General features: G+C 39.2%; 2 protein-coding genes across 2 annotated transcripts; both read right to left on the minus strand.

Annotated features, from left to right (window-relative positions):
• Positions 1-12,432: 12,432 nt before the first annotated feature.
• fmn2b (formin 2b) lies at positions 12,433-43,945 on the minus strand. The gene is made up of 21 exons (XM_053341518.1): positions 42,300-43,945; positions 40,165-40,403; positions 32,128-32,306; positions 31,035-31,185; positions 29,328-29,339; positions 27,352-27,410; positions 25,467-26,103; positions 25,127-25,337; positions 23,380-23,524; positions 21,665-21,752; positions 20,825-20,886; positions 19,999-20,090; positions 18,966-19,095; positions 18,593-18,739; positions 17,355-17,414; positions 16,473-16,593; positions 15,680-15,772; positions 14,705-14,756; positions 14,302-14,451; positions 13,991-14,072; positions 12,433-12,459 (listed from the first exon to the last, which is right to left on the minus strand). Exons 1-21 carry the CDS (start codon positions 43,943-43,945, stop codon positions 12,433-12,435), a joined length of 4,383 nt encoding a protein of 1,460 aa, XP_053197493.1.
• Positions 43,946-50,878: 6,933 nt separating this feature from the next.
• On the minus strand, positions 50,879-56,088 carry chrm3b (cholinergic receptor, muscarinic 3b). Its single transcript, XM_053341137.1, is given in 6 exon segments — positions 50,879-51,349; positions 51,462-52,215; positions 52,677-52,972; positions 54,842-55,014; positions 55,663-55,733; positions 56,084-56,088. Coding segments are annotated over 6 exon segments (1,770 nt in total).
• Between the last annotated feature and the right edge of the window lie 16,001 nt (positions 56,089-72,089).

Below are 72,089 nucleotides of genomic sequence, written 5' to 3' on the forward strand. Positions count from 1 at the left end.
TGTAGCTCAACCAATGGAGTTGCATTTCCTACTCATTAAATTCCTTATGTTTTATTGAGTTGAGATAATAATGCTGCCCACTTACTTGAACTCACCAGCCAATGCTCTTTTCTCTCTCTTTGCATACAAGGTCAACAGTTTGACACTGCATGTGCTCTTCTCATCCTACGTCTTTGATGACATCCACAGAATGGACTTCTTGTATACAGAAACACAGCTCATATTCATAAAACAAAAGAGCAGCTCCACCTTATTGTCGTTGCTTCCTGACAGGAGAATATTGTTGCCAGCATGATATTTTCCTGCCAGCAGTCTCCACTGAGCGAGTGTGCCTCAGTTCCTGGTTATAGGCCACCTCGTGCTGGGTCTGAGAGTTGGTAAGAGAAGCCATGGTGGTAGCAGACACCCTGATCAGCTAAAATTAAAGATGGATTTATGTTGCATGGTACTAATGCAGACTTATGGCAGTTTTATCGTACTGTAACACTTACCAATATTCAGCAGCACCTTGATCCAAACGCATACCCACTGAACTGTTGTCCAGCACACCATGTTCAAAATGTTATTCTGTCATCACATATTATTTGGACATTGATTAAATGGAATTGTTTTCTATTGAGGACGGGAAAAAGATTTGGAGATTGTACTTTGATACACATGATTACAGTCAAGTCCACCAATGGCATACACATCCCTTTTGGGTTAGCGCTGTGTATCAGTTAAAACATTATGATCAGTAACCAGTACCAATACAAGTACCCTTAAAGTGACACTGATACCAGCTGAGTCCTTCATTAGAGTCTCATTCTACATGTAGTTCTCTGTGTAGTGTAGACTCACTGTAGAGTGTTTCGGTGACATCTTGGCTGCTGAACTGCTAATCACACTAACTCAAATTCACCATGACTTCACCACCACAGACAGGTTGTAGCTGCTGTCGCATTAAATTGAAGAACACTTGCAGTGGCTGTTAGGAAGTCCATACAAATAGTCATATTTTCTAGCTCTGGGTACAAAATGGATGGATTGCAGGTATCGTTTGATGGGAGATGTTTCAGTACTACTTGGTATCAATTTATTTCAGTTGATACCTTAAAAGTATCGAGTACTGATACCCAGGCCTAGTCTGCATATATGGAAACTAGATGTACTCTGGGGTTAACTGGATGATTCCCTGGAGAACTTTGGGGGAGTGCATGACTAACAGTGGTATGGGATGTGCTAGACCTGTCACCGATACTCTTTTAGAAGGTCGCAGTGTCCAGGAAACCGATAGCGGTTTTGAAGAATTTGCCTTGGTAATTAAAATGGCTTTTGACTCTTCACTTTCAGTAAATAAATCTTTCAGTCGCAAATAAGGCATTACAGAGTTGGTTGGGCAGCGTTTCATACTAATTTATATATCTAAATTAATGATGCCTGCTGTCATAATTAATGATGGGATAGGTGTGTGTATGTGTATGTGTGCATGCATAGCAGTCTATTTTTTGCTGTCATAATCATCCTTAATAAGTTCAAACATTTAATTAAAGGAATAAATAACTGTAGAACATTTTTCTCCTGTGTTTTCATGATGTAAATGTATTTTTCATTTTCTTTATTAATATTTCATGAAACAAAAACAAGCTGGCTTTTTTGTGTATTGCCTTACAGGTGGCTCAGGGCTCTCTTATTTTTGATCATACGTAAGAGCAAGCAGGAAAGTACACCCCAGTATTGATAAATGCCACAAAAGTTCTTAAGTTGTTCGCACACACTATTTGAGATCAAATCTGTGCATGCACATGATTTATGTATGAGGTCAATGCTTTGAGCACAATAAACTGAATGCCATGCAGCTGTATTATTAAAAGTCAACTCAAAACCTAACTTTACCTTGAAGAGGATGAGGATGAACCAGCAGGTTTAGGGTGATGATTATAGTTTAGCTGCTGCAGAAAACATTGCTCTTACCCATATATGAACGCCTCCACTGTGAGTGAACTTAAGTGGCGAGACACTGAAGAAACTGTTTGATGGAGGCTTTCCTCTCCATGCTCTTTCTAATAACTGTGGACTGAAGGTAATGTGAAGTCCTGTTCATTGTTATTAGATGGTGAACTGTCCATTTCCTCACTCTCTTTGTTCATTACATCTGCACGGATGGATATCCCATCGGTGCGCCAACTGCTGTGACTGACAGATTATCAATAATAGAGCATCCAGGTGTGCACACAGTGTTGTTATTAATCTAATGTCCATGTAATCCTATTGAAGACAAAGGTTTATCATCAATGTGAATGAGATTACTTCATACAGTACTGTATACAAGTATTATAATTGTAAACTGATGCACTTAATACTGCACACATTATTGAACAATCAATTTACTTCTGTTTTAAAGAATGGTAAATGGACTGTACTGAGCTCTTTTTATCACTCAAAGTACTTTTACACTAAAAGTCACATTCACACACGCACGCATGCACGCACGCGCGCACACACACACACACACACACATTCATACACTGATGATAGGGGCTACCACACAGGATGACAACCTGCTTATCAGATGGAGACTAAGATTCGCAATTGGCACTTCTTGTTCTATGCATTCAGCAACTGAGGTAACAGCACCTTAAAAGAATACTCCTGCAATGTTGGACAGGACCAGAGGTTTTATGTTTTTAATTTCTTCTTACTTGTCATAGACGGTTAAGTGGGTGATTTGGGTGTGTTCTGCTAGAAGAGGTTAATGTAGCCTGGAGTTGCAGATCCAGCATAGATAAGGAGTGGGCTACAGAGGTATAGTAACATCACTTCTTTCTAACTTCACACCCCCACATTTGCTTCATTTTCAAACTTGTGGTCTTCAACCCTAACCATCTCTGATTCAAGTGACATCCGTGTGAACACACTTTGATGTGTTCACATTAAAATGAATTGAGATGAGAAATCTAAAAAAGACAGAATTTGGACATAGAAGAGCTTAATAAGGGTAATATACTATGATATGTGCAACCCAGACCCAAGCTACTTCACATATAAATGTATATGTCTTTAAAGTCAGAAAGAGACATATATTATACATATATAGACAGAAACTGTAGACTGTGAAAACTAAATGATGTTATCACCCTTCAAAAAAAAGAGAACAGTGATAAATGTTTTTCCCCTTGGCCAACAATGTTCAGTTACCTGGATGGTTGCCAGCCCCTTTACCATTTGTGTGGAAGCATCTTATAACACTGTTTTAACAATGACTTGCTATACATATACTTATATGTATAGCAAAGAAAACACATGTAAAAGTGAGAAAAGCTCAGGTATATGGTGCTTTTTGAGAATGTACTAGTTGAGGTGGACTGTTTCATGGTAAAAAAAAGGTAGAATAGGTGGTAAAAATAGCTGTGTGTTGTATAATTAATATAGTTATGTAACCGTGTACAGCAATGTCTATTTCAAGCACCATTCTACAAATTACACTAGCAGTTTATTGTAAAAAAATAAAAAAATAAAATAAAATAAAATCTCTGTTTACTGCTTTATTCTTGTAAAGTGTGGCATGGTCTGTATGGGTTCTGGTCCTGGGTTGATTTTTATGTCCACCCCTGCCTGTAGCTATTGATGATGAATTCTGTGTGCAAATGCATGTTCATCAAGATTCAAACATCGTTCACACTTCTCAATCGACCATCAAGAATACAGCATCATCAGAGACACCTTGAAATAAAAGGGCACAAATGAGAAAGCTCTGCTTAGAGTCACATCCCACTCCCTGGAAACTGATCACTCTCATTTTTAAAGTGATGTTTGGCTCTATTGTGTGACTGCGGTACAACCATAGCAACACTCTCCCTAATTACAGTGATGGCAACAAACATGGTTGAGTCTGATTCACTGTTGTGTGTACTTTCATTGTGTAGCTAGACTCTCTGTGAACTCACTGTGATATTAATTAACACCACACTCCAGCAAATGAATCAAACCTTTTGTGAATCACTTTCACAATGCAAAAACAATATTACTCAATTGCTTGCACCTATAAAATCAGATATTAATAACTTGTCATGGTAAGAAGTACATTTTGAGGTTCTAACCCTATTTTCTATACAAGGTTAGCAGACACTTTTATCCAAAGCAATAAAACACATTAAAGTTAATACAACATGAGCAAAGATCTAGTCAGGAAAGGACATAAAGCTAAGTTCAGTAGGTGGCAACAAGCAGTGTACAGAGGCAATACATAGAGTAGATGCATAGAGTTTGGTAACTTGTTCCACCAGCGGTTAAACTACAGAAGACAAGGGTCTGGCTGGTGAGTTAAGGCCCATTTATGCTCAACGTTAAATACGGATCCGGATATGGACGGAGCCTTTTATCCGTGCGCCGCGTTCATTTCGTTTGTATTTCTGCACATTTCCATAAAGCTTACGGATACAGAGCAGTACCCGTGGAAACCGTGGGGGGGCAGTGTCACTACTCGATACGTAGTTCTAGTGAGACACGAAGAAGAAATAACAATAACGGGACTTTTATGAGGAAAGGTTGTGTGAGTTGGTTAGAAACTTTAAACATATTGTTTTTGTCTTTTATACAAGAGGAACATTATCAATATCTAATACACAGTCGCCATGTTTGTTTTTGAGTTTGTTGTTGTCATAACGTTTGACTCTGGGCTGCCCCCTGGTGGATGTATTGGTTAACATCCATGCCAACGTAAAGGACGCATTGGAAGTATGTGAGCAGTGACGATAACATCGTTTGAAAAGGACGTATACGTTGTTGTACGTACGTTGAGCATAAATGAGCCTTTAGGGCGCTGTTGTGGTGGTTGTACCAGGCGCCTTTAATTGGCAGAGCGTAGTGAGCAGGAGGGAGCATAAACCTGAATCAGGGAGTTCAGGTAGGCTGAAGCTGCTGTTTTCAGTTGCTGTTTTATAGGCAAGTGTCAAGGTTTTGAATTTGATGCAGGCAGCAACTGGGAGTCAGCAGAGCGATATGAACAGCAGGGTTACATGTACTAGTTCGGGCTGGTTGAAAACCAGATTTGCTGCCATGTTCTGGATCATCTGCAGAGGTTTGAACGTGTATGTGGGGAGGGCTGCCAGTAAACTGTTACAGTAGTCAAAGCGTGATATTACGACAGCCTGTACCAGGAGTTGTGCTGCATGCTCTGGCAGGAACGGTCTGATCTTCCTGATGTTGCACAGGGCAAATCCACGTGACCAATCAATCGAGGCCACGTGAACTTCAAAAGTTAGTTGGTCATCAATCATGGCACCAAAGTTTCAGGCAGATTTGGTGTGCATGAGTTGGGCTGATTGGAGCTGGATATTGATTTGTTGTTGTATAGAGAGACTGGCTGGGTTGACAAAGAGCTCAGTTTTTCCCTACAGCCTCAATGCTGCTTGAGGCTGTAGGGATTGTGCAATGGTCTCATGGTGTTTAATTATAGTTGAAGTATATAGTTATATACAGTTAAGTGCAATTTATTGTGGTGATTGAAACAGCTGTTGCAGTTTTGTCATTTGTTTTACGTAACTGTGGAGGCATTTATGTGCACAGCCAGTCCAAGACAAATTTCCCTACAGGGACATCGTATTCTATCGTATCGTTTCGTAACGTTTCGTAACATATCATATTGTATCGTATCGTATCGTATCATGCCATATCCTATCCTATCCTATTGTATCGTATCATATCGTGTCATATTGTATTGTATTGTATCGTATTGTATCCTATATTGTATTGTATCCTATCCTATCGTAACGTATAGTATCGTATCATGTCATATCCTATCCTATCCTATTGTATCATATCGTATGGTATGGTATGGTATGGTATCATATTGTATTGTTTTGTGTCGTATTATCGATGCAGTGCATGCAATAATCCAGCATTAGCGTTTCCTTACGTTTGCTTTCTCTTACAATTACAATTGTGCAAACATAGTGTGCAGACTGCCCCACCGTCAGCCCTCATGATCAATCTATACAGATACAGTATGCATATAAAACATAAAACATAAAGTGTATGCTGCAGAGTTCTTACTTGTTAATCTATAACAGCCGCTTAATTTTGTAGCAGCTGTAGTTGACCGATATTCATATGATAGATTAGGTCACAGCTACATAGTGCAGAATGAAAACTACAAGCTATTTATTATTTAGGAATTTGCTGTCAGTGTGTGTGTGTTTCTGAACCATACAGATGAATCATCTCAGTGTCTCCTGCTTGAATTTTTTAGAGGGTGGGGTGGTGGAATGCATTGTAGTCTGTCATCTCTAACTGAATACTGGTTAACAAAGGCTCATCCAATGAGATTGAGAACACAACTTAGGCATGTCTGTAAATGAGAGGCTTCCTGTCACTGTAAATACAACACTATAAATAAAACAAATACAAAAAAACAAACAAAACATAAACAACAGATGACTAATTTTGAAAACATGTTCAGACAGGACTCTAAGGACAGTAATACTAACAGTACATGTATAGCCAGTCAGTCCAGTATTATAACAGAATCAGCATGTTAATAGTAAAATAAACATGGTTAACTCATGTTCAATGTCACTGACAAAAGGCTGACAAATTCATCAGTTGTTGGCAACACCCACATACATTCCTCAGCTACTCAGCATGAAGGCTGATTTAGAGAACAAGAAAGCCCAAAATGCACCAGAGGAACTAGCAGGTACCAGAGGAACTAGCAGGTAGAGAGTTAAATTAATGAAACACATAGAAATAGTAGGGAATATTATATTTATCATGTCAGGTACCATTCACATTTCTATAGTCTGGAAATCTGAGTGAAATATAGACTTTTTTTTAACCCTTACCCATTTTAACATTTGAAAGCTGTAAAAACACCTTTTAGTCATTTTTTCCGGTTCCTAAAGTGACCCACAGTATACAAAAGTGGAAATGAAATGCTTTTTTTGTATGCAGCTGGTACAGATTTTATATATGTAAATGTATACGTTTGTAGAAGATGTAGAAGTTGAATATCAGTATAAAACATGTTGTTGTATTCATCATATTCTATAACATGTTCTCCTGGACCATGAAATAGTGATTGTGAATGTCTTTTTATCATAAGATGAATCAAACATGTATGAATGACTGATGGGGAGTTTATGAATGTGAATTGGTGTAGAGCCTAATTATTAGTCAGAATATGAACAGTATGTGAGGGTTATGTAAGGGCTTTTAGCTCATAGATGGTTTTACAGCACTTTTACTGTTTTGGTTTAATCTCACTACACTGTGAGCAACAGCAGGTAGCTATTAACTAAAAAGCTTTGATAAACCCACTTTCTCAGGAGTTGGTGCATGCCACAGCAGGAGAACATGTTAATTAGATGAATTAGACAGATGGTGACAAACTCTGCTTTGTAGGATACATATTAATTGTTGAAGTGTTAGCCAGTGAGTTTCTGCCCCTGAGTTGCCCAAAAAAACAGTATGACCATAGGAAACACAGATTTTATCCCCATGTAAAGATGTCATGTCAGGCTTGATTTAATTATGGAGAGCTAAACAAAACCGGAAACATCTGGGTTCTTTAGGAAAACTATTATAACGCAAAGACTGAATATCCAGTCTTGGTATATGTGTATTATTATTGCATTTGATTTTCAATGGAGTTTTCCCACAAAACCAGAAATAACTTGGTATTACCTTGTTGTTGCTGGCTAACACTTAAGCCTAGTTGCTTTTTTTTTACACAGCCCACAAAGCGGAATTGTGTTTCTTGCACTGGTCCAATAATAAGTGCAGTTATCATATTCTTTTGCTTTGGCGTACACCAACCACTAAGAAAAATATGCCATTACAGCTGCTGCAATTATTTGTAATAATGCAAATGACAGAAAATCCAGTTTAGTTGTCAAGCCCTCCACTTCTGCCTCCTCCTTCACCTAGCCTGCAGCCACTCTCTCTCGCTGTCCCTCCCCCTCATTGATTGTGTGTGTGTGTATGTGTGTAACCCAGGAGTGGAGACTGGTGTGTGCAGCTGCCAATCATGTGATTCCCCCCAAGCCATAAATATACAGTTTAGACAGATTGTATAAACTGTGTTCATGAAGTCACACTTCCAGCCTTTTGGACTCTTATTAATGTTCCACCAGTAATTTGCCTTATACCTGTTTCCCTGTGCCTGCAGTTTACCTCTGTCTGACTCTGTCTGTATCATCATATCTCCCTTATTGGCTCAGTACAACTCCCTACTCTCTGGTAGAGACTTTGCCTGGCTCCTCTCAGCATCCCCACCCTGCTTGACCCAGCTTTATGCCTAAGCCTCAGTCCCAGGTTTTCAGCTACCTGACCAAACCCTCGCCCCAGTTTCCCAGCTACCACCCCAGCAACAAACTATCTTTCAATTTTGCTCACTGCCTCAGTGGCAGTTTATTCTAACTATTACAATGTATAAAAAAAGTAAATTGCACAAGTTCTATATCACACAAATAATTGAAACAAACAGCTTAGTAATAAATCACTATTATCTATCTGCCAGCAGTGTCAACCAAGAGTCATGTCTAAACCAGTTCACCTTGGTGGTGAGCAGACTGATTTTATATGATTCTTAATGATTTCACATAAAACCCAGATATAATGTAATAATATGTCTGTGATTATTACATTGCATTATTGTGGTTTATTTGGTAGTGAGACTGATTTATTTTATTTTTTTTTAGATTTATTTTTGGGCTTTTTGGCTTTAGCAATAGTAACTGTCAGATAGGCTGACAGGAAACAGGAGGAGAGAGAGGGGAATAGCCTGCAGGATAGTTCCCTGTCTGGATTCCAACCAGGGACGCTGCAATTATAGTATGTGGCATGTGCTCTTACCACTCGACCACCAGGGTGCTCCCTGATTTTACTTTTTGGATCAGTAGGTTACCATACAAATTAGGTGCACTGGCTTCCCCCACCTGTCCTACCTCAGGCTTTCAGTATAGAGACCTGACGTCAACCTTCCTCTGCTCCTCTCCTCATCTCCTACTGCTGACTGTGAGATCTTCTCAGCAGGTAGAAGCTGTTAGTTCACCAACTAGAATGAGAGCACCCACTGTAGCAAAGTTCATTGACCCACACAGCCACATTATATCATTGACAATGCAAATGTTCCCATTTTGCCCCTATCTAAATCCATCACTGCACTGCTGCTGTCTCTGTGTTCTGCACTTATGTAAGAGACTTATGGATTATAAAGGACAGGAAGAGAACGATGTTCAGTAAGAAACACTCAGTGAGAGATTGTATCATTGTATTGATTAACAGAAGCTATAGGACAGTGGATACCCTGGAGTTCGGCTCTTCGAACCACAGCACAGTCTTCTAATGTTGGGCTATAGGAGGGTAAACTGGTGTTCACTTTTTAGCAGTTGTTCCAGTGAGCTTTCAATCACGCCCCTTGCACTATTAGAATGAAATATTGCATGAAACCAGAATAATGCAGAAGTCATTCTCTTTATTTTACATAAATTACACTGTCCCCAGACCCCATGCACCCTGCTCATATACACGTAGAAACATTTATTGAACATGAAATGGTTCCTGTTGTAAGTGCTGACCAAGAGAAGAGGACATTAATGAAAGAAACACAGGACTTGTCTCACGATATAGTTCTCTTTTTTGTTTTTTTGTTTTTTTTACAGTTTATTACTTTACATTGATAAAGTCATTAACTCTGAAACAAAGGTCAATGGCTGTATTTCATTTCACTGTACATATCCTGCATCACACAGCTTTTAACCACAGAGATGTGATCAACCAGAAATGTCATTAAAGTGATACACACACACACCTGCACACACACACACACACACACACACACACACACAGAACTCTTATGGTATATCTGTTATGATATGGCATATCATTGAACATACATTAAAATTACACATGTAAGTTTACAATGACATTCTTTTCCTGCCAATCAACATTGCTGTACAGATGCATACTTGAGTTAAATTGTCTATTTTTAGTGAGAGGCTACGTCTGATATGACAGTCAGGATGTAGATTCAAAAACAGTATTGTGGTAGTGTGTGATAGTCTATGTAGAGAATGCTGATATCGAAGTGAGACGACTTACTGCGGCATCTATAAGGTTGTTTCCATGACTGTTATCTGGTATAACCCACATTTCTGTTATATTTCAACATAGCATGTTTGAGTCATAGTCAGTAATATTTGCACAAAATGACCACAATATACAGTATGTAACTGGGCGTCTGCAAAGTCTGCTGATCTGTATCTGTTACTCTGGCAGCTGCTGAGATTTCAAGATTTGTATGCAGGCGAGCAAAATCACCTATATTTAATGAAATGTTTGTTATTGTTTTAAAATGTTTCAGTCAAAAAATATACCGTAATGGACAATCATACTGATATCTAATGGGGATGAACTTAACATGAGTCACACTAGTGACCCACTGATTCAGGTCGATGCTATTGTAGTGCTAATCTCTTTTGGTCGCATGTGTTGAAAAAGCTACGCCTACAAATTTTGGCAGCCTGTTTGAGGCGAATAGTATGGGATAAACAACCAAAGACTTAAGATTGGTTGGAAATAGTATGTTTTCCAAAACAATATCTTATTATTGGAAATATTTGGGCACCAACATCCATACATTGGAGCTGCTTTGAAGCTATCTTTTCCATTTGGAGCCAGGACCTTCCAAATAAGGAGTGCTGGGTGTTGCCTTCATGTTCTGCAAACACACCCTGCTACCTTGGACCCAAACTAACGTTAGCTTACTGGGAACACCAAATTCAAATGTTAGCTACTTTGGAAAAAGTTGTCCTAACAGTGTGCGTAACATTAAACTTGAAATATTGCAACAATAGTCAGAGTCGAGGAGAGCAGCAGGTTAGCCAACTGTCAATCACAGCTGTCAATGAACGCCTACACGGCAGACATCACAACTACTACAAATCTTCAAATTGTCTAAGTGGTAACCTCCAGGACTTAAAAATGAAGCCAAAGTGGAGGTGCCAAAAACTCTTGGAGAAGATAATAAAAATAGGTGATTTCAGATGTTTGCTGCAGATGCTGTATCTCCTACAGCACCTTTGAGAACAAATAATCAATTATTATTGATGAATTTGAACAAAGATGCTGACTGTATGTATGTGTGGAAAGGTAAGACCACTGTGTTGTGTTTCAGATAACAGAAAAGTGCTGAAATGACACATCCCATGAGTGCATATTTGTGCTTTTCCAGATCCATCAATGTTACTGCAGATGAACACTGATCATGTTTCAGTTTATGTCTGTCTTACAGCTGCTTGAGATGTGCATCATAATATACAGTAAAGCATTGTTTCCATGTTTCCCGAGCTATGTTTACAAGAACCTTAAAATAACCATCCCAGTTATAATCCTTAAGATTTTCAATTTATCAACCAACATTGTTTATAGTATTTATGGCATGGCTTGCGCTGAACTCCACAATTGATTTGTGTTTTGCCTTACAGTAACTTGAACCCAGATTTAATCCTATCCCCGACCACATAGGGGAATGTTGCAGGAAGCAGCACTCAACAAGAAAGCAGGCATTACTTTAAAGAGTAGCCATTCAGTGTATTGCAGTCTATAATTGCCTTTCTGTACTGTATAGTAATTTAAATGCTACTACCAGAGTCTGGGATTCAAACCAACACACAAGGGACACAAGAGAAATAATGCATTCACATATTCACCGATGCATTTCTTTTCTGACAAAGTTGCTGTTCAATCAATCAGGGCTGAAATCTCCTTGATTATAACTTAAGTATATTATACTTTTGTTTTCTTTCTGCCGAGCAATATTGAAGGGGGATGGTTTATTCTAACAGCTGTGGCTTTAATCTCACTTTAAATAACACTATGTGGCCACGCAGACAGTTACAGTCAGTATTAGTAATGTAATACTGAGTCATCTCACTCCTGCTTGTTGCCAGCCATCATCACCATCACATCTCACTAAGCGTATGGTGTGTTGATGGGGAGATAACAGTTCAGGGGGAATAAGTGCTTAACATGTTTTATTGCTCCTTTAACACAGTAGGTTTACTGTTAGGCTTCATCATTCTGCTGTACAGACTGGATTTCGTTTTTTCCAGTTGATGTTTGTGTCTGTAATGATTTGAGTTGTAGTGATTCCCAGCATCACGGGTTTGATTCCTGCAGTGGTGCATCTGATTGACAGTAATACTAGAAATCTAGCAGACGGCCCTGCAGCAGCATACTTCCATGATTGTTGGATTCAGTTGTGAGACAGCAACATAAGGCAGCAGGTTGATGGGAAAAAAAAGAACCAAATATATGAGTTCTGATGTCCAGAGTAGGCTCAGCTCCACATACATGTGCTGTCCCTTCTTTTTCTCTCCCAGTTGCTTCACACTGTTTAGTCTTTGACTCAATGCTGGTGCCCAAAGTCGAAAAAATAGAAGCATGCCAGGGTCAGATCTTCATGCCAAGCTTGGCTTTCTGTTGAAAGAATACATGATAGATGTTAACTGCATTACATCCTCCATCATCTTAATTACTACCTTCTCTTTCATGTAGAAATCCAGCATCTATGATTATGCAAATACTGCTTATTTCAAAAGTTTAACTGCTGGACATAAGATGTTTTGTACTTCACTGTAAAGCACTGAAGGCTTCAGGATTCTATATCATACGTGTGGAAGTTGCATACTGGTCCACGATTGGCTCCAAACTAAGTGTCATGTCATCAATCATGCTTGTAGGTACACGTGTTAAACTGAGATTTAATGTGTTCCTCCTTCAGCAGATGGATGTAAAAACAAACTCTGCACATAAATCATTCTGTACAGAGAAGAGAACAACATCCAAGTGAAAGAACAAGAAGAAAAACGTATTGTTTGACGGAGGGAAATTTTAAGCAATGCAACGTTTGCATAAATAAGAGTAGGAAGCTAAAAATGAAAATCCATCATCGATTCAAAGTGAGAGTGTATAAATATGAAGGCTAAGCACTGACAGGTAGACAGAGAGATAATAACACTCACTGCTCAATTTCATTTTCAGACAGATTCATAATGGAAGTAAATGTTGCTTTCAGTGCAGTAACAGTTTCACATCATGTTGACAGCACTGATATGATCATAGTAATCAAGTACTATTCATTTCCTACACTGCAGACTGGCAGTAGAAGTCATAATACCACAATGTAAAAATACACCATTATATGTATTTAAAATGTTAATCAAAGTATGGACATAGAATCAGCTAAATGTACCTAAGTATAAAAGGTAAGAGGAATCATTATGCATACAAAGTTGTTTCAATGTCATCAACCTGAGTAGGTGCTGAAAACATTTTTAAAAGGAGCTGTAGGAGCTATAATTACTGTTATTATGTATTATCATGTTGCATCATTATTACTGATGCATTTCCATGCAAGCAGAATTGTAATGTAGATGATTGAGTAACTGTTGAATTGATCATCTATTAACCATGAAACATAAAATATCTCTAGTAACTATAGTTGTAACTATACCTGTCAGAGAAATATAATACAGTAAAACATATAATATTTATAGTATGAAGTGAAAAATGCTAATCAAGTAAAATACCTTAAATACCCTAAAGTTATACTTTAATATTAGTAGTTGTGTAAATGTACTTGAAGGAATATCCAACTGTAAAATGTTCACAGTGAAGGTTTTCACATATGTTGAGTATAAAATTAGTTGACACTGTATATTAAATACATTTTATTTAATCTCACAGAAGTTAGCAGATAAAATTAATCAGGTTAGATAATACTGCAAAAATACAAGCTGATAAGTTCCTATTTCCACAAATATTTCTCAAAGCAGCTTTTTACATTTAGCAACTAACATTTATAAATTGTTACTAAGGATCCAATATAACAACTCTTATTAATGATTTCCAACTGACCTACATACATACATATATATATATATACTGTATGTGTATATATATATATATATAGTTGAAATGAAACAATGTGGGTGAAAGCAGGACTTACGATGCCAGTAGCGTGTTTGGGTTTGACGCTGTAGGAAGCTTTCTCCTTGGCCTGTCGGAAACACTCCTCTGCTGCTTTTAATCTGCACCAGACACAATGTTCATGCTTTTAATGTCAATACAGCAGCCAAGATTAATGTCATAGTTGTCATCCATTTAGCTGTTCTTCATTTTGCAATCAAGTAACTTTGATTTGAGCTGATACTGTAGTAGACACTTTAATATGTCATGTAGAATATTTTCAGTGTTTGGTTTTAAGAAAGAAATAAGCACTGGATTCTAGAGCTGTTACACTGAAAGCTGTTCATTTACCTCTCCTTGAGAATGACTTTGTTCTCTTTCTTCCATTGGTCCTTGAAGTCAGAGGAAAACTCGTGCCAGGTGGAGAAAAGTGTGTTTGGAGAAGCCTCCTTCTCTCCTGCTTTGGCCTTCACTGCAAAGAACGCTATGATCTCCAGGAACCTGACAGGAACAAACCAATACTTTACTCTTTACTTATTTTTAACAATATAATAATACAATCATCCTCTTGGCTGGATCAGTAAACCCAGAACAAACTCATTTGAAACTCTTTCTTTTTAGTGTTCACATACAGAGATTATGTTCTCAGTTCTCAGTGGGGTTTTGACAGTTTAAATAAAATAACATATATACAATAAATATAGGAAACAAACTGTAATATAGAATGTGAGGAAGAAAAGGAGCTTGTTCTTACAGTTTGTGAGTGCTGCTGAGCTGAGCTTCCAGCGACTCCAGTTCACCTTTAGCTAAGAAATGAATAATTATACAAAAGGTCAAAAGAAATATTAAACATATACATAGAACACACACACACACACACACACACACACACACACACACACACACAATATATATCATAGTTTACATACAATATATTGTAAACAGTAACTTATCCATTTTAAGCTTGAATGTACATTAAGTGGTAAGTTCAGGTTTGTGTGAATCTAGCCTTTATGTATGTATGTATGGAGGCAGTGAAGCAGAAGAAACCAGAGAAAAACTACTAAAAACAAAAAGCTTGTAGTTATACTGGGGCACAGAAACACTGCTTGGCTCTGAGGCAGACCACAACTACTTCTATACACACATTAGATCTCTGCAGCTCTTTCTTTGTAAATCACTGTTTGCAATGCAGATTAATATGGAGATAACCCTAACACAGTCAGAGCAGTGAGATGAAGCAACAGACTGAAGAAACTGTCTCAAAGAGCCAGTAACCCTAACCCTTTGGATCTTTAAGTTAAGTGTCAGTGTAAGTATGTATTTATACATATGGTCAGCTCATGTTTTGCTGGCTAGCAGACAGGCAGTCTTGTGTTTCAGCAGTATTGCATATTTTAGGAAAAGGATCTGGCTGGGTCCCAGAAACAGGTATAGCATTCTGAAAATACCCCTTGTAAAATACTTGACATGCCACATTACTATATAGGCCACTGTGTATCATCATCATACCCTGTAGTCACTGTGTTTACTGCTTATGATGATCCAAGCTGGTATTAAACCATGCATTAAGACAGAATTCCTGATTTGATTCAACTTTGCCGAATCGAGCTCATCACAGAAACACATATCATCAGTCAGTAAGAGTCCAGACCTGAGGGAAGAGTGTGGCAGTGTTTCCTCTTTCTGACTATAGAAACCTAACACTAATTGTATGTTTTTTTGTTACCTTCTGAGAGAAACTCCTCCATCTTGTCTTTGAAAGGCTGCAGGTTATCTTCATCTGAAACCTTGCACACCTTCTCCACCTCTGACGTACACGCTGACAAAATATTGGAGAAAAAAAATGTAAGAAGCGTATTTCATGATAAATGGATTGTACTTATAAAGCATTTTCATAGTCTTTTTGACCACACAAAGCACTTTTACACTACATATCACATTCATCCATTCACACACTGAAAACTATTCTAATATAGTAAAACAATATCAGCATATGTTTTATTAAGTGACTTATAGTACTTACTATATCATGTTTTATAAAACTGGGTGAAATGTCAATAGGGTTAGGAATTAGGGTTAGGATTAGTGACCTAAGTCTAAGGCAAATGTGTTTAATTGTATCATTGCTAAGTATGGTTAGACACCCTCATGTTGTGTGAGTGGAAACAAATAAATGCTTTTTGGAGAGAAAAAGTGTTTCTTTTAACAATATCCATGATACAAGTAGACTTAGTTGACCTCCCTCACATTTTGAGATTTGACTGAATGGTCAACCAGGTCTGGATTCATTCACTTACAAAGTGTGAGATGCAACTTTAAGAATAGTTTGAAATGTTACCAGAGCTTCACACTAAAATATTAATGTTAGTTGTTGCAACATGATGTCTGGTATGCAGCAATAAGGCATTAAGACTGAGGTTAATTATGAGCTGAAGTGTATTTTTGACAATGGGTGTGTCTATGTGTGTGTGTGTGTGTGTGTGTGTGTGTGTGTGTGTGTGTGTGTGTGTGTGTGTTACCTCTCAGGTCCTTCCTGAGTCGATTCAGGTCTTTTTGGAAGTCTTCAAACTTCATCTGTGAAGCCTGGAACAAGTCGTGAGGCTCAGGGAGAGGATACACACACGTCTCCCTGCCAGCATCCTGCAGATGGAGAGAGACCAATATTACATGATATACATATAAAAAATATCATATGTCATACAATCTTTTCAGTCCTGAATGTTCTAATTTTACACTACTGAACTTCACCTGTAACACTGATTTCCATCATATACACACACTAAATACATTCCTTAAAGACCGTGTAAAGTGAATTCAAACATTTTCTTCTAAACACATTAAATAGGTCATAGATGTATTAATAAATCATTGAAATTTGGCAGGGTGGTTAACAACACACTTTTCTGTGGTATGTCAAACTCAGAACACATATTTATTCTTACTTTACACTGACTTTAACAATTAAATCCCAACAGTGATTTTTTTTAACATTTCCTTTTAAAGACTGAACAAGCCCATTTCAGACTTTATTAAGAACACCAAACACATCATTTCTCACTTCACTGGTCTCCAACCTTATAAATATGAAGCCTACATGCATTACAGCAGTGTGATGTGGAAATGAAGTGCAAATATAAACATTTTGCACACAGACAGACATCTGGTTCATGTGTACATTACACAGAGAGAAGAGATGCATTATGATACATTGGTAGCTTGTGTTTGTAGGTGGGATGTAGGAAGATATACACTTTGAATATGAGTTATAGTACATACAGTATGTAAGGAACACTGATATGAGAGTATACAATGAGGAACACAGATAACAAAGTAAAGGAAAAAGGAAGTAGATAGAAAAAAAGAGAAAGGAGGAAGGAGGAAGTAGAATAACAACAGCTGACCTCATCGAAGTGTCTGAGGTAGTATGCAACAATGTACGACAGGAGACTTCTACCACTGTCCTGCATGTGGAGGGAAAAAAAGATGGTAAGTTTGGTAGGAGAGGAGAACATGATGTTTAGACTTCCTGCAGGTGTTTCTGGTGTTTCAGCTGCTGTAAAAACTGCATGATCAATATATTAAAAATATGTTTATAGAGAATATTGCTGAAGCTGCAGTTACTGTAGAACCCTGCAGAAACATATAATTATTTATATAAATATAACGACAAAGGCTGCAAGTGTGTATTATAATAAAGAAATTGGCTGCTTATGCCTCTGTACGTTTTATTGACATGAAAGACATAAATATGATATACACATTTTAAATATAATAATCAGTTCTAAAACTAATATGAAGCTGGCCACTTTGATTCACCGGTCATGTGTAATTCCTGGGTAAATATTATGTTGTCATTTATCACTTAAGCACTGACTCTGCTTCTGATGGAGCTGCTGGGCTAAAAGTAATAATAATCTCATTTTATTTACACCTTTAAGCTACTGACAACACACTGTGTTATATATAGAATGTATGTTCGAGTAAGATTAGTTCATAACTCCCACTCTTTGCATAGAAATAGCATACACTGGCCATACAGACTTGGACACATTTGTTGGTATCCTTACAGTTCATTAAAACAAAGCTTCATTGCTCCTGAAAACTGATCAAGTTAAAAGCAATTGTCTCATGTATACCTGTAACCCTAACCCTAACCCAGCTGGAGCAGTTTGTTCAGGGGGGCAAACTACCTGCAAACAGTAACAACAGGTACAGAAGTCTCATTGAGGGCTACAGAAATCACTTGTTTGCAGTGATTGTCTCTAAAGGTTGTGCAACAAAATATGTAAGGTCCATGTCATTTCCATTTGCTTTATTATTTTGAATATTCTGTTGAATCAAACATCAAAAGCAATGTTTCATTTGTATTAAATATGGAATAAACAATGATGGATACTTCTGACAGTGTCAAGTTTGAGTTTGATTGTGGGTTCTTCTATTTTCGTGGAAGGGTACCAACAAATGTACATAAGGGAATGCAACATTCTAAGAAGCTCCCAATAAGTTACAAGCATCTCATATTTAGTGAACAAATACATTAAGGTCAGAAAACCAGACCAGTCAGTGATCACCCTGATGTTCACCATGGAAGAACAAAAATTCAGTTTATTTTACAATTTCTCTCCCTCTCTTTACTCACACTGCTCTTGACATCTTTGAGTTTGGGCAGGATGTCGAGGGTGAAGCCGTCAGCTTGACCTCTGGTTCGATTGCCGCCATTCATGAAATTACCGAAAGCCAGGACCAGACCCAGAACCCGCTTCACTGTCTCACCCTCCTGCAGAGCCTGCACAAGACAACAAAGGTACACATATAGGGACAGGTGGTATGTTGTAAGCCTTGTCTGAGGCACATTTGTGATTTTGGATGAGAGTAAAGGGAACATGCAATAGAAGAAAAGATAAATACAACCACATAAGTTTGTTCCATCCTCCAATACTAAGTCTTTCATAGGATGCAGATATGAAATACACTTATGAGTCTTCCAAAAGGAGGCAGAGAGTTTGACTCACCTTGCATACCCTCTGCAGAATGTCCAGCTTCCTAACTATGGATGACATGCACTCAGTAAAGCTGGACTGGAAGAGGATGCAGAAGACTCTGCCAGAGAAGTTGGGGATGAGGGAGAGCTGGTGGAGGAACCTGCAACACAAGAAAAAAACACTGACTGCACTCCATCTCTCAACCGACTCTTATTCTCTCCTGCGTACGCTCTTTATAGAATGACTCACTGCCCTTAGTAAAAAGTAGTTTATTCAAGTGTACTATGAGTATACTTATTTTATACTAAAACTGAGGCAGTATACTTGAAGTTTACTTTTTACATACTATATTTTATATACTTCAGGATAGTATAGTGAAGTATACTTGGCTTATACTGAAAAGTATAAAGAAAAGTCTAAGACTAAGTACATTAATACTAAGACTTACACTTATACTTTAATACTAAAGCTTATACTTGTACTTTAGTATACTTTTTACTTCTTTCTGCCACAAAGTACTAATACTTAGTATATCTTGATCCAAGTACAGACTAAGGTCAAGTCATTGACTCGTGCTTACATTTAATTTAGCAGAATAAAAATGTTTTTCACTCCACACATTAGCTTTGAGGTATTACCCCTGTTATAAACTTATATGTTCAACATCATATAGTATAGAACTAGCACAATGGCTCTATATAGAAGAGTGTACTTGTACTATACTTTAAGTATACTTCAATAAACTAAAATGTGGACTAGAAGTACAGTATATACCTAGTACACTAGTAGTGTATAGATGAGTGTACTTGTTGTATACTTGAAAGTGTACTTTTGTAAACTTAAAATGACCTTATAAAGTATACTTAAAGTATACTTTTATAAACTTAAAAATGTTCCAATTTAGTCCGAAGCCGTATTAAATTAATATACTTTCTAGTACACTGGTCCATAGTATACTTGCTATACTTATACTTACACTCAAGCATACTTAATAAAATGAACTTCAAGTATACTACTTTTTGCTAAGGGTGGTGTTGAAGTGTGAGTAAAAAAAGCCACTCACTGCTCAGGTTTGTCCAGAGGTTTAGCGTTCTCTTTATCTTTAGACACCTTGATGTGCTTTTCAATCTTGTCCAGCTCCTCCTGCTGCGCCCTCTGTAGGAGAGACACAAGAGACATACAACTCACACACAGTCTACAGAGTATATACTACACATACTCATGCACTGTACTGATGTATAACTAAGTGACTCCACTAGCCAGCATGGATAATAGAAACTAGCTGGCACCATCCAAAAGAAACCACAAGTCACAGCTGTAACACATGAACTCAAATACCCAGAATTCTTTTATGATAAAGTGCACACCACCACAGACACACACTTCAAAACAAAAGGGCTTTGAACTGGCAATTCTTGACATCAACAGAGCAAATATGTGACTTGATGACACACAGTATGCACTGAAGATGAACAACTGCTGAACATAAGTGGTGTGTTGAATACTGAAGGTAACTTTAAGAGATAAATGCTTGGTGGTAGAGTCATGTCAACATCTGTTAGAATAACAATAATTAGTATTCTTACCATATGAACTTCAACATGTTTTTTTTTGCCTGGCTGGGTTTTTTTGCCTGTTTTTTCCCCTTGTGCCAGACTTTTTTTCTTTTTTTTTTTTGCCTGGCCCTAACACTCCGTCGTATATCACTGTCTATTTTCTATTTTTTTATATTCAGGCACGGCACAGCAAATTTCATTGTACTTGTTGTGCAATGACAATAAAGTCTATTCTCTTCTACTGGCAGAGGTCATGAATCCTCTGACACAACACAGTTTCCATCATGTAATCAGACAGGCACTACAAACTGATTCAAAGTGTGTGTTGCTCACATTTTCATACAGAGCCTGCAGGGTCTCCAGGTCCACTACTGTGTTGTCCAAGTTGAGAACGGCTAAGAAAGAAAGAGAGAGAAAAAGAGAGTGAGGGGTCACTGGCAGCAACTTGATGGCACTGTTCACACTATTGAGTAATAATGTTGCTAGATATGATCAAAGACATTGTGAAGGAGTTATGAAAGCTGAAGTGACAGACCAAAAGGAAGAAATCAGGAAAACATGAAATAGTAAAGAAACAAAAGAACAGAGAAAAAGTGGAAAAAAGAACAATACTCTTGAAGTCTGGGCCTGTACCTCAAGCTTTGGGTCATGGATCGGTTTCATTCTTACTTCCAAAAACCAAAAAGAAAACAAAAACATATTTAACCTTCTTCTCTGAACTGTGGTGAAAATGATCGGATTACATGCAAAACAAAGCAAAATTACAAAATAAAGTGTATCCAAGCACCAAGTACCAGTCCTGTCAGCTCTAGTTTGGAGTTTGTGCAAAGATGAATCTGTAATGTGTGCATGCATTAGGTTTATCACTATTTGTGTTTGTGCTGTAGTAATGATATATTATCTTAAAACAACATCAAATAACCACATAGCCAATATAAGCCCCGTCTGATTGTAGTTTTACAGTGTCATGCATAGAATAATTACCTACAATGCATTGCAAAAGTGTGATTATAGTAGTTTATTGTGAGAATTTACTATTAAAATCTACTGATTGTTAACAGTGTGCATATTTGGTGAGGTTTTCTTATCTTTGCAGAATCGGTTTCCTCTTTGACAGAAATAATGTCTGTATCTTGTGCAGCATGCAGCTGAGTAATAAAGTGATGAACTCACCATGATGGATATCTTTCATGTCGAGGTGCAGCGAGGACATGAGGATTCCTACTGCCTGAGAGCGTTTGTTGTTGAGGAGCTTTACAACCTAAAAAACAAACAAACCAACAAAAGAAGCACATATGAGATTCAGATTGAAAAGCACATGTGTGTATCTGCCACTGGAGCACAGAAGTTCTTCATTCATATCTGTGTGTCACATGCTGTACTGCTGATTATTTCTAGTTGCATGGGGCTGATGTTGATGCTGCATCTGTGAAAAATCGAACTAGATTGTAGCTGACAGTAAAGGATGAATAATATACACAATGAATGTCAACACCGTAAGAAAACTGAAAGCCTCAATGCAACACTCATTACACCAAATATGTAAGATGGGACAAACATGATGAAAGGTCATCATACTGCTTATCATATTTTTAATATAAATGATTATATACTTTACTGGACAGTACATAGTATAGTATCATACTATAATTTTACTTCTCTACTAGGTTTGTGACATATACCATGTGTAAAAGACAACACTACATATTTACAAATTCCAAAGTACCTAACCTCATACTGAAGATTGACTGTCATGTTGTCATGTTGTGCAGGATGAACACATTTAAATTCAGATGATCCAACTTTTTATTTACAAGAAGACAATTTACTGATTAACCCTTACATATTGTTCATATTCTACACCCTCACAGTATGTTCTGGGTCAGTTTTGGCCTGGTCAAATAATCCTCTTATAAAAAGTGTCTATACCAAATGTTGAACCACAGAGATAGTGTATTTTTTTAGCTTTTACATCACTCATTTTTGGAGAAAAAACAGCTCCTATCACACAATGGCATGTCCTATTTTACCTAAGACATGAAAATATAACCTAGCAATAATGATGGAAATGTATTTTAGAACTTGTGTGGAGTTTATTGTATAACCATCAGAGCCATCAGTCTTCACTGCTACATCATAAAAAGAAATCTTATTAAAACTATTAACTATTCATTTCACTAAAACACATGGCAATAGATACAGAGATCATTTGACCCAGAACAGCCTCAATGGACAAACATTTGTAGCATCTATACAAAAGTATCACATTTTAAAATATTTTTATTTTTGTGCATTTTGGGCCACTTTAAAGTGATCAAATTTCAGAGTAAAAGACATTTGATGTGTTTTTACAGCTGTTAAATGTCAAATTTGAGCATATTTATCCTTTTAATAAAGCTAGTAGAGAGGTGACAGGAAATAGGAAATGAAGGACTGGAGATGAAAGAAAGGTCATCCAAGCCACATGACCAAATGCTAACATTAACATGCTAACATGCTCACAGTGACAATGCTACTGTTGATGTTAAGCTGGTATAATGCTAATCATGTTAATCATCTTAATTCAGCATGTCAGCATGCTAACATTTGCTTATCAACATTAAACATAAAAGTAGAGCAGAGGCTAATGGAAATGTCATGAGCTTGCAGGTATTTTACTGTTGGACACATAGATTTTTTTGACCTGATGATGGCGCTAGATGAGAAGTTAAGATGTCAATCAAGTTATGACAATTCATCCTTGGGGAGAAACATGGAGAGACCTCCTATATCTGATCCACATTTCATGGCAATCCATTTAAGTTTGGTGGGAATTGGTGGATTTTGCCTTTATAATTGTGACGGTACATTTTTTACATTGCTATAAAACACACTTTAAACACACAGACCTGTTTGGCCTTGGACTTGGTGATGGTGTCAGAGAGCGGCTGCTTCTTCTCCTTTACAGCTGTTTTAGAGAACAACTCCACAAATTCTTCAAAGTCCACATCGGGCTCCTCTATTGCCTCCCACACCAACGAAGAAGAAACCTCCCTGAGAACACAGAACAATAATTACATAATGTGGTTTCTCAGCAGTGAAGCATAATCATTTCCATCAGTTTTAATACAATACAGCTTTTTAAATATAATCCATTTGATACTGTGCAGGAAGGCTGATGACAAACCTCACAGCAGATATAATGACTTCTGACATGTGACACACATCCAACTTTATGAATTGTTAAAATCCATTATGAGTGAGTACCACATACTTAAACAAACCCAACAAACAGAATTAGCTTTGTAGGATGTAACACAAACCAGAGCTTGTATTTTGTTGTATAATATTCAAGTTAGATTATTGTTAAGTCCTGACAGTAACAGTGAGTTACTCTGACAACAGTGACATTGGTGGCTTGGACTCCGTCTGATTCTTTTTAATCATGAGAAGCATGAAGAACTGTACACTGGCCACTGCTGTATCCTAAAGGCTGAGCTGCTCTTACACACTGAGTCGTGCTGAATCGCAGCCAGTCATGCTCTACATCTACTGCTCTGAAGAAGTCTAAAGAAGGGCATTGAGTTCGAAATGTCACTGGTGGTACTATTAAACCTACCTGCATGGGAGCTGAAGTGTGCAGACTTTTTTCTTGCTTTTACATCTACTGTGCAGCAGAGAAGTTTCCAAATCGGAATCCAGTTTTTTATATAAACATTTGCACTTTCTGAAGTTATTCTGTATTCTTGGTATTACTAGTCAATGAAGAAAGCCTACACACCCTATAGAGTTCATTGGTTGCTCCGCCTTTAAGATCAACACTGTACATGCCTGCCTGACATTTTACAAAGCATCGTTATGTAGTTGGAATGCAGATGAACATGCAGACTCATTTTAAAAGTCTACAGCAGACCTACACTCATATAAAGTTCAGAGACTCTGAAATAAGAACATTACATCAAGCCTATTTTACATTGACTGTGGTCAAAAGAGAGAATGTAAATGTAACAGCCTCTTGCATTAAAAAATACATGTGGTTTGCCTTCACGTTTTATCCGAATGCAGATAAAACACTTTTTTCTGTCACAGCAACAAATACAAATAGTGACATGTAGGGCTGGGTAACAGTACTTGATACCTTTAAGGTATTGACCAAAATAAATCGATACCCAGTAGTATGAATGCCACCAAAACACAATGCAAGCGTTTTTGGATTTAATGCAACATGTGATTGGTCCACTGCCACAGCACTTACAACCTGTAACTACAACCTGTCTGTGGTGGTGAAGTCATGGTGAATTTGAGTTAGTGTGATTAGCAGTTCAGCAGCCAAGATGTCACCTAAACACTCTACAGTGAGTCTACACTACACAGAGAACTACATGTAGAATGAGACTCTAATGAAGGACTCAGCTGCTATCAGTGTCACTTTAAGGCTACTTGGATTGGTATTCGTATCCCAGCTCTAGTGACATGTGCCAATGTTATAATTTACAGCTGTTTTTCCCAGAACAGGAAGTCAGATCACTGCTGCATGACATATGCATATGATCACTGTACAGAATGGTTTCTATTTGGATTCAAGATGCAACTAAATTTGACTAATCTGCAGCATCATCTTGAAGTGATCATTGCTACACGGGATATCATCTTTACTTTTTAGCGTGCAGCTGGATCCTGGTCCAGTAGAGAGGTTTCATGGGTCTGGGTGGCTCCACCACGGCCTTTCTAGGCGGCTTCTCCTGGGTCAAACCCAGAGCGTACAACCCAAACGGCAGAGGAGGAGGCAATGAGCCCAGAGCTCCTGGAAGAGCTGGAGGAATGCAGAACGCCCCTGGTGGAGGAGGAGGAGGTGGAGGCCCACAGCCTGGAGGTGGTGGAGGTGGCGGTGGGCCTCCCATTCCTGGTACTGGAGGAGGAGGGGGAGGAGGAGGAGGAGCAAGGCCACCAGGGAGAGGAGGAGGAGGAGGTGGAGGAGGGGGTGGAGCGAGGCCACCTGGGAGAGGAGGAGGAGGCGGTGGTGGTGGAGCGAGGCCACCGGGGAGGGGAGGAGGAGGAGGTGGTGGGGGTGGAGCGAGGCCACCAGGAAGAGGAGGAGGTGGTGGAGGAGGTGGCATTGACCCTCCTGGTAAGGGTGGAGGAGGAGGTGGCGGAGGAGGTGTTGCCATTGTCTGTCCCGATAAAGCATGAGGAGGTGCTGCTCCTCCTGGAAGCGGAGGTGGTGGTGGTGGTGGTGGTGGAGGTGGAGGTGGAGGCTGTTGCTGACATGAACACTGGAAGCCGTCCTGGACGGGTGGAGGCTGCAGGAAGCCGTTGACTCCACCCGGCTCAGTACAAGGCACTTTGAACTTAAAGCTGTCGTCCATGGGCGAAGTCTGCACTGACTTGGCCTCCAGGCAACCGGGCAGACCTGCTTCAGTCTGCAGGTGAGCATCACACACAATCAGCAGCCCCTCTTCTCCTCCACACTCCCTGTCTGTGGTGGTGGTGGTCATACTGTCCCTGTCCAGCAGAGGGGGCTGTCGCTCCAGCTCAGCAATCTTAGTCCTGAGGTCTTCAATGGTTTGCTCCAGTTGTTGGATGACATTGACGTGTTTTTCCTTCAGTTTTGTTGTTTTCAGGACACATTCATCCTAAAAATAAGGGAAGAGAAAAATCAGAGAGGCTTTCTTTGTCTTGTAATAAATGACAAATCTGCTGAAATTACACAGCCTATAGAGACATGGAGGATAAATGTTTAACTGACTCAATAACTGAGATTTTGTGAATTTTAAGGGGAAAGAATAAAAAACAGTAACAGAAAAACACAGAAAATAGAATTAAGTTGTAATTTCTTCTGACAAAATGTTTTGCTGTTTGCACAGCTATAAACCAGGGAAACCCCCCCCCCACAAAAACAAACAAATGAAAAAACAAAGAAAAGGGGAAAACATAGAAATAGAAAATAGTAAATAATTAAGTTGTAATTTCTCAGGACAAAATGTAACCATTTATCTTTTTACAAGAAAAAGTTATTTTATTTTGAAATATATTTTTCAGATTGTTGTTGGCACAGCCAACAGGAAACCAGGAGACAATAAGGAAACAACTAAGAAAAGGGGGAAAAACAACAAAACAGTAATAGAGAATAGAAAGAATTAAGTTGTAATTTCTCAGAACGAAATGTTATAATATTATAAAATAAATATTTATTCAGGGAAACTTCACTGAGAACAATGATCTCTTTTCCAGGAACACCTTGATCACATTCACACCTGGAAGCTGCCCAGTTCAACCACAGTCTGATCTGTCAGCCACTGAGCAGCTGGGGTTAACGGTCTTGCTAAAGGGCATCTCAGTGATGGTAATGAGGGAGGGATAAGTGCTGTTTCATCACTTTTCCTCACCCAGATTCATTCTGCCGGTCCAGGGGATTGAACCAGCAACCCTCCGGTCACAAGATCACTTCTCAACTTGTAATGTTACAAGAAAAAGCCATTTTATTTTGAAAATATATTTTTCAGGTTGTTGCTTGTACAGCTTTAAACCATTTAATTGAATATAACATCAGTAGAGTTTATTGTCTCAGATAATGGAGCAACCAGACACCAGTGAAAGCATTCATGTCTATTTCTAAATAAAGTAGAGGAAGCACAATTGCTGAATTGAAAGCTGTGGGCTCTCAAGCCATTCATAACTGATGGGATATATAGTGTGTTCATATTTTTTTTCCTACTCTCTGGAGTCCACTGGAACATATACATTGTCTTACACTGTACTGTATAGGATTATGAGCTGTCATGTCTGCTGTATATGACTCTGTGTTTTACAGACAGTGTGCTCTAAATCATTTGCAGTCTCAGGCTCTTTGAGTGAAGTAGAATAACATCAAAGTGACTGACCTGACAATCTTGGCTGTCCTTCTGTTGTTGCTTCATATCTGTGATGGCTTCATGTAGTTCTGGACAGACAGAGATATTGTCAGGTTAGGTTAGCAGTTAGCACAAACAGTACAACACAAACACATCTCAGAGGACTCATACGTCACATTACATAGTTTCATCAAACTGAGATTAAAACACAGCTGGTGCTACAATCACACTGTGTATAACTGACAGGCACTGACCAAAATCCCCCAACTTAACACCCCCAGCACATCCCTTGTATCTTTATACCTGTAACCTAGCAACCTTATTGCATGTTGTAATGACTGAGTCACAGGTTTTGGAATATATCATAACAATGTGACATTAAGTTTGTGCTATATATTGTAGAATAGAGGAACTGGTGTGTTGATCTCAGGCACTCAGTTTGTACCAATCACAGCACTGTCACACCATAATAAAATATCATAGACGTCCACATATTAATTCTTGTAGAAAACATGTGATTGGCAGTTAAATGGAATACACTGGTTAAAAATATATACTATTACTAAACAATACTATTCAATATCTGGAAATCCAATCACTTAGTATTTAGTTTTAATGCACACTTTATACTTTCAGAACACAATGAAATGTTTCACCTGCAATTTAATTTTTGCTTCAAAGTAAAAGAAGAAGAAGAACTCAACATGTATAAATAAGGTTTTATAGTTTATATGTTTTGACAGATCTTCACCAGTGACAGGCCAAGTAGAAGCTGCACAAGCCATTCATCCTTATGTTGTATGCTAGCATTAACCATCGACAGGCACAGCCATACTCTGCCTTTGCATGTCACATTATTGTAAGACCGTGTATTAGTCCGTTCCTATATAGTGTAATATTTACGACTTGTTACTCTATGTAGTTATTTTTACTGTATGTACCACTGGAGACACTTCATTTCATTGTACATTGTGCAATGACAATAAAGACATTGAATGTGAAGTCAGATCACTTCACTACCATTAAACTTTACTGTATTGTGCCAGTGTTGCATTTCTACATCCGGAGTCCAAGTTCAAGCCGGCTAACTGACATGATGACACCACTATCACAGTTAAAACAATGAAAAGTGTTCATTTTTAGGTGACAGGAGACCAACACCTGATTTATGGGATCTTCAACAAAGAAAGGGACAGAAAAATGTTTGTACTTTTCAGACTGAATGATACAAAAGGAAGGATTGTCTTTGTGGATGTAATACATTGAATGGGTTGTTCTGTTTCTTAAGTTTGCTGTTTCCCAGCACACCACCATAAGATCTGGACTAATGCAGGATATTGCAACTTGAACAACATGTCTTGTGCAATAGCCGAGCACAAAAAGTCAATAGGTCACATTCAGAGTCCTCCAAATTGCTCTGAAAACATTTGGACACAACAGAATGATTTGAACAGAGTGTTTGAATTCATAATCAGAAGGTACAAAAAAGTCTCACAGATGCTGTATTCTTTCTTAGTAAACAGCAACCGGAGACATTTCACTGAACTGTTGTCCTGATAACCAACAAGGATGCTAATTTTACATCCCACTTGGCATCATCTGCAGTGTTTTCCCACCACATCAAACAGAATCCAGAATGACTTAATTTAAGTGATTGCAGATGTTCTGAAGGAACACATGAAAGAGTGTGGTACAGTTTTCCTGCAGTGGAGGTAGATGAAACTACAGACATCACAAACAAGGTTCAACTCTTTTGGGAGAATGTGGTGATGGGGACTGTTATGAAGTTTGTGTGATGATGTGTATTTTATGGTCTTGATTTTGAAGGATTCTTTTGACCACACATATAAAATACTCAGTGGTGTGTGCGTTACAAGTCTGCCATTGCCTACCTGACCCTCACAGCATAACACTGTGCCTAACATCACCCTGCTTGTGTTTGCATATTTGGCAGCTTTGAGTCAGCACAAAACATGAGCCCACAATGTACAGAAATGATTACTCACCTTGATTATCCTCTAAAACTGCCAAAGTGTGAAGATGGAGATACCACATGCAGAAGAGAAGACAGGAGAAAGAAAGACAAATAAATGCTTTCATAAAACTGAATGGAGACAACACTGAATTTGACATTAAAAGCTATCGTCAGTGTAGCTGTTCTTGGATGATAGAATGGTTTATGCCTCATCAAGCATGTCAAGATATCTTTTGAAGATAAAAGTGACACCATATGTCGTGATAAGATCATCTGAAGATGTCAGTCTGTTTCAAAGACTGTATCAAACAAGATTAATATCAATCTCATGCCTTGGTGTTGAAAGAGTACTGTACTGATTTAGCATTGCGTAACTATAACATCGTCTGACTCATGAAAGGATCAAAATCAATGCAGCAGAACCAAATATAAAGGTAGAGGTGCTTTATATGTCATACATACAGTAGTAAAGTGAGGTTACATTAAGCAATTTCACACAGTTCCCGCCGATGACACAAAAGGCTTTGTATATAAATCAATACCAAGTAGTATCGAAACGTCTCCCGTCAAACGATACCTGTAATCCATCCTTTTCCCACTTGAAGTACAGGGCTGGAATCATGATGTGACACCTATCAACATCTCTCTCACTAACTAAAACAACTTGTATTTGTGGTTTTCAGGAGAGTTAGATGATGGAACTACATTCTACTACTTTCTTTCAACTTGTAAGGAAGGACATTTTAACAGCTGTGTACTGATTGAATCCCTCACTGAATCTGTACTCCCTTTCAATATCACATTCTGGTTCAACTTCATCACTGTCAAGAATAAATTAACCAAGCAAGTAAAATAACAATCCATACTCAATAATCAGTACTCTATACTCAAGTCCTTCCAGTTCCTACCATCAGGCAGCTGCTATAAAATCCCCTTGGCCAATGAAAACACACATCGGAACTCCTTCATTGCCACTGCCATAAGCATTTTAAACAAACAGAAACAACAGTGTACTTTTACATCACCTATAGCATGTATTATACTCTGCCTAAGTTGTTTATGCTCTATATTCTTATTCTGTTTTTTGAGGATGTGTTGTATGTGTTTGAAGGTCTAAGACAATTTTGTGTCACGACAGACAATGAGGTTTCTGAATCTGGATCTGAAACAACAGCTGGATGTAATTTACTTCCTGGAGTTATCACATTGAAGTAGCCATGTACTATATTATAGACATATACAGTAAGTCTGTTATAGTAAATGTTACAGTAAACTATTATCTACACTTCAATTTGAATTATTAGAGGCAAGTCGCATTGTGACAACACCCATCCACCACTGTCACACAGTACAGTACAGTCTGAATACTGAATACTATGAGACAGAAAAACTGCATACAGGCTAATGCTATCTGTAGAAACAGTTTTTATTTTAATTTTAAAGAAGGGTTGAGAAAAAGGAGAAGTAATATAAGAACTAACTATAAGCCTTTTTCGCAGAAGCCATTCTGACATGTTGCAGTAGTAAAAGCACAGGTCAAATGAGTGATGGCCGAATTAGATTTAGCTGCTTCAGTATCGAGCATGCTGACTCACTGTCATACCGCCATGGCTTATTGGGACACTTGTATATTGTTAATGCTGAATCATCAGGTTAAGCATATGAGTTCAGGCTCTGTCAGCTAACCTGCATGCCATACACAATATGTACAGGGTGTGTGTGTAAGTGCTGTTCTTACCAGCCTCTGTGGATCTGAGTCCAGTCTTGTTGTCTCCGCCTGGCTTGGCTGGAGGCCAGGACTCCTTGAGCTGCCCCGGTAGTTTCCCTTCTAGAGGATCCAGGGAGTGGGGCGGTTGGTTAACAGCAGCCCAAGTATACAGCTGGTCATGCTGGGGAAACAAAACTCTGTTAAAAAAAGGTTTGTTTCTTCACACTGGTTGTACTGCTACTTCATTGAGATACAGTATGTTCATCTTCAGACCAAGAGTGTACTTCTAATCATATTTTTGGACTTCTCTGTTATACAGCCACAACTTTCCAGATCAGAGAGGATGTGAGTTAATGGAAATGTTGTTACACTCATCTGAGTTGCTTTCAGTCATTACAGTTGACTCACAGCAATAAGCTTAACAATCAGCAGCAAGGTTTTTGTGCTTGTTCTGGGTTTCATCTCTCAGACTGCCTCACTGTCTTACTGGTGAAGGTTGTTGGGCCTTTATGCTTTATACCTGTAGACACTACTGAGGACTGAAAGGATTGTGCCAGCTATGTTTTTCAGGTTTCAATTCATTATTAAATTCATTTAGTTTATTTCCAGTGAATTATTGTCTTAAAAAAATCCTAAAATTTAACATCTGTCAAAAGTAAGATAGTAAAGCTCTGTGTTCTTTGTTGTTTATAGTAAACATTATTTTCCAAACATTAGCACATATCCATAAAGGAAACTAAAACTAACTGTAAGCAGGGTTATAGTCAAAGGTATACATAGCATTTTTATTTTGTTATATTACCATTAATATGGAAAATACAATTTTATCCTAGTTTCTGATTTTGCATCCAGTTTTTAAGAATGTGCTAGAAAGTAGCTCATGTTGTGCCCACACCTAGTTGCTTTTGTGCGGCCACGATGGCTTACTAATGCATGGATGTGGGAGGGAATCCATATACTTTATGTGCTTGTGGTCGCAGCAAAAAGCCGAAGAAAAGATGGAAACTGATTGATGATCCTGTGATAAGAAGGCTCTGCAAATAGATTTTTGTTCAACGCATATTCTCAATAACTGTATGCTGCTTGTGTGTGAGTGTACACAGAGATACACAGAGATACATACTTCAAACTTGGCTGATGGGGTTGGGGTGATGTGGGCAGTGCTGCCTCCAAGCTGCTCTCTGAAGCAGTCGGTGAAAGGCAGCAGGAGACCCATGGCTAAGATCCTGGAGCAGAGCCTCTCAGCTTCCTCCGGCTCTTCCTGCTGCTGCTGCAGGAACAACTTCTCCAGGAGGGTTCGGCCTAGCGGCGAAGAGACCAGACTAATTAGCTACTACTGACAGCTGAGATAACTGTCTTTAGTAGAGATGGAAGAATGAGAATGAGAAATAATTCCATATGCTTTAAAAACAGTTTTGTTTAAACAGCAGAAGTCAATTTAATTTTAAGGTCACAGTTTGTGGTTTACAGTTTGTTTCGTTTCACAAAACCTGAAATTTTTTATCAAATGAATAAGAAACCTTCTATTTTCCATTAATACTTAGATTTATTTCAACGGGACACGTAGTTTTTTATTTAACAAAGGTATGTGAAATTTGTTTCAAATAGAAATGGAGCAGCATTTAGTTAGGTGTACTGTCTACTGTATCAAAAGCTGGAGAACAAAGTTGTATTGTTAACTTCTGTTGTTTCTGACATGTTAAAGACTTTGTGTCACGTGTGAGAAACCATAGCAAGCATGAGTTGTACAAACAAAGGCTTACAGTGACCTGCTGTTGTCTCTAATACTTTGGCAACATTACAGAGGCTGAGGGCATTTAGAATGGCTCACAGTGATGGATAGTTTGAAGTAACTTAAGAACCCGCAAGTTTTCTCAGTGATGTGTTGGAATCACATTGACCATCTGTGACACCGACCGAGACGGCAGCTTTATGTGTCTACGCTCTGCAACCACTGCAGCTCAAACCTCGTCCACCACAACATCAGCATCAGCATCAGCATCAGCATCAGCATCAGCATCAGCATCAGCATCAGCATCAGCATCAGCATCAGCATCAACATCAACATCAACATCAGTATCAACATCAGCATCAACATCAGTATCAGCATCAACATCAACATCAGCATCAGCATCAGCTTGAGCCACTGCAACTGAACTTCCTATTGTTGTCATCTTGCTGACTCTGTTCCTGCAGCACCTTTTAGGTGTACAAGTTTCACTATTAACATGGGTCACATTGTGAATGTGGTGAAGCACAAGTATTAAATAGCACAAAAGTACCTTAAAATTGCACTTGCTAAAAAAACATTATGCTGCCACCTACTGGACAACATGCAGACACCTAGCTGGTCATGGTTATGAGTATAGTGTGGTACCTGAGAGAAAGAGTTGTACAGACCAGCATATCTTCTAATAAATACCTTACAAGTCCACCCTTTCCTGCAAACACTGTTACTGTCCTGATATCAGACTTCCTCACAAACAGACTCCAGACAGTTTGGTTTGATGGTCACACCTCCTCCACACTAGTTTTCAACACCTGAGCCTCAGGGTAGTGTGCACAGCCCCCTCCTGTTCACACTGTACACCTGTGACTGCATCCACCGATATGGGTGAATCTCCTTTGTAAAGTTTGCAGATGATCAGACAGTTCAATCAGGAGGAAATCAACGATCTTGTAGAATGGTACACAGAGGACAACTTACTGCTCAATGTCAACAAAACAACTGATAGTTTTTTTACATTATTTTTGGGCATTATTTCCCTTTACTATTAGACTGTCAGTGGCATAGAGGCCAACAGGAAACAAGGGGAGAGAGAAAGAGGGAGAGCTAAGTATGACATGTAACAAAGGTCCTTTGCCAGACTCTAACCAGGAACATTGCGAGTATGTGGGATGTGCTGTAACTACAGTACTTGGCTACAGGGTGCTAGTTGTTGATTTTAGATTAAAAGGAGGCAACAATACACACCCCTTTTTACATCAGGGAGCTGAAGAGCAAGGGAACAGTTCATGGTTCCTGGAAATCAGCATTACTTTCATAGACATCACATATCTCCACCCTACTAAAGAAAGCTCACAAATAACTTAAGAAGGTAAAATTCCCATCTGAAGTTCTTGTTAACTTTTACAGAGGAGCAATGCAAAGCATCCTGACTGGAAACATCACAAATTGGCATGATGAGTATGTACACAGCCCAAGTCAAGGAGACCATCCAGAACCTCATGAGTCTGTCTACTGAGCATCAGTGATATTGGTGAGGTGGCAGCACAGAGCCTAAAGGATAGTCTACTAAAAGACAATGCTCATCCGCCCCTCACCCCCCTAGCCACAGCCTGTTCACCCTGCTGCTATCTGGCATGAGATACAGAAGTGTCTGCTGTCATACCACCAGACTACTGATAAGCCTCTTTCCTCAGGCTGTGAGTCCTCAGTTCATCCTCTGTACTCCAATATAAAAACACTTTTATTTTTAATAGGAATGATTACTTATTAATCAATTTATATAATTTCTTTTTTTGTGAGTAGCATAACAGGACTGCATAATACATTTTTTATACAACCTTGTGTTGTAAAATGATGATAAATTAATCTTGACTCTTGAATGTTGTTGTTTGAACACTCACAATTCAACACTTCAAATCTTAAAAACATATGACTTAAACATATGAAATGGTTGATTTGAAACAAGTAATTTTGCAGAAGAAACTTTTTTCCAAAAATGAGAACATATGCTATATGATGTGCAGGGGCAGATCAAGAACATTTTTGATGGGGGTAGGGTCAGACTGGGGCGCAGCCTCAGGAAGGGTGGTACATATAAAGAACATGTAAAAAAGTTAAAAAAGGTGTAAAAAAAGAAAGACTCTAAATAGTAATTCATTAGTATTGATACCTTCCTAGTTTCGATGAGCTCGTTCACTCTGACATGGTGCTTGAATGAACCCCAGTGTGGAGCACATGCTGCTCTGAAATCACAACAGAGGGACAGGGGCGGGTCTAGAAATGTTTTGATGGGAGGCCAGACTGGATGAAGTGGAGATAATGCCTCATGCCTCAGTTAAGTAATCTGGCAAATATCAAATCACCATAAAATGTTCATTTTTGATAAGAAAACTCTACTTGTAGAAAATGAATATCAACCAAGTACATTCCAACAGTGGTGTGGGGGGCAGCTGGGGTGGCCAATCAGATTCCCGGGGCATCACGTCTCTCATGCTGTGATGTATGAATTAACATCTGGTAGTATGTGTTTTGTTGCTAATGCAGTAAAACATGCACCAGTCATCAACAGTCAGATGCTATGACATGTGGCTCCATGTTGGAGGGATAAGCTCAGCTCAGCTGTGGATCTAAACAGCTCTCACCATATCCTCCATCAACTTCAGCCTACACATGCACGCTTTAGCACAATCAGTCTGAATCCTGAAGCAACAGACCATAAAGTATTGTTAAGTAGGACAAAGTAGATAATGAAAGAGCAGATTAAAAAAACTATTGTTGCATATTTCAGTAATAACTGCAGTGCCCCATAACTGTCTATCTAATGTAGCTTGTTAATGGTAGACTGGCCTGCCTATGTTACAAAATTTAAAGTGACTTCATATTGTGTGTAAATCTTAGAGAAATACACTTTTTATCAGCACAGATGCAGTTTGTAATAAGATCAATGATGAGATGACATTTCACACAAATTTACATGAGCTCATCTCTCACAGTCAGTCAGATGTAATCATGGATACCTGTGAATGTCTGACTGGATAAATACCTCAGATGAACAATAATAATAACAATAAAGCTTTATTAAAGGGTTCCAGTATAAAAATATACTGGAATAGTGATATATATTTCCTCTTTGTATTAACAGATGAAAATTAAGCTATCAGTGAAAATGTCTTAATGTATTTTTGTTTTTACCAGCTGCACCAAGAAGAACCAGAGGGCTCTGCAAAAACATCAATATGACACAATACATCACTGAGACCCAGCTTCCTGTAATCAGGAACATTTACCAAGCTCAATGTCAGAGCAGGACCTTAAACATCATCAGTGACCCAACACATCCTGACTACCACCACTTCCAACTCCTTCCCTCTGGCTGATGATACAGGACAATTCAGTCACACACTACAAGACTGAAAAACAGCTTCTTCCCCCAAGCTGTTAAACTAATGAACATGACCTGATCCTCTCATCCCACTCACCCCCCCCCCCCCCACACACACACACTGGAGGATTACAAATTAAAACTCTTTTTGTGTAATAATATGAAAGTGTGCCTTAAACAGTTCCAGTTGTTTACATATGGCCTACTGTTACAAGCATTGCTGCTGTTTGCATATTGCACTTCATTGCCCTTATAGATAATCAATGTTTTATTTATGTCTTTAATAGTTTTTAATTGTCTTAAATGTGTTTCTGCCTCAGGAAGTGCTATCTAAATTTCCTTATATTGTTGTCTGACCCTCAATATAATGACAATAAAACTACTACTTTACTTTTCTTTTCTTTACTTTACTTAATAACAGAGTGATGGAGGATATGAGGAAACGGCTGGAGGCTGAGAGCACCTGCAGAGGAAGTTCTCTATCACTGAAGAAGAAAACAGGAAGTTAAAGAGCGACCTCCAGAAGGACAAAGAAGAAGATTAGACACAGAGAGGAAGAGAGCCTCTGCTGATGAATGCAAAGAGTCCAGCTGGTTGTAGAGTGTGGAAGAGAGCTGGCAGGAAAAAAAGGCCATTAGCTTGAAGTGCTCCTTAGTGACAAAGACTAAGAGGGGAAAAAAAGAAGAGGTCACACTACTGCTCACATTAACGCCTTAGCTCTGCTGAGTGAGACACAATCATCAACTGAACTGTAATACTCTAGAGGAAAAACTTCACTGGCTGGCTCAAAGAGAGGAGAGATACTAGAAAGAGCTCTCACAGAGAGTAGAGAGCTTTCAGAAAGTGCAGTAAGGATCTCTCTACACTGTGTGACAGTTGGGAGAGGAGAAAGAGCTGGAGGAGACGCTGCAGGCTAAAGACAAGATTTGGATCAGCTCATCTTTTTCATTCTAACAGCTGATCTCAGAAGACTTCAGAGCTTTGGAAGTGAATTCAAGACATGCTGTTTCTCTGCAGGAGCTCAAAATGAAGAAGAAGAAGAACTTTTGCAAAAATAACAACAATAGCGACAGCTCCCTCTTTTCCCAAACCCCTCCCCCACCTCACCTGTCCCTGTACCCTTCTTGCCCTACCATGAACCTCATCCACACCTTCACCTTCACCTTCACCCTTCCACTAACCCTCACCCCTTTCCTCCCTTTATCTTCTTCACTCCATGTATTTGTTGTAAACAGGTCAATCATATTCAGTAACTGTGACAGTCATTGTCTGTTTATTTAACAGATCCCATCATACAAGATCCAATGACTGGCTTAAACTCAGAGTGCAGAGAGTTCAGACTGAACTTGGCAGATCTGGCTTTGGCTGAAACTAGATACTCTACTGTCCATGAGTCTGTTTAGGACACTGTTTGTGTTTTGTTTTTTACAATGATGTAATTGTTTTTAAATTATTATTATGTTATTATATTGTAATTATTGTTATTACTATTCTATTTAATTTTTTTCTAAATTGTTGTTAAATTGATTTATTAATATTATAATTATTATTATAAGTCATTATAATATTGAGTCATTATTGTAATTACTCAACAACACTGTAAATGAGTTTTAACATTATTCTCGAGTTTAAATAAAGCTTGAATGAATGAAAAATGTTAAAATTATGACTTTTCTCTTTCACACACTGTCATACATCAATAAAACTAAACACCTGTTTAAGCCCTCCAAATGATGTAGGGCCTCTAAAGTCCCCTGTAACTGATACATGATGATATGTGACTGATGCATCCATGTGTAAGCATGTTTTACTATTGAAACAGATCTGAACTACTTTAAACTAGTTTAGTTGTGGTTCTGAGGCTGGAGGCCCCCTGCAAAGGGCCACAAGATAAATCATCAGAGTAAAGAAGACTAACGAGACACATTACTGATTATATACTAGAAGTCACACACCCGAAAGGTTGAGAACCAGTGATTATATCAGGATGAGAAATGAGTTACAATCTTTAAAAAAAAAATCAATCTATAAATAAATAAATATAGGAAATAAAGGAATAATGAATCAATCTCAATCAATCAATCTTTATTTATATAGCACCAAATCACAACAAAAGTCATCTCAACGTGCTTTTCACATGGAGCAGGTCTAGACATACTCTTTAATATTAATGACATTACTGAAAACACAGAGAATCTGTTTTAAGATGAGCAATATTTTGAAATATCAAAATGAGTGCATTAGAAATATACATTGTATTATTATTGTAATTCTATTTGTTTATCTTTCATCTTTAACCACTCATTATTTTATAACGTTTTCTGATTAAATATGTTAAATCTTAACATAAAAAGTAATAAATGATAGCTGCTGTTGTATGTAATGTTCAAAAGTACAATATAATTCTTTAAAATGTAGTGGAGATTCAACTTCATTTGGTAATTGTGTGTAATTCTCATCATGTTTCAGTTTGTACTCTAGAACTGGAGTTACATCCAGGTAACCATGGGAGACCATCACTGTGCTCTTTCATTTACTGGTTTACAGAGGAGATGTAACATTTCAGCTACACAACAACACAACTCTTTACATGTACAAATGCCTGCACTGTTTACCAGAATACACAGATACTATGGAGTAAAATGGTCAAACGTTCAAGCTTGTCTGCAGCTATAAATACCTTGAAGCATGTATTGATGGCAAACTGCTAATATGCTCACAGTGTGCCAAAGCTTGATAAATATTTCATAGCATCAGCAGAATGCTTTTAATGTGAGTAGAAAGGTTGAACTCTATTTTATTGACAGTTTTGATTGTTTTCACTGACCTGTTAGTGACCTAACTGTGATCTAAAACTACTAGGGTGAAAACTTTCCTGCATTTCATGATAAATTCATCTGCAAAAGACTACTAGTACTTTGGATAACCAGTGTTATCCTCTATAGGCTGATCTTTAGCTGATCTCCGTGCAGGTGCAGAAATCAGACCTATGTTGTAATGTGTAAATGGACTGTACTTATGGGGCTCTTTTCTATTCTTTTTGACCACTCAAAGAGCTTTTACACTACATGTCTCATTCATCCATTCACACACATTCATACACTGATGACAGGAGCTACCATACAGTGTAACCCTAACCCAGCGGTGTCAAACAAATTTTCATTCAAGGGCCACATACAGCCCCATTTGATCTCATGTAGGCTCGACCATTAAAAAGATGGAAGAAAGAAAGGGAGGAAGGACAGAAGGAAGGGAGGAAGGACCGTAGACTTTATATAAGAAAGGAAGAAGACAGGAAGGAAAGATGGAAAGAACGAAGGAAGGAAATAAGGAAAAAAGAAAGAAAGGAAGGAAGGACAGAAGGAAGGAAAGAAGGAAGGAAGGAAGGACACATGGAAGGAAGGAAGGAAGGAAGAGAAGACAGGAAGGAAGGAAGGGAGGGAGGGAGGAAGGAAGGAAAAGAAGACAGGAAGGAAAGATGGAAGGAACGAAGAAAGGGAGGGAGGAAGGAAGAAAGAAAGAAAGAAAGAAAGAAAGAAAGAAAGAAAGAAAGAAAGAAAGAAAGGGAGGAAAGACAGAAGGAAGGAAGGAAGAAAGGGAAGGAGGAAGGAAGGCCGGCAAGAAGGAAGGATGGAAAAGAAGACAGGAAGGAAAGATGACAGGAACGAAGGAAGGAAATAAGGAAAAAAGAAATAAAGGGAGGAAGGACAGATGGAAGGAAGGAAGAAAGGGAAGAAGGAAGGAAGAAAGGAAGGAAGACAGGAAGGAAAGTGGGCTGACTGGATCCCTCGGCGGGCCGGTTCTGGCCCACGCGCCGCATGTTTGACACCCCTACCCTAACCCATACAGTGTAACCCCTACCCTAACCCATACAGTGTAACCCTAACCCTAACCCTAACCCAGTATGTTGCCCAAATTCAAGACTAGAGGAGCCACCAATGTTGCGATTACTGGACGACCTGCTCCACCTCCTGAGCTGCAGGAGGAGGTATTGTACAGCCATACAGTATGACACCACACCAATAGACAAGCACTAAACAAGCACTCACCTGTGAAGACATCCGGAAAGCCACAGGTAGAAATCTGTCCACAAGAGGATCTTCTGGTAGCACAGGTGGGTTGGCTGCCTCCTCCTCTGTAGCCCATCAGATATTCCCCAGAGCCTGCATCCTCCTCCCTGCTCCTCAGCCTCCTGTCCAGCTCCTCCGTCCAGTCAGCGGAACGACTCAGAGTCCCAGCGAGGCTTCGGGAGCGCTGTCTGCGTACATGATGACCCTCAGCCGTCGTCCTGTCAACATTTACAGTTGTGGTTAACTTTGAATGTAACTAATTATATTAGATATTGTGTCTTCCTTTTAGTCAAAATCAGCCTCAATCTTAATTAGATGCATCGTTTTGCTTATTAAAGCAACTGAAGTTGATTTGAGATTGATTTGAAAAGTCTGCACTAAAGTAGCCCATCATATAAAAATGTAACTTTAACAACAACAACAACAACATCATGTTCACTGCAATGAATAAATGGATGTTTTGTCTTTGCATGTTGACTCCATGCTATGTGGAATGCATAGAAATAAATGGCTGTTTGGATAGTGGAGGAAAAGGGCAGCATTATAGAAACATGGAACATTATTCCATGCTTGGGGAAAAGGCCAGCAGTGCAGCTGTGCATGATTTATAGTAAATGGGACAAATCACATAAAAACAACTGGAATGGTCCTTTGAACATCATTTAAAGCATGGTGCTGAGGGTTATTTGAATCCTCTGTGGTTAAGGTCAGACTTTAGCCTAAGGCATTCTCCTCTCTGCCCCAGTTATGAATGTACTGCACAGTGTTCTCCAAAAAAAAAAAAAAAAAAAAAAAATACTAGCTGCACTACTTCCTTTGACCCAACACCTTTCACCGATGATACAAAATGATGATGGACTTACTGCTTACTATAGAATAAACTACTGAGTGTCTATTAAGGATGGTTTTGTACACTGGCTCTAGAGAGGGGGTTTCATGGCCACTATAGGGTCTCCTACATGCTTGGAGGGGGAGGAGAGGTGAGGTTAGTTGTATTCACTTGGTTGCAATTTACAACCTCACTGCTAGATGCTACTAAATCTTGCACACTGATCCTTTAAGCTACAGTGATCTAAAAGGAAACCAAGGAATCACTGTTTTAAGAGCTACCACACATTTTCATGGTAAATCTGACATTGCTTTTATGTGTATGTATTAACTCGAGAGTAGATGGCATATTGACTAACAGTAATCAGAGAGAGAGAGGCAGCACACAGTAAAGGTCCCTTGCTGGAGTCGAACCAGGGACAGAGTGATTATGTGGCATGTGCTGTAACCACTACACTACCAGAGCTCTGCCTAAATTAAAATGCTTGGTATAACAAGACTAACTAAAGCTGGATGGCGTTTAGCAAAGGGTCAGTTCCAGTTCATTCCAAATTTGATATTACTTTCATAGCTTTGAGCATCATTTATATTAATTCTGATTATATTGTAAGCCACCAAAGTAGTTACTAAGGTATGTGACCACGGCGACATTTCTACAACAAAGTCTGATGGATGAAGAAACAAGCAGTGATCAGTGAGCAGAAACAGGTTGTAGAGCCAACAATTTGGCCAAAGTATAGCCTAAGTAAAACTGAATGTTGGTAATAATCCCCCATGTTGCACAGGAAAGCTGCGTGCACACAACTACAGCAAAGTTGAAGCAGAAGGTAGGTCTGTAAACTGTGATGCTTGTTTACAACTGACAGTTTGTTCAAGTTTGTTTTAGCTTCCAAATAAGTTGAACTGATGTGCTCACAGTGTGCCTGACTGATTGACTGCTGTTTGTTGCCATGTTCAACTTTGTTTTAGCAACACCTCTATATTGTCAGATCTCAGCAATTGACTTAGTGAGTACAAAGTTAATATAAATGAATACAAAGTTATGATTACCAATAAGAAAAAAATGCACACAAGTAATAAATTGGAATTAACCCTAACCCTAACCCTACCCCAACCCCAACCCCAACCCTAACCCTAACCCTGGAATTATGCTTTGATAATCCGATAAAGGGAATCCTATCTATCTATCTGACCTGATTATAGTAAAAAATCAAACTCTATGTTAAAATCACACTGTATCTTACATGCTGTCATAGTGTCATATTTAACAACAACGCCACAGGTACCTGTGGAGGTGATGGTGGGCTCTACGGGGGGACAGAGGACTATGAGAGGGGGACAGGGCAGGGGAGTGTCCCGGCGAGCTCAGCTGTCTGGTGGTGGTCTTGATGTAGGAAGGGAAGATGGGAGGGTAAGGTTTCACCACGGGGCTAGAGGAAGGGGAGGAGGAGGAGTGGTTGGACCTGAGGAGACGTTTGGCCAATGTGGGGCTCTCCTGGGGGGGCAGCGGGGTGAAGCACACACTGCTCCTCCTGCACTGCTGGGTGGAGGGGGAGGCACTGGTGCTGGTGCTGGCAGCAGCAGAGTGGTTGGGTTCGGATCCGGCACTCAGGCAGTCTTCGAGGGATTCTGCGCTGGTAGCCGAGCCCAGCTGACCCTCACCTTCTGTAAACACGGTCCCTGAGCTCAGCCCCTCTGTGGGTTCGGGACTTTTATTGTTACTGTCTGCGGGTGGAGGACTCAAATCTTCAACCACACTCTGCACCCTCTTCTCCTCCTGCTGGTTTTCATCCCCTGCTTCCTCCTCTTCCCCCGGGGGTTTCCCTGCACTGTCAAGTGGGATATCAGGGAAGCTGTTAACACTGGTTGTCATGGCGACTGGGCTGACAGCTGCCCCCTCAGCAGTAGCCATGGTAATGTCTGTGCGAGGGGGCTGCTGCACCCGAGCATGCTGGTCTTTTGTGCCTGTGGCAGCACAAAGAGAGCCTTCTCTCTCCGGATGCTCCTCCTCCTCCTTCTCCTCCCTCCTTTCGTGCACCTCTGTGTGGAAAGGGAGGTGTAGTCCTGGGGGCTGGTCCGTGTGTATGACAGAGCCAATCAGAGTCCCTGTCTCTAGGAATGACAGCGCATCAGACCCGAGCTCTAATTCTGGGGTCAGGTCAATCACCTCTGGAGGACTTAATTGAACAACTCCATTACTCAGTTTTCTCTCCTCTCCTCCTCCCCAGCTCAGATCCTTTCCTCCTCCTCCTCCTCCTCCTCCCGGTGCCTCCATAATGGAGTTAAGCCCCCCATGCTGCTGTTGGTGCTGCAGCCTAATAGCATGCTGGATGTCTGCTAGTAAATCCTCGTGGTCAGCCGCTGAGTGAAAGCTGTAAATATCTGTGTCCGACCCCGAGCTCCCCCCCTTCTGCCCTCCATCCTCTGCAGGAGAGGTTGCTGCTGTCGATGCTTTCCGCTGCATCTCCTGCTTCTGCTCTCCTCCCCCTCTAACTCCATCTCCATCCCTTTTCTGCTCTTTCTTTTTCTTCTCGGGGAAAGCAGCCTCAGTATCCGACTGTCCGAGCTCATCTGCAGACAGGTCAGGTGTTTTTGTGCTGTCCACTTCATCGCGTTGAGATGCTAACACATCCTCCTTTGAGCCCGTTACTGATGAACACACGTCTCCTTTCCCTTTCAGGTTGCTCTTTCTCTTCCGGATGGAGAATACTGAGGACTTGGACTCAGATTTGTTTTTCTTCTTGCCTGGTCCAGTGCCCCCTCCTCCTCCGCTGTTGCCTGCTCCTTTGCCTCCATGCTTACCGTGGAGTTTCTTGCCTCCCTTTTTTGTCGTTTCCCCTCCTCCCTCTCTCCATCCCTCGTCCAGAGAAGGGTAGCTTCCATTACCTGATGCTGCTGCAGCTTTCTTTTGCTTAGCCTCCTGGTTGCCCATGTTGATGCAGAGCGTCCGTCAGCTGCCTACCTTCTCCTCTCAGGTCATGCCTGGGAGAGCTCCCTCCTTGCCAAGGGGGAGCTTATTAAAGCCTGTGCCTCAGGCAGGTAAAACCGTCTTGGCCTAATCTGTGGATGAGCGTCTGGTTGGAGGAGGAAGAGCTGCTGCTGGTGTTTTTATTTCAATTTCAAATCTCTGTTGTGCGACAATTTCTCTTCTTCTTCCTTGCTTTCCGGTGACGGAGGCTGGCGTGGCTGTGATGTTGTCGCTGATGCAGGAGAGACATACACCCTCCCTCCTCCTCCTCCTCCCTTTCTCTCTTCGTCTTACCCTCCCCCCTCCCCTTCCTCCTCCTCCTCTCCATCTGCTGAAAGGAGTGACGTAGGCCCTGCATGCTCGCTGGAGCTCTGACAGAGAGGCAGGCTGAGAGATGGGAAGCAACTGGGTTGGAGAGACAAAGCATAAAACCCTAACCCTGACCTGAGAGGAATAAAGATGCTGCTGTGTTAGTGGTGAGAGGGATTGGACTGTGCATCCTCCTCTTGACTGGATTATCTCATATAGTCAGTCACTGTAGCTAATCACACAGTTCTTTACTACATTTCCCATGATCCCCAGACTGCAGCCTACATTACCCACAGTGCTAAGCATGGGCTGGGCTCCAAGTTTGTCTATGGGTCAGTAACAAATAAGGGTCGGCAAGATGAGCAATTCAAAAAATATGTTTAAATAGATTTAAAAGCAGCATCAGGTTTGTTAAAATGTACATTTAGTATTTTTGTTGGTTTTATATCATTTGAAATGACATTTACAACATTTTTTACTAAAAGTAATACTGAATGCTCCTGAAAATGTCAAATGGTGTAACCACAAAAGAATGATAAATATTCAATATTTTTCCTGATCTCCATGATTCTCCAGATGAAATGTAATATTTAGAACAATTGTATTCCTTTAGCTTTATTTAATATAAAAGTTATAATGTAAGATCATGCCAAACTAGTTGATATGGTGTTTTATTGAGAATTTACTGTTTTTAAGCAAGTTGAAATATTTGGTAAAAATTTTTTATGGTTACACCACTTAGACATTTTTGCCATAATCCTCTAATATATTCTGTCAAAATGGATTAAAAACAAAAATTTGATGCTGGGTCCACAAAAAAAGTTATTCATACGTTTATTTTCACATTTTAACCCCTTTAAATGTGACTAAACCATATGGACACAAAAAACTTAATTGACCTACTGCTCATACTGAGCTCATGAAGCTCTCTGTAACTGCAGATTGCTGATTCTGAAATGTAACACCCATTATACAGAAAACATACTAATACTTATTAATAATTTTAAAAGGATTGTGTCAGACAAAGCTACCACATGGTAGATAATTTAAAGGGTTAATTACAGTATTTTAGATGCACAATTTAAATTTTAATAAACTTTTAGGCTAATAATAAAAAAGAGTAATAGTAGAAGTATTAAAACAGTTAATATTTATCCAGCAGAATCTTACTGTGTAGAAGGCTTTGAAAGAGCATTTAGACTTTTCATATTTTATAGAGGTTGGGGTTTGTGGTGGGGAAACATGGATTCATCACTTCAGTATTTCCACATTCCTGACTGGCCATAATTTGCAAGTACATTAACATTATTCTGGTGGGTTTTATATTCCCAAACATTATTGTTGGATTCTGTTGGGACATAAAGTGACACACCCTTACTCACTGACATGCCAAGAACATTCTACTTTCTGCATTAACACTGAAAGTTGAACTGTTCAGTGATGAAAGAAAAAATAAAAGAACGCACAAAGAGCTCATTTGTTTTAAAAAGCAAAATCACCAACAGAACACCAAGTGTCACGTAAAGAGCCAATGGCATTACTACAGACAACTTTTCATCCTCAGCTCTCATCTCCATTTGGCTCACACCTCATGTTCCAAATAAACAAATTTTTCTTCCGAGAATGGAAGGAGGGAGGAATATTCATCCTGATACAATATGCAACTGAAATAAACCCTCAAAAACTAAATAAACCCACAACTCCAAAATGTGGTAAATAGTGTACACAACCCTGCATAGGGCTCACATTAATACTCACTAAATCAAATTTATGGGACACAAACTCAAGCATCTATCTGACAGTGATTTATGTTCTGCTGTCCTAATGCAATAGATGACTATTTGCTACTATATGCTTTCAGTTCTAGCGTTGTGGTCCATCCTATGGACAATGTATCCCAGATCTTCAGCCTCAGTGGGTGACCTCTCCACACACATTGAAAGCAGCACTTAAACATTGCCAGTTACAGCTCAAATATACTGTACGCTTGTGGGCACTTTAGAAATCATATTACTAACCAGACACATGTCACATAAACACATTCTTGTCTATATGTCAACATGTAGTCAATAGTCTGAAAGGCTTAACAGGGTTAAGTCTCTCAGAGAAGTCTAATAGATCCATACGATCTATTAGACTTCTCTGAGAGACTCCAAAGACTTTGAAAAGAAAGGTGTGGTTAGCACCATGCATTTTTAATCTTACCCTATGCATGAACTCATTTTGGAGCTGCCTTTAAGGACAACACCTCATCCACCCATTTCCTGTCAGCTCATTGCTCGCAGATCCTTAACCAAAGAAACTGATGTAATATATCCAGAAACTTGGACACAGAAAGTCTGTGTCCAAGTGGTGTTGCAAACTGGATTAATACTTGAAGATGTAGTGATATAATCTTCCTACAAATCGGTTTTCAAAAGTAAATATTATTTAGTTATTGTTTTTTAAATTATTAAAAAAATACCTTATTTAATCATTTTGATATGTAAATTGCTCTCATGATGGAAACAACTGACCACTAAATGAAGTCAGTTGAACAACTAACAATGTGACAGTTTTATCTTGAAGCCACTGGATGGTGCTATTGCACCATTATTACAATGATGCACTGATCCAGCTTTGCAGAGGTGGATTATGTGACAACCTATCTTCAATCATTGATTATATGTTAAAGGGGAATTTTACAGCTGTGAATGTGATGATTCCTTAAAACCAGGTCATGTAGTAGTAGTAGAAATGTACAATTGTTTTTGAAATTGGTCCCATATGACTAGTGAAAACTGAAGAAAAAAAAAAGCTGATTTCCCCTTGTGCTTTGGAATGGGAATCCTACAACAATGGATTACAGACATCTTGTCCAGTCAGACATTCTACTGAGGTGTTTTCATGTGCAAAGCAAACACTGTTTCTTTTACCTAGTTTTGGATGATGATGAGCTCGGCCAGATTATGGTCAAAGCTGAATGCAGCGGCCCGCAAGTTACAAGTAATACAGTCACTGTGGCTCTATTTTCAGAGATGGCAAAGTCTATAATATAGTATATAATAAAGTATATAATATTCTGTCAGAAAACAAAGTCCGATTTACCAAAGTACCATAAAGTTTGTTGCATCATCACCAGGCAGGCCTCAGTCATTGCTGCAGGGCCTCTATTTGGGTTGTACCATAGCTATGATGGTAGCTTTCTCCTTGATACTCAGTTTTGTCTGATTACACAGTGCAATATTCAGCCTCATAATAACACCACATTTCTGGTCCAATATTATATTATTAAACTAGTTGGGTTTTTTTGTGTGAGTGTTGGATTTAGCTATTCTGGAAAAATCAGAGAGAAACGTAGCAGCTTAGCCTAGTTTAGTTGCAACTGTAATGTCGACTGATCAGTACTCTGGTCACTTCCTATTCCAGACTCTGTTTTGTCTGATTCCACGTTGTGATATATGCTGTATGCAGGCAAAATGGAAGAATATCAAAAACTGTTCATTTTACAAACTACCTACTGATGTACTACATACATTGTTATGACGTAACGCTTGTTGAAAATCTGCAAAGTTTCCCTTTAAAGGATATACGTTTCATTTTTATTGCTGTTCCATTTATACACGTGAACATCAACGCAAAAATGTACAATTTTGCCGACACTGAATTGTAGGAATTAATAAGAACACAAGTATTCACTCTTTGGGGCAAATTCACAAAAGGACTGTGTGGTTTTTGCACCACTAAATCTGCATAAAGAAAATGTGTAAGCACCCACAAAGGATGAAATGCATCCAACCAATCCAAACTACACTGCCAAACAAATAGTGTCTTGGTAACCCCTTGTTATTTGCTGGTAAACTAGATTATATGCATAGATTTGGACCTCATCCACAAAGGCTGCTTTATCACAAACAACTATCACAAATAAACCTGAACAAACATACATACTGATGTTTCTGTGAAGTCCCGGCTACATTCAGTGACACCTGAACAACATTATTTAAGGAATCAGACATTAATCTAACATGATTCAGACCTGCATGAAACACATTAATAACTGTTTTCTGACATTTGACATTTCAGTATGTTGTGGTATAGAAGTGAAATACTAGGGAAGTAAAAGAAGCAAAATACATGAAAGTTGATTTGTGATTGTGCACCACTGCTAATTAAAGAAGCCTTATCTTTTTACAGTTTTCATTATTGACCAATTTGTATGCTGAAACATGGAGAAAAGCCTCAAACACTGGAAACAGCTGTGCTCCGTTAGATGCAAACCAATGATAAATTGCACTCAGCTGAAAAACTTCATGGGCGTGTATGCACTGTCATATCATTTGCAGATGATGATGTTACTTCTGGTCACAAATGCATCAGCACATTTTATTTTAAAGGCTGCTCTTTTTATGATTTTATCTTTTCATATTGTAAATATGTCCTTTATCTTTATGTTGAAATGACTGATCAGTTTGAGAACGGCATCTGACGGCATGAGAGTATATTTGGAAGTGACAACGGCTGCACCCTATTCTTTGTGAATTCAACACCTTTGTTATTAAACTATTGGCATAGTATCTCACAGCAGTATCCAATTCTTCAAATATATTGTCATATTATTGTCATTGTGAAAACAACGAGTGAGTAAGTGAGGTTTTAATTTAAAAAATTGTTTAATCGTCCAAGCAGGAAACCTCAATAGAGCAATGAAGCTGAAAATACCTAATTTCTGGTTTCTATTGCATACGAGTTTCTTTGGAAATCAGATTCAAAAGTGTGGATTGATCTGTGGATGTATAAAACTTTCAAACACTAAAGGATGCATTTTGCTGGATCCACAGTGGGAGTCCATCGGTTCATGGATCTGTGGAGGAAAAGCAGCAGTCTCTTACTTAGACAGTCAAATCACTCACACGGAATACAACTCACCCAGAATAAAACTTGTTTATAATAGCTGTGTCAAGGTTTACTCATAGTATAATCTAAGTTGACCACCATGACGTACAATAGATAATACCATGTCCCTTTTTGCATTACATAATACAGTGGATTAAACATTGTTGTGAATATGCCATACTTAAAACATGATCATAAGAACATTTAGTATTAATAAAAATGCCATCATACAGCCTGCTTCCTTTCCATTGGCAACTCACTAAGTGCTTTAGCTAATTTTGTCCACAATCCACATCGCAAGTATATGGACTGTAATTTAACAAGATGGAAGTGGATGCTATAATGTTGATCCAAATGTGCACTGAACACGTGTCTTCACATTATTACAGTGTTCTTTAGTATTTCCACACACATTAGGATGTGGTCCTTGTCACACAGTGTTCAGTTGACAATACACAGCTTGTGAGCAGCTTCATACTAACACTACAGTACTGAACAAAATCACTATGGATTGCCTGACTCAACTCATGTATCAACTGGAATCTAAAGTTGAATAACTATGTTTATTTTATTACTGGTTCACTTCATTCTAAGTGTCCAAACCACAGCCTGTGAGTAGAATATGAATCAACTGAGAAAAGATCTGCAAGACAGATATATCTCAATCTAGGTGCACCTAATACGTTAGCAACTGAGTGTTTATCATAGCTGACATCCATTTATGTCAAAGCAATATTTCAACAGACAATGATCTGGCTATCAGGTCTCTCATATATATACCTTCTAGTTCAGAAATGACAAAAATAGCGATGTGTTGTACTGCTTTTTTGTTTTACACACGTGTCTCTGAAAGTTAACTCAAACAAAAGCTGGGTTGCTTTTACTTTAACACATAATCTTAAAAGGTTCCTACATCTTTGACAAAGTTCACTTCCTAAAACAAACAAAACTATCATTATTCTGCACTAATGTACACTATATCTAGCAAAAAATAAATATATACATTTCTGCTTAGATTTGCATCTGAAAAGTCTAAGCCCTGTTAATGATTCCCCAAGGCTGCATTGTTGATTACAACCCATGTTACAAAATGTTAGAACAAATAACATTCTTAAATCTATCTGTTTGTTGAGTCTTCTCCATAGTAGGCTAAAAATGTGGTGTCTGTCCTGAGAGTGGTGCTAGAATAAGGGCAACAGGGGGCACCAAAAAAAAAAAACTGTACACATTGTTTTCATAATTGGAAATCCTCTAGGGATTAATATCCACAATATTGCAAACATGGAAGTCCTGCAATGGAATACATAATTCAAATATGTATATCTCTTTGTTTAAATGTACAAAATCTCAATAAAAATGTGAGTATAAAAAAAAACAAAAAAAACATGGAAGTCCAGCAGGTACCCTCTGAGCTATGGTGACACTGGTCAAAATTGTGGCAGTGGCCTTTAGGTGAGACTATGGAAACTATCCTATGGAACCATTACTGATTTGCCACAAATCTGGCCTGTAGCTGTCAAATTATAATGGACTGGCTAACAGATCAGCCTGCTATCTTGGCTAAACTTCCTGTAAGGCGACAACAAGTTTGGGTTAGGAACAATTCAGTTCAGCATATTTTCCCTGAAAGAGGTATGCTGCATTCCAACTCTGAGTATGGATAAGATAATGCATCCTTAAACACAGATCCATCCAGAAATATGCCACTGTACTTTACACCTGGTCTTTCTTCCGGAAAGCCACAGCCTTCCTCTGATGAAAATTAGGCTTATTCTTCTTTTGATTCCACTGGCACATCAAAATATCCCTGAAAGTTGTTCGGAAGGTCTTGTTACATAAGGCATAGCACATTGGGTTGACTGTGCTGTTAACATAACACAACCAGTAGCCCAGTGCCCATAGAGTTTCAGGGATACAGTCCTGACAGAAAGTGTTGACTAACACCATGATATTGTATGGTAACCAAGTTGTGATAAAGGCGAACAAGATGGCACTGAGTGTCCGTGCTGCTTTCTTCTCATTTGCCTTTTTTTCATTCTTGCGCTTGTTTATCTCTGTTTTGGCCTTAGAGGCAAAGCGTTTAGCCATTGCTGCATCTTTCATGGTGATGGATGCTGACGACTGGTCAGCAGGTGATGAGGAGACACTGTTTTGACTTTTTTTGGATGACGATGGCTGTTTATCCTTGTTTTGCTTCACCTTTGTTTGTTTCTTGCCGTCTAGATAGATAGATAGATAGATAGATTAGACATGTTTCATTTGTATTATTCTTTATATGTAATGCAAATGAGACCACTTAATACGTATATGTCCAACCTGTTGGAGGCCTTGATGTGTCCGCACCATGAGCTTCCTCCTCAGAACATGTCTGGTCCGCAGAGACACAAGCGTCATTGTTATTCAAACTGTCACAGCTGCTCTGCTCTACGTCGCCCAGAGTAGTTGTTGTGGTATTGACCGACCTCTTGGATGCGTGGCGACCTGCTATCACTGAAGAAAACTGGAAGAAGAACGCACCACATCCCCCTCTGTTTCCTATTGCTCCTGGTGTGCTGGCATTGTCCTTGTTGTTCTCCAAAGGCAGCTGATTTAGTTCAGAGCTGCTGCAGCTTTGGGAGCTCATTTGGCGCATCATGGCTGACGAACCCCTCTTACTATTAGTTGTACCTTCTCCACTACTTCTTCCACTGCCAGTCCCTTGATTCGGAGCCTGGGTCGGGTTCTTGTTTGAGCCAGATCCCTTGAGACCCTGTATATCTTTTGCACGTTTCTCTGTCTCCTGATAGATCTTCCAAAACAGGAAGGCCATTATAGTCACTGGCAAGTAAAAGGCAGCAATAGCAGTGCAGAATGTAATAATTGGCTCAGACAAAAACTGGATGTAGCACTCATTTGGTTGGACTGTCCGTTCACCCACAATGTACTGCCAAAATAGGATGGCTGGAGCCCAGAGGACGAAAGAGACAGACCAGGCTAAACCAATCATGGTCATGGCCCGCTTTGTTGTACGCTTGGCCCTGTAGGTCAAAGGTCTTGTCACAGAGAAGTACCTGAGAAGACATAAAAAGAAAAGTAAGCAATTGTACAATTCTATCTGTGTCATGCATTGCTGTCTTCCTTACTACTACAGTTAGGAGTCTTAAGAGTATCAGCATAATACCAAATAGGAATTTATGCTTTTTGTGAGTAAACTGACCCTTTAGAACACTAACTATGTGTCTACACCATCTATGACTTCAGTGTCATCTGACCATAAATAGGAAAAAGTGCATTGGACAGTGTTCTTAGCTAATATCAGTTAAAAAACAAATAACAGGTAACTGGTAATTACAGGCCAATATGTTGGCTAGCCTATAATTTGCAGCAACATTTTAATGCTACAGCATTCCACAAAAAAGGCTGTAGTTCAAAATGCTGAATTACAATACATAAGGTCAGGAACGTCATTTTGAAGGAATCCATGAAAATTATCCCACTCAACCAAAAAATTTAATGACTCCTGTTATGTTACCTGTCAAAGCTGATAACGAGCAGGTTCATAACTGAAGCGTTACTGGCTACGTAGTCTATTGCAAGCCATAAGTCACAGACCACTGGCCCCAGAGCCCACTGGCCCATGATGATGTAGGTGGTGTACAGGTTCATAGACAGTGTGCCAATGGTCAGATCAGCAAATGCCAAGCTAAGCAGGTAGTAGTTGTTCACCGTCTTCAGTGCCTTATTGATCTTGAATGACACCAACACCAGGATGTTTCCAATGACAGTGACAAGAGAAAGTGATCCAGTGAGGAAGACAATTATGATAACCTGAACATGTAGAGTGAAGAACAGAAAGAAACAAAGAGGTTGGTTAAATGCATTACTTATAGAGACTGCAGACGGGGGACAAATGAAAGGAAAAAACTGGTACAGGTTTGAATGGTTGACCCCAATAGTGAGGAGATCTGGTGGCTCTGTTATTCTGTGGGGGGCATTTTGCATAGTTTGGGTCCACTTGTCCCCTTACATGGAAGGGTCACTGTAAATCAATGCAAAGTTTTGAGTAATCCCCTTAATTCTAAACATTTCTATCCAGATGGGAGTGTTGTCTTCCAGAATTGCAATGCCCCCATCCATACAGTATAAATATATGGGTCACTGAATGGTGTTATGAATATAAACATGATGTAAATCATATGCTACAGCCTTCACAGTCACCAGATTCAACCCATTTGAACACCTCTGACAGACTTTGGACCAACATGTTGAATTAACTTGAAGGAATTTCTTTTGAAGAATAGCGTTAATCCCTCCAGTAGAGTTGAGAGACTGTAGAATCAATGCCAAGGTGCAGTGAAGCTGTTCTGGCAGCACATGGCCCAACACCTTATTAAGACACGTAATGTTGTTTTTTCCTTTAATTTGTCCCCCAGTTATATATATATAACTGTTTATGTCCTGAAATGTGTGAAAAGTGTTTACATTTTAACCTTGACAACTTCAACACTGAGCTGGCCATAAAGTTGAGAGTTAGCGGCTTCAAATTATCCACATGGTTTCTTTGAACCAACAATGGTGTTGAGTAGCAAATGCCATTGTTTTGAATGTTTGCAAAATTCTCAGATCATTGGCAAAATCAAATTGCTGGATATCTCTGGTTAGTTTAGACATATGTTATGTAGAGTGAATTGACTTGGGGTAAACTACTGGAAAACTTTCTATGCACTACAGACCTTTACTAAGTAATAAGAAAACCCCTCTATGGAGATTCAGCATCCACAGTTGTTTGTATTTAATCTCTAAACATAATCACTGCCAATACACATTGTAATGTGCATTTTTATGCAGATGATACATTGTTACAGATGAGAACAGGTTCTCAACCTAACATTACACATCTACAGTATGTTTTTCCAGCATTCTCTTATTAAACCCAAGCTCGTTTTAAAGGAGGATGGATAAATGCACAATTTAATCTGACTTTTGGAAGTACTAACAGAAATAATCAGGTGCCTCATTTATTTAGACAAGTCTCATCAGTTTTCATGGATGCAAAGTTTATCTTGGAACATCAAGCGACCATTTCAAATAAGCCATAAATTCCCTGGCGCTTTGGAGCAACTAAGTGAAGAGTGCAGTTGAGTGTTTGTCTGGGGGTTAGAATTCCTTTCTACTGAAGCAGTGAAATTCACACATGGAGGCCACAACTGTAGTACATGTTCTGTCCTGGAGTCTTTTTACTCTTTGCTATGTTGTTATCAACCTGCCTGCACACACACATGTACACTAGATGGCAACAGTGGCAAAAAACACTTTTCAAAACACAACAGTATATATAGTATCGTTGACTAATGTGTACAGTCATATGACCATGACTAACAATTAAACATTCCAATAATAGATATAATTTCAAAAGATTATATCTATTCATTATTGTTTATTACAGTTGCAGTGTGTATAATTTAGTGGCATGTATATTTAATATAATAGCATATAATATTCATAAGTTTGTTTTAATTAGTGAATAATCACCTGAAAATGAAAACTGTTGTATTTTTGTTACCTCAGAATGAGTCTTTTATATGTACATAGGTGCAACCTGCCCACTAGATGCCACTAAATCCTACACACTAGTCCTTTAACATCTCCAGTCCTATTCAATGTTTTTGGTCAAATGGAATCACAGCTGATATTTACCTGCCAGACTGTGTGTCCACCCACTGGATCTAACTCCTCTGCTGGCAGCATTAATGTCCTGTTAACTGGCGATTCAGTTAAGTTTCCTCCTTGTCTTGAGACATGACTCAAATTAAACTGCCTCCACCCACCAACACTGTCAGACAACATGGCCACCTCAGGGAAAGAGCCACCTGAAGATGGGGAAATGTTTAAAAGAAACAATTCAAAGCACCACATGTAAATACAATATTTTTTGTTGACATTTCTCCAATAAAGTAAATCAAAACACACTGAACCAAATCATTCTGTATACATTACAAAAATACTTCAGTCTGTCTATCTCAAAGACTCAAATTCTGTCAGATTTGGTTTGCACAATTATTGTTCCTGTGGATGAAAAATTCCACAGGAGATCATTTATCACCAGATTTGAAGATATCTGCAGATATAACAATCTACATGATGTCAGCAACATTTGGCTTCAATAATACAGTTTAGATTTTTAGAATATATTTCATTTGATCTATCTCTGTTTTGTTTTGATTGTATGCTCCTTTTTGCCTTTTATCTACATTTGTGTCTTCCTATCCTGATTTTTCTTGTTACCAGCACAGTGCCCATTTAAAACATGACTGTTTGGAACAGGCTGATTCATTATTATTTCTTTATAACCACATATGTACATATCCACTGAAAAATTAGTGAGATTAAACCAAGTTTGAACTCCAGAAGCAGTTTATGGCCCTCCATCCATCCATCCATCCATCCTGCATTACTTATTCGTTATGGAGACACAGAATGCTCAGCTATGATGGTGGGATCAGGCTGGTCTATCTTACCAGGAGAATTGGTGGTGAGGAATTGGATAGGATCAGACCTGGAGGTCAAGTTCATGATGACCAATGGACGTCTGGAAGAAAAGAGAAGAGAATAGATTTGCAGATGCAAAATGAAGTGAAGTGAACTTGACTTGTATCTTTAACGTTTTTACAAATGTTTGTGGAGAAAAATATTGAATTAATCCAAATTTAAAGTTATCACTTTAATCAGTTGAGGCAGCTGTTTGAAGCACATGTTATCATCACTTGGCAGATTGTGTCAAATTAGAGCAAAAGGTACCACAGGCACATATACATGTTACACATGGTGCACATGGCACACTCATTACTGGCCACTACAGGTTCTTGTTGTTAGCACCAAACTTCATCCATTTGTTTTCATCAAAACTCTACCTATACCACACCTTCATCCATCTTGTACCTCATATCTAGAAACTAGGAGTTAGAGGAAGCATATTTATGAAAAGAGAGTATGCCGACTCTTTGACTCCATAACACCTTCAAACAAAAAGCATCTGAACCTTAATGGAGCAAACCTGAGACAAAACAAATACAGAGCAATAAACCCCAAGACTACATTTTTTATTTTTGCCCCCCTATCATATTATTAAAAAATAAAACAACTGAGTAATTCACTAACATATTTGACACTAAACATGCTTGTAGGGATTACAGACCAAAACACACACTCATAGACAAACAGACTCATAAGCTCACATCACATATATCCTGTAATATAAACATAGCAATGCTTTTAAATTAGCATTCATGAGCTGCAGTTATATCACTATTTTATACACCTGTGGTCTGACAACAGAAACAGGAAAAATATGTAAATGAGAATAACTATATCATGAAATAAAACACAGTGATCACAGAGAGCAGGAGCGGACTGAATGGAGGTTTGGCTGAAAGAGTCTTTTCTACTGTAATAAATGGTTGGAATCTGAATGTGGTGAATTTGGTTACCCAATAGATTTCATTTATGCAAACTATAATCCTATGAAACATCTGGCAGTGCACAAAAGAGTATGAACTCTAGTACATCTGCTTGCAGGTCTAATTTAAACGTTTTTGTCTACATTTTTAAGAAAGGCACATCTACATTTAAGTCAATCAAAGAAAAGATATTACGTGGTTAATGTTAATATTAGGCAATTATATTAACATTAGCCACGTAATATCTTTTCTTTGGATAAAAATGATTGAACTAAGTGCAGGTGTTTCAACCTTGCATGTAGGTAGTAAGGACCTATTTATCAGTAAATCCAGACTTCATAAAAGGCAAAGTGTTTTTCTTACTTAATACAACATACAGTAAAAATGAATTCAGGCATTTTCTTCTAAACACATTAAATATGTCATAAATGTATTTCTAAAAAATGTGTAAAAAGCATTTCAACCATTTAGATTTGAATTGTGGAGCTAGGCTTCACAAACTGTGTTTCAACATTTCTGTGTTCAGGATTTAGTGGGTGGGTCTGAAAATCACCGCTGCATTACGTAATGCTGCAGTGATTGGCATAAACCCGCCCCTGCTGCTGTAGAGGTATAAATACATTCAGCACACACTACTACTACAGTCTACAGTTAGCCGAGCTAGCCGCCGAGCTAGCAGCTGAGTTAGCAGCAGAAAGCTCTCAGACATAGCGTCTATGTTTCCGGTAGAGGTGGTGACTTTGACTGACAGGTGACACTTGGTAGGGGGCGGGGTTTCAGCGAACTCGGCGGGCATGCCCACAGCGTTTGGGAGCAGAGAAAGAGGCAGATTTATACACAACTTTGAAGCCTAATTTCATATATTTGGCGATTTTTTTAATCATTCAAATTTGGCAGGTTGGTTAACAACACATTTTTCTGTGGTATGTCAAACTCAGAACACATATTTATTCTTACTTTACACTGACTTTAAGCAAATAAGTCAGTTATCTGCCTCTCTTAGATTTTAGTATGTCAAAATTCTTGGGTTTGTTTGTTTTCGGTGCAGACAATGAATCTGAAATAACACATTCTGGGAATTTCTGGTTAAGACAGCAACTGGACTGTTTATGTTATATAATACTAACAGTGACACAAAGCCAGAAACTAGACAAAAAACATATTTATCACAGATGTGTGTACAAGGCAGGATTAGGACCCAAATACAGACAAACAGACACACAAGGCAAGCAGGTAGGATTAACTAGATTTACTTTGGGCAAAGATCAGGATCAGATTCACAGATTATCAACAGCAAGGCAGCCCAAACAGACAAACAAGTCCAAAAGGGGCAAGGCAGGCAAGTCCTAAATTAACAGCAGGTTCAAACGCAGGTAGCAGGTAACCACCTCCACCTGCAGGACAGATCGAGAATAGCAATCCCAACAGGAAGAGCGTGTGGGGGTGAAGGCAGGGAAAGTGTCAGAAAGGGTAAGGGAAACATAAACAGGACCTAGGCAAGGATCATGACAGTATTATAATATTACAGAAGGAGACTTACTGTGCAGTTGGTCCTTTTAATATGTTTCAGTCACATTATTAAGTGTTTAAAACTAAATTATATTCAATTTACAATGAACTTCTTAAAGTCAAAGTTACTACACAAATGTTTTAGGGCGCTTTAGATGTTTAGATTCTTATTCATTACACAATACCATAAAGGAAGCGTCTCAACATCAACATCTCAACATCATGGAATCAGTCTGTGATTACATGAAGAGACAGAAGCAGCTGACATATCAAAAATCCACAGAAGAAGAAGAACTGTGGCAACAACCGACTGGTCAAGTACCTGAACATCTGTTTGCAGCAGTATAAGGAGAACTGCTGTTTTAAAGGCAAAGCTGCTCATAACAAACACTGATTTCATTTAGATGTCTTCTGTTTACTCAACTTTGAATCAAGTTAGTGGATGAATCAAAAGTGTTTATAACATTATTTTTGAAAGTATTTGAAAGCAAGCTGTGTACATATATCAATGATACTGCAGGCGGCTGTTTCAAGGAAAGATGATGTGTAACTTGCAATAGATGAAAATCTAGAGCCTTTCGTCACATGGGGAGATGGTTGCTCAGCTGGCATCCTGGATGTTTGGCTACCACAATTAAACATTTTTTTAAAAGGTTGTCAATGGACTTGATTTTTAGGGTGTTGCTTCCATTATCGAATGTCTTAGTTTGAAAGGTATTGTGAACTTGTAATTGCCAATTATGTTGGGGGTTCACAAGGCAAGTGCAAAATAATGCACTTTATATCAGTGTACTGGGTCAAAACAGGACTATCAATACACCTTTAATATATAAACACAGGTTAGGCTCTTTCTCTGTGGCTGCTCTGAATTCCACATAGGTGACCAATCTTCTGGACATGAAAAACTGCAGACAACAAACAAAATGTTGCAAAATATTAATACTTCCTACTTTTGCTTAAACTTTAAAGTACCCCAATGCTTTGCAGTGTGGACTCCACTGGAGGGGATCTTTTGTCCTTGTGCGTGTTCTTCAATGATGACAGTGACCTAAACCTTTAGAAGTGATAAACATCCCAGCAGAGTTCAATCCTCAGCTTCCATTGCATTGCTGATTCTGGCATAGATTAGCATAGCCTGTAAAGAATAGATGATATTACTAATACAGGCTGTACTAATTAAAGCCAGAATCATCATATCTCCTCATCTTGATGTATGATGTTGGGGAAGAGTAGTTTTATAGGTTTGAGAGATAGAGCTGAAGGGCTACAATATACTCCTACACACATACCACATTGAAAAATACTTTTTAAAAAAAAAGCTAAATATATAAAAATAAACATTTAAAACTTCATGTAACACTCATACAGTTTGTAAGGTCATTTCATCAAGAAATCAATTTAGAGAAAAATGGAAAATCAATGGGCAAAATGTTGTATAAAATTCCTAGAAAGACCAGAAAGGGGATAATTAAGAAAAGCAAAAACTGTGGGTTCCCATTAGCAGCAAAACCAGCTACTGATATAAATTTGGACCATCATCTTACAAGTAAGGTATCTATTTAATCACTTAATCATCTGTTCCATGAACCCTACAGGAGACATTTTATATTAAGCAGGTCTGCATATAAACTTGAAGTGTTATAATATGAATGGGAAACATTATCATCAAATATGAATGAAACATTAAAAGAAATTTGGAGCACAATTTCACTTTGTTTAAAATGATAAGCACTGATATGATGTTCCTGTCAAAGGCATCAGAGATCCTATACACAGGCCTGGAGCTTGATTAGTGTCTTATTATATTATTATATTAATGTGACTTATTCTATGTGGTGAAGAAAAGGGGGTGACACTTTACAATCCTTATCAACCAGCTGCAATTGTGTGTACCTTATCATAAAGTTCTCAAAAAGTGATATCTGTATGGAGAACACATTTCATCCACAAAGCAATACAAACAATCTTAATATCTGTCTTAAATCTCTGAGCTCAAATATCAAAGCACAAACCAGTTGACTTACAATTAATAAAGATTTAGGGCTTGTACTCTTTATCTCATAGTTTTGGACTTTAGCCTGCCGCTTCCTATTAGTTTAATTTAGTCACAGCCTGTGATTAAGTAGATCTAACATAACTGGCATTATCCCACGATCCCACAAAGTATCCCTCAATCTTATTATATAAGATTGTGGGATACTTTTAACCATGCAATATTTCTACCCACTAAAAGTTTGGATCGAACGTTAAAAGATTGCCACAAAGCCACAACACCCATATAACATTAACCCACCCTAACCCTAACCCCTAACCCAAATATGATTTGCCAAGTTCTGGTTTTGGTCTAAATGCATTTGAGTTATAATGCGTAATTGTGCCTATTGGCTTCTTTGATACAAAAAAGTGAGACACTCGTGAGCTGCTCATCATATCTTGCTCATTTACCATTTATAGATAGATATTTTGTATCCCCTCCTTTTTCTCTGTGAAAGACACATATTGTGTCTGGGATTACGTTTTTACATCAATATAATGAATATGTCTGCAAGGTTTGAGAGTATATTCAAAATATTACCTACAAGCTAATTTAATTAGATTTTCCTGAAATGTGTTCGCACCATGAAATATGTTTTGTAATATGTATTTTTTTTTTTGTAATTTAGAAACTTATTTAAGGCAAAATAAGTAACTTTAAGAGGTTGCTGAATGTGATTTTTTTTAACTAGTTATGGATGTTGAAATCCTGGGTTCTTTCAAAGAAATAGAAAGAAGAAAGAAAACAAAACCTAAAGGTTAAGCTAATAAAATGCACTTACCAGTCCACTCTGGTTCCCAGAAGCCAGTATGATATCCTGCTGGGAAGCTCAGCTCTACTCATGCAGCATGCTGCTGTCTACTATGGCTCTGACTGCTCAGTTGGTGTGTGACTGGAGCCTCCAGCTCCGCCTTTGATAACTGTTTTGTTAATGTTTGCAGTGGAACTTCTCACATTTGGGCTGTTGCATAACAGTAAGATGTTTTATGAGGGTGACCCTGGGGAGGCAAGAGTTAGTAATACTTAGCTTGTCACATTGCAGATAATCAAATAGACTTTCAATATATAAAATAAATCAGAATGAGTGTGTTTCAACATCTCTAATGGGTGGGAATTGTTTAACAGACAGTTAACCCCAGTGTCCACTGAATGCAGGCTGTCTTTCAGCTCTGTGGAAAGCACTGAAAAAAGTAATCTGACAACATCTTGTCAATGACAAAAAAATGTGAAAAAAATGGACCTGATGTATCTGCTCAAGAACAGTCTGCTTTAGTCACTCTGCTTTTAAAATGCTTGATGATTGAAGTGTCCGCTGTGATGACACCTCATTGCAACCAGAACACAATGAAACTGCATTAGACAAGACAAATAAAACTGATGCAAGAGATTATTTAAAAGAGTGACGAGAAAAACATATTGCCAAAGTAACTACATTAGAATGTATGCATCATAAATATATGTGTCATATATATACACAGAAATAAGACTGAACTTAAGCACACATTTTTAAACATTTTGAAAATTTTACATTTGATCTTGAATTGAGGTTTAATTCTTCTACAAATATGTTATAAATATAATATAATTATTTGCATATGTTTCTGTTGTAGAAATGAGATCTGGCACATTTATAGTATAGCATATGTTGACCAGTAGACATCATAGATAGATATACATAGATAGTATATCCAGTGTGTGGGACATGCTTCAGTTGCCGCCATATTGTTGCATTATGCTTTACACAGCAGAGAATTCCAGACGTTTGCGCTGTGTTTGAATATGCTACTAAAAGAAATGCTTACTATCTACTGTTATGAGGATGTTGAGTTTTATATACACTTTGGAAGATGTGTTTGTCACTGAATGCACTGGCAGCTATCACTTTAGCAAAATATATTTGAACACATTCAAATGTTTCCCACACATCCACTACTTGGATACAATCACATCACATGTGACAACAAGCACTATACAAAAGACATATAGTCTGGCAGGCTAGCTTTGGGCAGGTGGCTAGCAGACAACAACGGTAGGCAATACACTAGCAGAAACAAGTAGCAAACGCAACCAGTAAGACAAACAGGCAAAGCAAAAAAGCAGCTGCAACAAATCAAGAATATGCACTAGACATCTGTACACAGCAGACCACCAAGAGTTAGGAAATAATAGTGGGTCAAGAAGCAGCTGTGTTTTTTTACAGTTTTGGTAGAGTCTATGGCTGCAGCAGACCAGAAATTTGACAGAATATAGTATTTGTTTTGGGAACTTTCAACAGAATATGGCAAGCAGATTAGGAGTTGTAGGTAGAAGTAGTTTTGGTAGAAGTAGATATATGTATCATATATATCAAACACCTACATATCTACCAAAACAATATGTCATCCTGACTCTGCTTGTCACATGTATTAATTACCCTACCAGACACTGAGCTTTGTGGAAATAACCCAACTTTGATCTTTGCAGATTTTTTTTTTTCAGAAGAAGAATCGTCATCTATACACTCTAACATCAGAGCCTGGATAGCTCAGACGGTAGAGCATCAGACTTTTAATCTGAGGGTCCAGGGTTCAAGTCCCTGTTCAGGTGGTTTGGGCCCAGTTGGACTGGTTGAATTACATTCTGTTCATATGAAATTAATATTGTGAATAGGGTTACAACTTACCAGGATCTGCATCGCTGGCGGTGAACACCGACTTGTCCAGCAGAGCTCAGTGCTCCGGTGGCCTGATTTCACCGAGAACAGCATGCAGGACATCAAAAAAGGGCATTTTCCCACTGCCGCTCCATTCCTTCAGCATATTTATTAGCTGAACCACCGTGCGGTCATACCCTGCTTCGGCCATCCCTTTCTGGATATTTTCGAACACCGGCTTCGTCCGACAGGCCCCTTCCAGCTTGGCTTGGACTTCGGAGGAAGACCACAACGCCAAGAAGCACTGGGTCTCCTCGTCTGACCACTGCTGTTTACTCTTGTCCATTGTTGTACCGTACTGCACAAAAGGTGGTTGAAAAATGGCGCTGAAAATGTTTGCGCAGGTAAAGTCCTGCTCACATTACCCCGCCCACAGCCCACTGACATAATTGGTTCTTGCTTTAGACCAGCAAAGAGTTGGTGCTTGCTCTGGCTCCCGTTTTGAGGCTCCGGGCTGGAGTTTTGGCGGTGGAAAAGCAAGGAGCCGGTGCTTAGTCAGGCTCTGGCTCCGAACCAGCGCCGGCTCCAACTCGGTGGAAAAGGGGTATTTGAGTTGTACTGGCCAATGCTATTGGTTCTTCAATGTAGTACTGCTCACATTATGGGATTTTGGAATTGAATCTTAAACCCAACAGTAGACCCATAGTGGAACAACGGTTTCATATAGCACACTTGCTGGACATCATCGGATTTTGCCTGCAACGTCAGCATGAATTGATTCTCAGTTAACCTGGTTGAAAACATTGTAAACACACGACCATTGGTGCTTAATAAGTGTGTTAGACTGAAGATCTAAAGGTCCCCACAAATTCACTGATTGGCTGATTTCACTTCTAAGTGGGGTTTTCTCACAATTGCTGACTATTCACTGCTTTCAGTCAACATAGTCACACAGCCAGCAGTAGTCAATCTGGTCTGGTCATTTTTAGAACACTTTAAGTGTGAAAGTCATATATCAAACAACCAACATACCTACCAAAACAATATGCCATCCTGACTCTGCTTGTCACATGTATGTATGACCCTACCAGACACTGAGCTTTGTGGAAATAACCTAACTTTTTAGAAAATCATCTATAATCCAAAGTCTCAGAGCCTGGATAGCTCAGACGGTAGAGCATCAGACTTTTAATCTGAGGGTCCAGGGTTCAAGTCCCTGTTCAGGTGCTTTGAGTGCCACAATGCTGTTGATTCTTCAATGTGGTACTGCTCACATTATGGGAACCCAACAAACCCAACAGTAGAAGCATGGTGGAACAACGGTTTCATATACAGTAGCACACTTGCTGGACTTCATCGGACTTTACCTGCAACGTCAGCATGAATTGAATCTCAGTTAAACTGGTTGAAAACATTACAAACACACCAACGTTGGTGCTTGATGACTGGAAAGCACCAAGTTGCCATCCTGACTCTGCTTGCCACATGTATGACCCTACCATACACTAAGCTTTGTGGAAATAACCTAAGATTGGCTTTTGCAGATCATTTTTCTCTAGAAAATGAAAATAACAATAACATCAGAGCCTGGATAGCTCAGACGGTAGAGCATCAGACTTTTAATCTGAGGGTCCAGGGTTCAAGTCCCTGTTCAGGCGCAACTGATTGATGCAGTTGGATTATCAATGTGGTACTCCTCACATTATGGGTTTCAGCAAGTGAACCGTAGACCCAAAGTACAACAATGGTTTCATATAGCACACTTGCTGGACTTTATGTTAATTTGTTTGAAAACATTACAAACACATGCTTGATAACTGTAAAGCACCAGTTTCTCAAGGGATTATCATTAGTCCAATCGACCTTAAATGAGCATGTTAAATGAAAGCTTTGTATTAACTTGCTGTGGACTGAAATAGCTCAATTGGGAGAGTGTTAGACTAAAGATGTTTCTCTCACATTTTTAGAACACTTTAAGTGTGAAAGTCATATATCAAATACCTATACACCAAACATAACATATCAAGTACCATACATACTACTATAGGCTGCACATTTGGAAAGGAATGAGCATCTTTGCACACACAAGTTCACCTCTAACTTGGGATCTCTGACAATTGCTGATAATTCAGTGTTATCCATAAACAGTTTCCATTGTACTGCAAACAGAATCCAACTTTTGTCAAGTTTTATCAAGTGTGAACGCTCACAGTAACAGAAGTCAATGAAATGTTACTTGGTAGCACTAACTTGTTTCGTTCTCGGACAAATTTGTGAGGTTTGAAAAGAACAGTCTTGGTTCAGTGCGAGTCCATTTTTAGGTGCATCAGCGGCATTGTTGAATTCTTTTTTTCCATTTTGGTATGGCTCACAATACTGCTCTCTCAGATTAAATCTGATGTGTTTATACATCAAATCACATCAATTTTTAATATCTGCCCTGTGACTAGTTTGACTATTGCTTAAAGTTTTTACTGAAGATATTTCCGCCCTTGGAAAACATGTCTTTCTTGTAGTGCTTCTCTCCAAACAAGTCAAGCAAAACAAAAAAAAAATCATCATTTGTGTGTTTGGGGTCCAGTTAATTGGTGATGCTAGACAAGAGTGAATGTTGTGAATGGACTTAAAAGGTTAGAATAAACTACCCTGTTCAGCAACATCTGATTTCACAACCAGATGGTTGGATTGACATTTCACAGACTTTGTAGAGGTCCACTGGAGGGACCATGGCCCACTGTGTATGGCCTTTCAATTGGCAACGCATATATGCATGTAGTGGCCCCTCTCTAATTCACATAACTTAGAGAGGTCCAGCAAATTTGGTATGCCATTAAGGGTAAAGGGCCTTCTCCAGCTCCCATTCAACCAGAACCCTCTGTCAGAGCTGAGTATCACCCCCTTCTCGAGTTAATTGGCCGTGCAAAAGCTTTAGTGGAGGACCTTCCTGTCTTGCAAGCAAAGCTGCAAATTGTGTATTTGCAGTCGAAGCAACAAGAAATCCTACCATTGTGAAAGTTATAATGTTTGGTTTGTTGAAATTGGTCAACAGAGCTGTCAATTCAACTTTATCATTTTGGAGGCTGTAGTTTGTGATATTGTAGGATTGTATTACATTAAATAGGGAGAGTATTTTGGCAGGCAAGAACAGGTCATAGTTCTGACTGTGTGCTTTGAAGCCTTATCCATCTAGCACTTGTGACACACACACACACACACGTATACGCACATGCACGCGCACACGCACAGAGAGAGAGAGAGAGAGAGAGACAGTTCCTTCGTCACATTTAAAGATTGACTGGTAAAAGATGCTAGATGAATTCTCAGGAAGAGCTCCTGACCATACTAGGACATATAATTGGTCAGTCTTATACAGTGTGTTGAAACAAACCAATTGCCAGACTCTCATGACCCCAAAACACACACACGCACACATACACACACACGTATAACTTTCTTCCTTATTGGACATTCATTGTTCTTTGTGTGTGTAGCAGTTTTTGTACTCTTACTAAGCAACAATCTCGCTGCTGTCATTAGAAGATGCCAAAAATGTGATGCGTGCCTTTGTATTTTCTCCCCTACATTACTGTATTGCACTCTGTACTGGATTACCTAAAAAACTAAATTAAAAAAACCTCAAAAGGCTGCAACAGCCAGAATTTCAATAACGAGAAGGAAACGAGATCACATTACACCAGTTCTAGAATCATTACGCTGGCTACCTGTAACACTGAGGATTGATTTTATAATGATTTTACTTGTTTATAAGATCCTGAATGGTTGAGTACCTTCATACCTCTCTGATTGCTCATATGTGTATGTTCCATACTATTCCCTTATGTCATTAGTGCTGGCTTGCTCAAAGTACAAAAATGAATGGTGGAGGAGCTTTCTGTAATTATGAACCAGATTTGTGGAACTCCCATCACAAATGAGACAACCAACCTATACTCTCTCTCTCTCTCTCTCTCTCTCACACACACACACACACACACACACACAATAAGTAGACTGGAGCTGACCAAGACTTGCATGTGTGGGCCAAAAATGCAAGTTGTCACCATAAAGATAACTGACATTTTTCGGGGGGAAATAATATTAGACACAAATAATTACTCAAAGCCCACTCTCTTGACTGTCTGTCTGTATATGTCTTACAAAATGTATAGAGGGAATCTTCTTATCTCTTCTGGACTTGATTATTGCAAAGCTTTACTCTGTTCTCAGCAGTCAAAAGATCCAGAGATTTATCAAAGTCCTTCTAAGGCAAGTCATCTCACTCGGCGGCAAAATTGGCCACGCCTCCGGGCAGCTATTTGGCCATAGGAAGACCAACCGGCTATCTAAATGAATAGGGAGAGAGCTGTATCTCCATGTCCCGAGGTCTAAGGGACATAAAAAACATATGTTTTGAAATCACGATGAAAATCAAACTATAATCGCTGAAAGGGTTTGATGGTTTGGTATCAAATTAACGTTTTAAAAGCCTTTTTCCTTACAGGCATCTTGGACTGCGCATGCGCAATACTTCACGACAGTCTTCATTTACGGCAGGCACTGACAGCAAGACGTCATCGCACGCTCACAGCAGAGACAGGAGTTTGCTCACAGTCAACTTTCCCAGATCATGCCACAATTTTGGATAAAGCATTACAAAATATATGTACACAAAGTAGTATAAACTGCTGATCATGTGTTTTAAAATGTCGCTGTTGAAAATGACTTCCAAGTGTCGCAAAAACGTGACCGCGTAGGACCAGCAAAATGATTGGAGCAACGGCACCAGAAGAGGCGGGACATGTGCAAACACCGGCCATCTTGGCGTTACGAAGTTTCCCTATGCATTTCAACGGGAGTGATATGTCTCCTCTTATTATAATGTCTCTGGATTTATACAACAGTGCTCCTCATAGCTACTAACTGACACACTACCTTATTGGATATCAATTACTGATTGGACACTGCAACTGATCTGATACATCACAGCATCACTGAAGGGCCAGACGGATTACAGGTTAACTCAAGCGTACGACTCCCCAAATTTTAGATTTTATTTTTTGATTCACTATCTAGTTAAAAATCTGATCAACGAAAGATCCATAAACGACAAGCTTTTTTCTTTTTATGAGCTGTTATTTCCCTCATCCTACTACTATAATTGGAGAGCAGGATGTTTGTCATTCCGTCCGTTCGTCTGTCCGTTCACCTTTCAGGGAGCCAGGCATTACATGTGGTATTTTTTTGCATTTCATTTCATGTCAACTTCAATTTCTATTACAATGTTAAATAAATAGTCTGTAGTTATACTTTTTATGTGGGCTACAGCAACCTGGGACTATTTTTTCAGCCTGTGACGTGTATGCGTAGAGTAGGGGCTTGAACGACGGGAGAAAAAGAGACAACGAGGAGACATTTATTCACGGTCACGGACATTTTCAAAATGCCTAACAAGAGCAAACCACTGTTGGAAAATACTCGTGATGCTGCATGACATTAACGCAAGGTGGGGAAACTCATGAGAAGTCAGGTAAGAAACCACAAAACACAATCCACAGAGTAGCTAATGCTATAGCTACAGTTTGTTACTCACCCATACAGCCTTCCATGTAATTATCCTTCCGCGACATGAATTCACGCCAGTGGCGAGCGGTGACCTTTTACTGTGGTCATGCTGAAGTGTTAACACCATGTGCGCCCGTAAGGGGGTATTTATTTATTAATAAAAAATATAAGATGGTTTTTAACTACTATATCAACTCGATTTTGACACTCTCACACTCGCCCCATGTTACCAACAACAGTGTGTTGGAATTTACAGTGTATGTAGGCTAAATGAAAGCAGAAATATTCAGCACTGACATGACGCTTGACAGCAGCGGATCCATGGTAACCATGGTAACCATACAAACAAAGAAAAATAAGTTACACTCCCGGGAAATTTCGAGGCGTGTCATTGGACAATAACTGCAATGACGTCATACATGTCGGACCCCAACCATAGCTGCCCGCTCGGTTTGCCGGTACCGGTAACTCAGACAAAGTTACAGATAAACAAAAAATGTGTAAGAGGTAAGAGTGCCAACAATTTTTCTTTAATTTGTTGAAAAATTAAGATGTTGTACACAGAACATGAGGTCCTCCCTCGGTGGGGATTGTCTAAATACACATAATCCCCCCTTGACGTTAAGATAAGCTGCTTCATTGACAGCTTTTTTGCCATTCAAAATGCTCATCTACAGTAAACACAGCCACTAGCAGTAACTGTACTACTCAGTGTCACAGTGCACATGCGCGAAACAAGCTGACAGCTTTCGAGCTTTTCGCAAGCAAAACGGGACAGATTAGGCACGGATTTAAGACCAAAACAGTAGAACTAAGGTATTGTATAATTGAACACACTGCCAGATTAATATTTTCAATTATTTTTATTGAAGGGCTTGGGCATGCACTGCATTTATAGCTTATTATGACCGCTCGCCCATGATTCACGCATTATGTCCCTCTTGGTCTCAGGGACAGGGTTAACATCCGTTTTGTTCCAGAGTTAATAATAACTCGCCTAACAAAAACTTTGGTTTATGAATGAGGGTCCGAGATCATGTTATTAGCACTAATACACGTAGTGCGTATTTTTTGGTAGTTGGATAATGCTGGAAGTACAATTATTGTTGATCTTATTTTTTTACGAGATGCTGCATTCATGGTGGTTACCACTAAACAGCCAAGCTGCAAAGTTAACAATCACTATATCTATAAAGTAGCAGTGGTCTCAAGTCTCACGCAATGGCCGTGAGACTCACGCATTCAAGCTAGTTCTCACGGTCTCACGCCACACATGGCATTTCTCACGCTTGAAATGCACCACACAGAAGTACGTGGGGAATGAGACCTCTATTGCCAGCTGCCATCGAAATGGTAAAAACGATGTGCAGGGAGGAAGAAGCTCAAAAACTAAAGACGATACCACTGTCTGACAACACAGTGAAAAGAAGGATTGATACAATCGCTAATGACCAAGAGAGCACACTGACAGAAAAACTTTGCAGTTCCCCAGCTTACGCTCTTCAAATGGATGTTAGCACAGATGGAAAAAATGCCCATGCTTTGACATTTGTTCGTTACATACAGGAGAATGAAATTCACGAGGATTTTTTGTACTGCCTCCCTCTTCATGAACATGAGACTGCCCAAGCAATGTACGATGTCCTTTACGATTATATGGAGAAAAACAGAATTCCCTGGGAGCATATGGTGGGATTTTGCACAGACGGAGCTGAACAAATAACAGTAATATGTAAAGTATGCCGCAAAAGCGTTGCCACAAAATGTGGTATTACAACGAATTTATATCACCATTTGAAAACTCACCTGCTAGTAAACGAAGAGTGCTTGAAACTCTGCATGAGCGCATCTTCGGCCGGTGCCATATCAAAGAAAGTGCTGAAGCAACCAGCACTGACGCAATTGAGTCTGGCGTCCTCCTTTTCCAGAACAACACCATACGAAAAAAACAGTCAAAAAAGGAAGGCGATAACATCTGCAGTAACCCACCACATAGCGAAAGACATGGCCCCAGTGAGTGTGGTTGAAAAGCCCAGATTCAGAAAGATCATCAACACACTTGACCCAAGTGCCAAGTCGCAGATATTTTTTTCAGAGACAGCTCTACCGGAGTTGTACATTAAAGTGAGAGAAGAGCTGGCCAATCAACTTACCAATGTGACCCACTTCTCCACAACTGCCGATATATGGAGCAGCCGAACGTGTGAGCCATACCTCAGCTTAACGGTCCACTACGTCGACAATTGGGAGTTGAAAAGTAAGTGCCTTCAGACAAGTTTTCTTCTGGAGGACCACACAGGCGAGATCATTGCACAAGGCCTGAAAGATGCTCTCATGTCATGGAACTTGAATGCAGCTCGTCTAGTATGCATTAGCACGGATAACAGTGCTAACATCATCAATGCTGTGAGCCTGAACCAATGGACACGTCTACAGTGTTTTGGACATTGCCTACATCTTACAATTGGTGAGTGTTTCCCCCTGTCATTAAATAGTAATAGTGTGAGCGTGTGTACGAGTCAGTGAGTGAGTCTGTGTGTGTATGAGTCAGTCAGAGAGAAGCATGAAAGACGCCCGTATTGACCGCGCTGTTGCTGTGTGGAAGAAGGTGGTCAGCAGCTTCTCTTTTAGTTGGAAGAGGAGGAGAGACCTGGCCACAGCGCAGCAAGAGCTGAATCTTCCTGGACACCAGCTTATCAGTGAGTCTCCAACCAGGTGGGGATCCAGAGAGAAGATGATTGAGCGGGTGCTGGAGCAGGAGCAAGCTATTTCTCAAGTTTTAGCAGCAGACAAGAAAACCCGGCATCTCGTTCTCACCTGGCAAGACCTGGAAGTCCTCGAGTCAGTGCACAAGGCTCTCAAACCCCTCCTGATGCTCTATCTGATGAGAGCTATGTCACAGTGTCCTATGTCAAGCCTGTGCTCCATCTCTTCCAGTCCAGCCTCTTGGCACATCAGGAGAAGGATTCTCCACTGACCCAATCTATCAAAGCCTCCATCCTGGATTACCTGAGGGAGAAGTATTCTGATCCTTCCACTGACTACCTGCTGGACATGGCAGGTTTAGTGGATCCCAGGTTCAAGACAACATAATGCACAAAAGAAAAGGTGGAGGACATCAAGAGCAGAGCCATAACCGAGATGGAGGCAATGCTGTCTGAGTCTGGGTACCATAGGTACCACTATAATCAATGAGAGTGTTTCCAATGGGAGAGTCTCAGCAGCGTGTCAGCAACGTCTCAGCAGCAGCTCTCCGTGCAGCGCCACTATCAATCCGCAGCACTATCAATCTGCAGCGCATTTCTATTTTTGAAGTTGATAAATGGAAGCCAGATTTCATTATACTATTAAATTTTGTCTTTTATTGTGAAAGTCAGTTGTTCCATATTTGAATGGTTTGTTAGTGATTCGAGCCATTGTATGATTGAGATTTTTGTTCTGTCTTTCCAGTGTAGTAGTAATATTTTCTTTGCTATTGTAAGGGATATCAGTATGAATTTCTTTTAAGGTGTTTTGGCAGTTATGTCCGACAGGTCACCCAACAGGCAGAGGGTTGGTGTCACTGAGATGCTGAGGTCAAGGATTTGGGAGAGCCTCTTGGCGACCTCCGACCAAAATGGCTGGATGTGTGTACAGAGTTGAACTGTTCTTGCAGTTGGACGAAGGTTGAAAAGATTTTTTGTGTTTTTCAGCAACTCTGCTGTCAGAAGTAACAAGCTGCATGAATTGCAGAAACAGCTGAAGTTCACC

This window comes from Scomber japonicus, chromosome 20 (assembly GCF_027409825.1).
Source record: "Scomber japonicus isolate fScoJap1 chromosome 20, fScoJap1.pri, whole genome shotgun sequence".
NCBI lineage: Eukaryota > Metazoa > Chordata > Actinopteri > Scombriformes > Scombridae > Scomber > Scomber japonicus.

Bases quoted from the DNA above. Each gene is read 5' to 3' on its own strand.
- fmn2b (XM_053341518.1), bottom strand. From the start codon at position 43,945: ATGGGCAACCAGGAGGCTAAGCAAAAGAAAGCTGCAGCAGCATCAGGT. The intron at 25,338-25,466 runs GTGGCCTCGCTC...CACCACCTCCAG, and splicing joins GCCTCCTCCTCCTCTCCCAG to GCTGTGGGCCTCCACCTCCT. The intron at 19,096-19,998 runs GTGAGTGGCTTT...CTTGTGTTGCAG, and splicing joins CCTCTGGACAAACCTGAGCA to GTTCCTCCACCAGCTCTCCC.